Here is a 72,089-nt window from a genome sequence, read left to right on the forward strand (position 1 = left end):
AGAGCGCAAAAGAGAGGGGGGAGAGAGAGAGAGCGCAAAAGAGAGGGGGGAGAGAGAGAGCTCAAAAGAGAGAGGGAGAGAGAGAGCAGAAGAGGGGGGAGAGAGAGCAGAAGAGGGGGGATAAAGAGTGGGAGAGAGACAGCAAAAGAGAGGAGGGAGAGTGCACAAAAGAGAGGGGGGAGAGAGAGCACAAAAGAGAGGGGAGAGAGAGTGCCAAAGAGAGGGGAGATAGAGAGGGGGAGAGTGCGTAAAATAGAGGGGGAGAGCGCAAAAGAGAGGGGGGAGAGAGAGCGAAAAAGAGAGGGGGAGAGAGAGAGTGCAAAAGAGAGGGGGGAGAGAGAACGCAAAAAAAGGGGGAGAGAAAGAGAGCGCAAAAGAGAGGGGGAGAGCGCAAAAGAGGGGGGAGAGAAAGAGAGCGCAAAAGAGAGGGGGAGAGCGCAAAAGAGAGGGGGGAGAGAGCGCAAAAGAGAGGGGGGGGAGAGCGCAAAAGAGAGGGGGGGAGAGCGCAAAAGAGAGGAGAGAGAGCACAAAAGAGAGGGGGAGAGAGAGAGAGCGCAAAAGAGAGGGGGAGAGAGAGCGCAAAAGAGAGGGGAGAGAGAGGGGGGAGAGAGCGTAAAATAGAGTGGGAGAGAGAACGCAAAAGAGAGGGGGAGAGAGAGTGCAAAAGAGAGGGGGGAGAGAGAGCAGAAAAGAAAGGGGGAGAGAGAGAGCGCAAACAAGAGGGAGAGAGAGAGCAAAAGAGAGGGGGAGGGAGAGAGCGCAAGGGGTAGGACCGCTGTACTGCAAAAAATGGCCCGTGTGAACTGGCTTTAGGACTAGTATTATATTGTGATTTATTTCATAACATTACTATTGCCTAAACAGGTGGTTTTGTATAAGTAAAGCCCAGTTTGGTTACATTTGGATCTCCCTACAGACACACAATGACAAATTCACAATAGACCCCTTTCACTAAATGTTTTGGGCATTCCTTTAGTATAGCATAGGCTGCTTCACTAATGTAACTTACCTTCTTTAGGCAGAGGATTTGTCAAGTTGTGTAGTTTGTATTTGCATGCTATTTAATATACTTTTGAAGTAAAATTGTGATTCAATTTATTTTTGATATCAAAACTTTTAAAGCGTCAAGCCAATCCTAAATTTATACTGCAAATATACCAAAGGGGTTAAAGTGCAGCCTATGCTATTTCTTAAGATATATACCTGAATATTTGAAATTATATGTGCTGAGCATAATTGTATGCTACAATTGACAAGTTTTAACATATATTTGTATATTTAAAAGTAATTCAGTCTAATGCATTTCCGCGTTTAAATTTCAAGTTACTCTTTTCTGAAATTTGAAAAAAATATTATTCTCAAAGTATACTACTGATAATTCAAATGTATCATGCAATTCTTAGTCTGATTATTTCTAGTGATTTATTCATAATGGAATCAGTACATGCATATTAAACCTTAATATTTTAGCTTGTCAATAGGTGGCAGTAAAGAAACACAAAAAGAGAATTAAATACCAGTGAACATTCTTGCTTCAAAAGAGTACCCAATCAAAAAATTCTCTAATTGACAGCATGATTGCTTCAAATTCTATTTTATATTATGGGAACATTGCTAAACATTAAAATGATTATGATTTGCCTGATTTTAGAGCAGTGATTTTTAGCACAGTTTTAAGACCTAAGTGATGAATTAAGATTTTATTTCCTGTTAAAAAGATAACCACATGATAACTACACTTTCATTATGTCTTTTTTTTTCAGATTGTGTTGAATCAGTTACAAAGGTGGATTATGAAGTTACCACACTGAAGAGCATGTAATATGAAAGTATTAGAAATACTCACTAAACATACAGCAGTCCTGGAATCTATTTATAGTAGTGAGCATTTAATTGATGGACAGTTTGATATATATCACAGTATAGATTATCTGTGACAGCTCATTAAGTGTCATAATTATGTATTAAAAAGGAAACATTTTCTATTACAGAGATTCATAAAAAATGAAAACATAATTGAACAAAAATTATAACTCCTCATATTTCAATTTCTCAAACATTAATCAACATGATACTGGACATTCCGACACCTGAATAACATAATTTTTTCCCAGTAACTTCAAAGCCAATAAACGTTTCTGTACACATTTGACAGTAGACATTTGATAAATATTAAAAATGATTTGAAGATGTTTTAGTGTTCTTCATTTAAGAGTTCTGCCTATTTTCACCAGGGGATGCTAATAAGTGACATGCGTGTAATTAACCTGTTAAGTTCTAAAAACATAGAAATATGTATTTATGTCTCTTTAATTAAGTGGGTAGTATTTGGTGACTTTCTTCCTAATGTTATCCAATATTGTGGCGGTAACATCAGTGTGTTTTACAATTGCACAAAACCAATGGGCTCTAGTACAATCCTTTAGAAAAAATATATCTAAGGATTTTAAACAAACAAACAAAAAAAATAAAAAAATACTATTACAGTCTTGGAGGATTTTTGTTTATAAATGATTTTATTTGACTCAAAAGATATTTCAAAAAACTTTTTGGGGACCATGTAATAAGTCAAAGTGCTATCTAGAGGTTTATAAAGTCCTTTTAGCTGTGATAAACAAAATATTACCCTGAAAATATGTACATAACCATAGAGAATTTATATTGTGATCAGAACAAACAGGACTGGCACATGTTAAGCACTGGGCTCCTTACACTCTTTGCCACTTGCTTCTTACACTCTTTGCCACCTCTGAGGGGGCAGAGAAAAATCAACTCAAGCTTGCTCGCTTGGGGTGATTGACAGGTCCTTTCTCTCATGCGATTGGTTGCACTAGAAAAGGGGCGGCCTTTACACTCTAACTTAAGCATGTAATGATACATATTTGCAGAGGAAAAATTGGAATCTGCTTCTCATATGCCACGACGGTGAGCGGGCAACTTCTTACTTTGAGAAGCTTATTCACTTGCCTTTTAGTACATGTGGGTCATTGTATACAAAACCTGTAATATAGAAAATGCTGCCAATAAATAATGAAAATATCTGATTGTAATTGTGTGAACATTAAAAAATAATTCTTCTGCAGCCGTTAACATGATGATCATGAAGGATTGTTGTCTATCCTTTAGGTAGCAAGAGGAGCATTCTAGGCATAGAGACATATGAATTACTGACATATTTGAATATTATTTGTTTCAAAGCAAAATTCATTATTTTCATCTATAATAAAACACGAATGGTTATATTGAAAATGGAAACATTTCTGGTAAAGGAAATATTAATAAAGTTATGTTCATGTGAGAGTTTAAGCAGTCACTAGCAGAAATGTATACAAAAACAATGGGGCTCTACTATATCTAAGTAGTGTGTCCAGAAATAAGGTGCGCCTAATTTATGCTATTTCAAAAAAGTGATAATATGGATAGATCCTAAGTTTTATATCTTACAAAAAATAAACAATATGAACTGTATAATTATAAATACAAATACATAACAATAGTCACCACAGTCATATGGTTAGGAAATATACATCCATAGATGCAAGTGAAAGTCCCAATATAGAGTGATGTCCAATCTGGAAATGATGTCCCAAACGATAGCTGCTCTCTCCAAAGATGTTGAAAAAGAGATGACTGCGTTCTGTATAGAAACAAAAAAAGAAGAGGCGCTCTGGTGCAGATGATCCTTGGCTACAAATGATTCTAAACTAACAGTTCAGAGTAATACTCACAAAGATGTTTGCACATGCAGTGCAATAACAGGTGAGCCGAAGCTTCAGAGCCGCTCGGCTGACTCGCTAGAGGGTGAAATCAGCTGTTCACTGGGTAATCACTTCACCAACGATGTGGGGAAAAAAGATACCTATGACATAAAATATAGATACCGCCCTTGGTGCAGATTATCCCAGGCACAGAATGCACATACAACAGATGTCGAGAAGTTATACTCACAAACGGAGTTGCACAAGCAGTGCAATATCAGGCGTGCCGAATCTTAAAGAGCCGTTCGGCTGACTCCCTGAGGCCTGTACAGCTGCTCCTGGATCGTTGGAGGAGTGGTGGAAAATAAAGGTGGATATGCCGATAGAGGTTGATCCAAGCAAGGGATCAATAAGGCAAATAGAACAATTCACCAGCAAGGTAGACAAAATAAAAGTATTTATTAAAAATATAAAAATTACTTAGCAACGCGTTTCTCGGCTAACATGCCGTTTCATCAGGCTACATAATTCTAAGAGCTACCTTGCTGACTTAAAAGGACTGACAGGACCAATCAAAACCCTGAAAATTCACACACCTCCCTTGCTCAGGTGTACTATCTGATTACAGGGTGTCGCCCTGAGATACATAGCACTTTTGTTAAAAATGAATACAATTTATACAAACTTCAAAAAAATCTTTCTATATATACAAGGGCAATTTAACATGAATCGATAGCAAGTTTTAATCTCAATAATTGTAACAATAATATTTAGATATTTCAGTCTTACAAACAATATAACAATATAAAAGAAATATGATATAATAATCAGATATTTATAAATATAATAGATGAATTCTCAGTAATAAATTTATAATAAACATATAAATCATATAATAACAAATTATAAATAAATACAAGAATAAATACTAAAAAAATATATAATTACTAAAAATATATATAAAGCCATATAATCAATCATATTACTACATCTAATGGTCGGATTAGAACTCACGACCTAGTGGCTGGGAAACCATCAACCCAGCCACTAGGCTATAAGCGGGCTTCTGATGCAAGTGTTCATAGTGTACTGAATGTATCTTGACAATGCTGTGACTGGTGCAAGTGGTGCATTATACAAAATAAACGTGTGTGTGAAAAAAGGTGTATAAATGTGATGTACTTGTGCCTAACAGATAGTGGTATTTACCTTTATAGTGATGTACATATAAGGAAAGCAATGATGTACCATTATGTGATGGATTGCTATGTGTGGCCATAGCAGATATGTGTGACATGTTGGTTAACATACTAGTGTGATGGCTAAAAATAAAATAAGAATTGACTAAAAGCCAATATTGGAAGGGGATACTAGTAATTATTATAGTGCTAATATGTTAATAATTTGCTAAAAAGATATTATGAATGATTATTAAGAATACTTGATGTATTCATATGACATATTTACTATGTTAATGTAACAGTATTAAGCCACTATATATAATGTGATATATATTAGTATTAAACATTGACTAGATTGGATCTCCCGACCTCATAGTATAAATATCTAACAAGCTAACCGCTAGGCCATGACTGCCTGTGTGCAAAGAGTGGTCAAATAGTTAAAATACTAATGTGGTGCCTAAATATAAATATTGACTGATAGCCAATATCAAAGTGCTAATGTATTAAAAGATTTTTAACTAAAAAGATATTGTGGGTGAATATTAAGAATGCTCCGTTTACTCGTGTGACATGTTTGATATGCTAAATATATTCCTGATATAGCAAAATTGTGCATCTATATTGTTAATTTAAAAGATAAAAAATTAAAAAAAAAAAAAATATATAAATAAAATTTAGTATAAATTAATACTAATAAACAATAATGGCCAGATTTGAACTCCTGACCTAATAATATAAAGACTATCAACCTAACCACTAGGCCACAACTGCATGTGTACCAAGATTGGTCGAATTTTCTTATAATCAGCTGTATATGGTCTATTAAGATTATTCATATGCTAATTCAATACTATATTATTACATAAGATAGGGGTAATTTTGATAGGCAGAGAGAGATTATATAACAGCTTTATACTTTTAGTTAATAAATATAATCTAGAGGGCTGCCAAATCTACATTAATCTAAAAGGCTGCCAGATCTACATTAAGGTTAAGTCCTAATGGGTGTAAAGTTTTTAGTTTATGAATCCAAAAAGTCTCTCTCTGCCTAAGCCTCAAAAATCTATTATATGTATGGGATGGTATAATTTCTTCTATGGGTATTATAGTGTAACAATTGGGGTTCCCTTTGTGATTTTTATGGCAGTGTTTAATAACACTGTGTGATTTCTTGTTTTTTAAAACACTACAATAATGCTCTGACCACCTATGGCTCAATCGTCTAATAGTTCGGCCGATATATTGAATCCCACAAACACAAGAGATAAGATAAACTACATATTTTGAAGCACAAGTCATTCTACTTTTGATCTTGTAAGTTTTTTTGTCTACAAAGGATTGAAACACATGAGTACCATGTCCTATGTGATCACACATTTTACATCTGGATGCTCTACATTTGTATATTCCTCTGCCCTTTATTTGGGAATTCAAATTTCTTCTATTCTTAGATTTATGATTTTCTTGTTTGGCCTTGTGTTTTACTACTTTACTAGGTGCCAAAATATTTTTAAGATTTGGGGCCTTTCTATACACAATGGAGGGAGTATCTCCAATTAGATCCTTTAAAATAGGGTCTCTTTTCAGGATTCTCCAATGTTTTTGGAAAATTTCACTTATATGTTTATAATTACAGTTATACTGTGTAATAAATCTTATTTCAATAGGTTTATCATCTCCCCGTTGGATATTATGGTTTTTGTTAAAGTATGTCTCTCTATTTTCATTTCTAGCTCTTTGATAACTAGAATTAATAAGGTCTGTTGGATAATGCTTTTCCATGAATCTCTCTTTGAGCGTCGTACTCTGCTTATCATAATCCGATATTAGGCTACAATTGCGCCTTATCCGTTTAAATTGTCCGTATGGGACATTCTTTTTCCAAGGATAGTGGTGATTACTTCTAAAATCTAGATAGCTGTTGCTATCAACAGTTTTGAAATGGGTTGAACTATCTATTCCACCCAAATTATTAAAACGCAGGGATAAATCTAAGAAAACCACACTCTCCTTATGTATACAACTAGTAAATTTCAATCCTCTGTTATTGAGGTTCAGGTGGTCTACAAATTCTAAAGCTCTATCTTGAGTGCCATTCCAAATGAAAATTAAATCGTCTATGAACCTACCATAGAACACCAGGTTCGCCCCAAATTCCGATTGGTAGATGTAACTATTTTCAAAGCTCCCCATATATAGATTAGCGAAACTCGGGGCGAACCTGGTGCCCATGGCGGTTCCTTTTATCTGCAAATAATATTCATCTAAAAATAAAAAATAATTGTGCTGTAAAACAAATAATATAAGTTGTAATATAAATTGTTTTTGTAATGGGGGGATATATTGGTCTTCTTCTAAATAAGCTGATATAGCGTTCACACCCAAATCATGAGGAATATTGGAGTATAAAGCCTCCACGTCACAAGTAATCCATATATAGTCATTAGTGATCGGTATACATCTTAATTTATCCAATAGATCCATAGAATCTCTAATATATGATTCCAAGTTAATTACATACTTTTGAAGGAAGTAATCTATATAAGCTGATACATTCTCAGTGAGACTACCTATGCCCGCTATTATTGGTCTGCCCGGAGGGTTGACAGTATCCTTGTGGATTTTGGGCAGATGGTAATAGAAGGCACAACTAGGCTCACTGGGAATCAAAAATTCCTTTTCTCTCTTAGATACAATGCCTTCTTGATGGGCGAAATTAATTAGACCTGTCAAAGTTTTTAGGTATTTGGGGGTAGGATCTTCTTTAAGGGGAGAGTAATATGATTTGTCCATAAGAATTCTATTTGCTTCTTTAATATAATCCAAATAATTTTGAAGGACAATACCTCCCCCCTTGTCTGCTTGGCGGATTATCAGTTCAGCATTATTCCTTAGTGTTTCAAGGGCCTTAATCTCGTTGGGAAATAGATTATGTTTAGAAATATTTTTAGGGAGCTGTTCCAATTCCTCTAATACTAATTCTTTAAAAATTTCTACATATGTATTGTTTGAAACCTGTGGATTAAAGTTGGATTTAATCCTAAAATTTGTCTGGACATAACCCTCACTTAGTTGTGCCAATAGTGTATCTGGTTCATATATGGGAATGCCAGAAGATATTCTTGTTTCCATAGTATCTGTAAGGATAGGTAATGCATTAGATTCTTTGATTCTTTTCTCAGCGAAGTATTTCTGCATAGTGAGTTTCTGTGTGAATCTGTTCAAATCAACAAATAAATCAAATGTGTTGTGTGAATTTGAGGGACTGTAAGATAAACCTTTACCCAATACCCTAATTTCATCATCTGATAAATTATGTGATGATAAATTGTAAATACCCTTTTTTAATCTTTGTAATCTTGTTTTTTTGATGGTGGACCTACGCCCTCTGCACCCCCGTCTATGAATGGTCTTTTTCCTTTCTGGGGCTGGGTATGTGTGCTGATCGGTTCTAAGTAGCTGGCTATTTTTCGTTGAGACCATGTGTGTATTGGTCTTTGGCGCTGTTCTAAAAAAGCAGCATTATCCGTTGAATTGGAATGGCTATTATCGTGACAGATCTCATTATTCCCAGTAATTAATGGTTGTCTGGGGTTATTACCCCTTGAGGTGGTAGATTCATCCAAAATCTCGTATCTATTATAAGTGAGGATATCGGTAGAGACAGGATGGTCATAAGAGACTCTTCTGTTGGATTCATATCTATTATCAGTGTCATACTGAAGATGTGAGTCATTATGCCATACCGGTCTATTAGAATTATGGCTAGTTTTGGGGGGGTTAATGGGGTTAGCCATATGATGATTATATGTATCATAGCTTGTTTGAGGGGGGTGGGAGGGACTATTGTTCGTATTAGTGTTGTTGTATGTTCTATTTGATTGTGTTATATTATGGGGTCTATTATAGTGTGGGTTGTTGTGTCCACCATTCCTATAACCATTATGATATGGGGTGGTATTACTATCCTGCCTATAGCTGTTGTGATGAGAGTTGGTATTACTACTATTTGTGTGACTATTTCTTCTATCAACAACTGTCCATTCGGCATTTCTAAAGTTGTTATGACTGATATGATGCCTATTCATTTGTTGTGAGGGGGGCAAATTTGCTGGTGCAGTGGTGTCTTTAGTATTCCCTTGTTGGAGATTATTATGTGAGTTGAAGTTTTGTTTATTATTGAATCTATTTCTATTTCTGGATCTCCCATGGTTATAAGTATGTATTTCTCCTCTATTATAATCCCCCTCATCACGTAATAGTTTCTTATTTTTATTTTCTATGAGTTCTCTTTGATAGTTATCGATTTTCTGTAATGTTAATTTATTTAGTTCTTCATATTCTGTAGAAGTTTTAAATTGTTCTAAATGTATTTGTAATTTTTCAATCTCAATCGTAACTTTTGCTACTAATGCTTCCCTATGGGATATTAAGATTTTCATCAAACGAATTGAGCAATCTCCTAGAGCTTCCTCCCATTTGGAGGACAGTTCGGCATCATCCTTGAATGAGCAGTTTTTAAAAATTCTTAATCCTCTAGGGATTTGTTTTCTCTCTATGTATTTACGTAACATTTCAGCATCCCACCAATGCCTGCATTCTATGTTAATAAGTTCCTCCAATCTGGAGAAGGAAGAGTGTATTGATAAACTATCTATATTGATATTTTCACAGAGTGCAGGGTTGGTGGGAGAAACAGTTGCGACTAATGTTAATCTCTTATTGACTCGTTCATTAACAGATAGCATAATGGCAGCTATAACCTCTAGATAAATAGATGTATACAAAAACAATGGGGCTCTACTATATCTAAGTAGTGTGTCCAGAAATAAGGTGCGCCTAATTTATGCTATTTCAAAAAAGTGATAATATGGATAGATCCTAAGTTTTATATCTTACAAAAAATAAACAATATGAACTGTATAATTATAAATACAAATACATAACAATAGTCACCACAGTCATATGGTTAGGAAATATACATCCATAGATGCAAGTGAAAGTCCCAATATAGAGTGATGTCCAATCTGGAAATGATGTCCCAAACGATAGCTGCTCTCTCCAAAGATGTTGAAAAAGAGATGACTGCGTTCTGTATAGAAACAAAAAAAGAAGAGGCGCTCTGGTGCAGATGATCCTTGGCTACAAATGATTCTAAACTAACAGTTCAGAGTAATACTCACAAAGATGTTTGCACATGCAGTGCAATAACAGGTGAGCCGAAGCTTCAGAGCCGCTCGGCTGACTCGCTAGAGGGTGAAATCAGCTGTTCACTGGGTAATCACTTCACCAACGATGTTGATCCAGGAGCAGCTGTACAGGCCTCAGGGAGTCAGCCGAACGGCTCTTTAAGATTCGGCACGCCTGATATTGCACTGCTTGTGCAACTCCGTTTGTGAGTATAACTTCTCGACATCTGTTGTATGTGCATTCTGTGCCTGGGATAATCTGCACCAAGGGCGGTATCTATATTTTATGTCATAGGTATCTTTTTTCCCCACATCGTTGGTGAAGTGATTACCCAGTGAACAGCTGATTTCACCCTCTAGCGAGTCAGCCGAGCGGCTCTGAAGCTTCGGCTCACCTGTTATTGCACTGCATGTGCAAACATCTTTGTGAGTATTACTCTGAACTGTTAGTTTAGAATCATTTGTAGCTAAGGATCATCTGCACCAGAGCGCCTCTTCTTTTTTTGTTTCTATACAGAACGCAGTCATCTCTTTTTCAACATCTTTGGAGAGAGCAGCTATCGTTTGGGACATCATTTCCAGATTGGACATCACTCTATATTTTTTTTTTTTGTTTCTATACAGAACGCAGTCATCACTAGCAGAAATGTATTGACACAACTGATTTAATGCTATTAATGGAAATTAGTGGAAGAAAACAAGAAAAAAACCTAAACTTTGTAACTCCCAAAAACTGCATGCAAGTACAGAAAAAAATGTCACCAAGTTACCAATTAAGTCACAGGTTAAATGTGTTTATCAGCAAATGGTTTCCTCTGCACATTTGAGCAAACTGAGCTATGAGTCTCTTTGAAGATATGTACATATGAGCTTTGATGTATAACTATGAAAATAAAATATAACTAAATAATTGCTCTAACTTAAGTAGGACATGAAGTTGTGTTAAAGAACAATATGTTCTACTTTGCGCTGTTTGAACTCTTCAACATTTATATTTCTCAGAAAAGTCAAACCTTGGCCTATTATAATTGCAGAAAACATCTGTTACAAATGAGCTTTCTATTCAATGTACACTACATGGCCAAAATGATGTGGTCACCTCTACTAATTATTCATTCATGTGTTTCAACCACCCATTGAAAGCAAATGCCCAAAATCCAGCTCATAACCATGAAATCTCAATAGACAAACATTTGCAGTACTATGAGCCGTACTGAAGAGTTCAGTGACTTTGAACGTGGCACTTTTATAGGATGTCACCTTTGCCAGAGGCCAGAGACCAGCAACAATGTGGTACACCATGCAAACTCACAGAGCGGGGCTGCTGAATGCTGAAACATGTAAAGTGCACAAATTGCCTATCATCTGTTGCAGCATTCACTACAGAGTTCCAAACTGCCTTTAAAAGCAACATCAGCACAAAAACTGTGCATTGGGAGCTTCATGAAATGGGTTTCCGTGGATGAGTATCTGTACACAAACCTCACATTGAGCTGGAATGGTGTGAAGCTCTCTGCTACTGGACTCTGGAGCATTGGAAACATGTTATCTTGAGTGATGAATCATGCTTCTCTATAAAGCAGTGTGATGAAAGAATATGGGTGTGGTGTATTCCAGAAGAATGTCACCTACCAGAATGCATAGTGCCTTCTGTAAAAATTGATGGAAGGGGGATGATGATCTGGGAATGTTTTTCAGGGTTGGGGATAGGTCCCTTAAGTCCAGAGAAGACTCATTTTAAAGTTACAAGATACAAAGAGATTTGGGATAATTTGATGCTTCCAACTTTGTGGCAACAGCATAGGGAACACCTTTTTCTGTTTCAGGATGACTGTGAACTGTGTCTATATGCAAAAAGTAAGGTCTATAAAGTTGTGGCTTCATGAGTTTGGTGTGGAGGAACTCAAGTGTCCTGCATAGAGCCCTTACTTCAAGCACATTCAATACCTTAGGGATGAACTGGAAAGCAGATTGTGAACCAGACCTTCTCGTCCAACATTGGTGTCTGACCTCTCAAATGCTCTTTTGGCTGAACAGGCACATATACCCACAGACACACTCCAATCTTGTGTAAAGCCTTCCTAGAACAGTTGTGGGGGTATATTAATACCAATGGTTTTGAAATGTGCTGTCCAACAATCTCACATAGGTGTGATGGTCAGGTGTGTACATACTTTTGGCCATATAGTGTATTTATAAAAGAGGTTTTACTAACAAGAAAAAATACCCTACCTACTCTTTAGTGCAAAGAAATCTATTTTTAGTGGCCATCTATGTCAATTAGGTTGGCACACTGAGCAAGGAGTCCACATCTGGTTGCCCCTATTTCTCTTAGGGAGATATAATACAAACAGAGAGAAGGGCACTCACAGCAACAAACAACCAACTCAATAATGTGTTAGCTTATCATATGGCAATTTACCACCTAGAGTAGAAATTCCCTGTAGTACATCAGTCTTATCCAGCCTATTAAGGTCAGTCCAGTGCCGATCTACCAGGCAAGGCAACTCCAGATGATCATTTTAGCCTTCATTGGGCTTCTTCAACGAGGTTCAGCTATATTCCTCTAAACACACTGAGAAACGAGTCCACGCCTGGCCCCTTTTTCCTTTAGGGAGACATACTACACAAGAGAGAAGCAAACTCTCAGGAAAAAGTAAGCCAGGAAAGAAGATGAGGCCCCCTGCAGTAAATCCCTAAAACTTTAATAGGGATATATATACACACTTTGTATTGGCATAGCTTTCCCATTTATAGCTGTCTGCATCAGGAGCTTCTATTGTTTACTGATCCAAATAAAACACACTGTCACTAAATATTACCAGTGTGAGTTTGATAAGGTTGCTAAAATGGAGCCACTATAAAAATCTGCTGTCACTAGATTTTTTTAATAGCAGCACCATTATGGCAGGTTGCATAGGATCAAGGCCAAGGCATGTGCAGTTTGATGCACTGAATTGATAAAAAATATTGTCAAACTATACGTTGTATGAAACCAATGTGAGTGTCACTCAAAAGAAATGTAAAACTGCAGTTCTTGACTAGTTTACAAAGATAAGATTGTAAAAAAAAATAATGTGCCAGATTGTAGCAGACATAGCAGAGTTAAGAAAGAGCTTTTCTACATTAATCACTTCATAACTCAATGAATGCCATGCACAGATCAAATCTATTTTATCACAATGCAACTTTTTTCTCAATAAATTTGCTCATTCAAAATAATATGTTTCTTTGGTGATTTAGGGCTAGATTACGAGTGGAGCTCTAACAGTTACATGATAGCGATAAAGGGTTTATCATAGGTATTTGCGTGCATTGGGTTTTTCACTCATATTTACAAGTTGAAAGTAAACGTGATCACTTGAGTGCAATTTATGTTAATGCACGTCCAGTTAGTGAGACTTAAAGGGACACTGAACCCAAATTTGTTCTTTCATGGTTCAGATAGAGCATGCAATTTTAAACAACTTTCTAATTTACTCCTATTATCAATTTTTCTTCATTCTCTTGCTATCTTTATTTGAAAAAGAACACATCTAAGCTATTTTTTTGCTTTAGAACTATGGACAGCATTTGTTTATTGGTGGGTAAATTTATCCACTAATCAGCAAAAACAACCCAGGTTGTTCACCAAAAATGGGCCGGCATCTAAACTTACATTCTTGCATTTCAAATAAAGATTCCAAGAGAATGAAGAAAATTTGATAATAGGAGTAAATTAGAAAGTTGCTTAAAATTGCATGCTCTATCTGAATCATGAAAGAAAACAATTTGGGTTCAGTGTCCCTTTAAGAGCTTTAGTTAACTGTTTCATGAAACAAAAAAGTGTCATAAAACACATAAAAAATACATTTCAAAGTACAGTTGCAATCATGCAAGTGCATTGGAGCCCCTTGCAGTTAAGTAGATGAAAACATATTTATGCAATATTCATATTTAATTGTTTAACTGTGTATGTATTGTAAATATTTCACATTCCAATGTTCTGCCCATAGCATAATATGTTCTATGTATTTCTAAATAGATAATCCAATATATATCTGATTATACCTATATATATATATATATATATGTGTGTGTGTGTGTGTGCGTGTATAGAAATATTGTACCACAATACCATCAGATATATGAAGAAAAATGTATTTATGAATAAATAGAACATTTTCTGCTATGTGAAGAACATTCAAATGTGAAATATTTAATATTTTCATATCAGATTAGAGCACTTCAGAATATGCGATCAGGTTTTCGTGCAGGTTTTGTTCCATTGACTTCTATGGGGGCATTGGTTAGCACATGCAATATTGTAAGTTTGAGTTTTTACGCTTGTCGGGTTAGCGAGTGAACGAAAAACAGTTTAGTTTAATTTTTTAATACAAGCACAACCTGACCCACTTCTAGTAAAGTTAACACTCGAATGGGAGCGTTAAATAAGGCTCCACTTGTAATCTGGCTCTAAATTTTATAAAATAAGTATATTCCCCAATCACTTTCAGCGCTCTCACTGTGTATCACAGGGAAGTCCAACTGTTTAACATGGGTAACATTGAAATTTTCACTTGTATTTCACTTGTATTGTGAATTTTGCAAATACTACTAAATTAAAAAACAAATCCAGAGATAAATATAATATTACATATAAACAACCATAAAACAAACAGTGAATTATCTAGACATGTGATTGTTTTTGTTTGCAAGAGTGCCACCATCTGTCTGGCAACAAGAAAAAATGCATTGTGCCCTCTGGCCTCTGGTTTGTATCCAACACACTCCTGAGGATATGTTTATTTTTCAAATGCATGCGCAGAGCTTGACAATGAACTTTTACTGCACATCTCTAGACTGAAAGTGCATTTTTAGAGATGCTGCAATAAAGTCATTACAAGTGCACAACATAGATGCAAGGATTTTTGTTTCTGTAGAAAATGATGTATTTTGTTGCGTCTGTGACAAACTAAACACCTCATGCTATTTTTTTTAAATTAAAAAAATAAATTAGATGTGTCTAATATATATATATATATATATATATATATATATATATATATATATATATATATATATATATATATATATATATATATATATATATATATATATATATATATATATATACATATATATTGGAAGTGGAGGGCCCTCTAGTGGGTCTGTAGCAAAATTAAGGGATAGCTGACTTGAAGTCTGGAGGTTTCTAGAGTGTGTGTATGCTACAATGTTGCAAGTGGGTGGGCGGGTGTACCTCTTGCCTTTATAGGGTCCTGCTCCAGTGGATCCGGCCTCTTCCTGCCTCCAGACTTCAACGAGAATTTTCTGCAGAGCTGGTCTTCTTCCACTTAGGCCTCAGCTGTCATGAAGCGTGCTAGGCGAACTTCTTTGCCTCCCAGGAGATACAGGGATGCTGTGGTGGAGCCTTCAAGGAGGAAGAGACCTGGAGGAGAAAAAGGAACATCAGATCCTGAAAATGTGGTACCCCCAACCCACCAGACTAGGGCGTCCAATAGGCCCACTATTGCTGCTAGGCAGGCTGCGAGAAGGGAGTTGAGTTTTCCCCCTAAGAGCAGGTGTGGGGCTAGGGCTGGCACTAGGGCCGGGGGGAGTGAGCCTAGGGCTGCGCAGGGAGGGGTTGACACTGAATTAGCCCAGGCCTCTGCTAGGGCTCTGACAGGCGAGAGGACCGTGACTAACCAGGAGAGTGAGGTGGCAGCATGGCTGCAGCAGGTTCCGGCGCTCCCGCCGGGTGCTCTGGCCGCCGTTCTGTCCCTTGCGCAATCCCTGGCTTCAATCATGGGGCCGGGCGGTGCGCTGCAGGGGCGGGATGGGGCTGGGGGGTCCGGTGGTAGCTGTGGCTTGCCAGGCCAAGCGAGCGTTGGGCCTTCTACGTCGGCGGGGCGTGGCGACTCCTCCCCTTCTGATGGATCTTCTGTGGGTGAGGAGCGCGGTCAGACGCCGCCCTGCTTCAAGACCGGGGAAGCCGACCGGAGTTGCTCCAAGTAAGTTGGGGAGACTCCGGGTGGCGACGACGGTCGCAGGGGGCAGGGGTGCGGGTGAGGGTCCGGCAGTTCAGCGCGAAGTGTGCATGAGGCGGGAGCAAGCAGACCAGAGAGGTGCTATGGGCGGAGGTGCAGATGACGTCACCGCAGGGGTCAATACAGTAGTGGTCAATCGGGCCCAGGGCAGCAATCGATCTCCAGCAATCAAGTGGGGGCCACTCAGGCAGGGGTTACTTTAGCTCAGGCTGGGACAGCAGAGGTATCTAGATTGAGGGGTATAGGCGCACATGACGCCGACATTATTGTGGCTAGGGAGGCAGTAAGGCCAGGGCCTAGTCAGGGCATGAACTGGAACAGAGTGCAGAATGTGTGCGCAAATGACGCCAGTTCCTCTCAGGACATGGGCCTCCTGGGCACTAGGCAGCAAGCAGAAGACAGGCTAGGTGCTGGCAGGGGTCAGAATTTGGCAACAAGGCCGGAGACTAATATGAATGGCCAGGGATCAAGTGGGTCCAGTGACTCAGCGAATTTGCAGCATAGCCAAGCGAGGGGTGTGATTGTGAGCATGGATGGCGCCCAAATTGCTGCGACTGTGCAGCGGGAAGTGAGAGAGTGTGTGAGTCAGGCGCTGGGGGCTCAGGAGGACCTGATTAGGAGAGCTGTGGCATCTGCATTGGGGGTGCATGAGAGAGCAAGGGTTGGCGAAGGGGAGGGCTGTTCCCCATCTGGGGCCCTCATTGCCGCTCAGAGTACTCCCCAGTCTGCTTTTTCTTCACAGGTCTCTACGGTTGAAGAACGCAGGATGCAGGCTGGTACAAGCAGTCAGATTGCAGCTTCTGGAGCCGTTGGGGGGTCTTCAACATCCGGAGCAGTTGCAGGTCCTTCAACACCTTCTACTACAGTGCAGCTTCCATCATCGGAGGGCGCATCGCTGACGCTACCACAGTCCGGTGAGTGCACCATCACTGACATCACACACACGAACATGGGTTCTTCCTCTAGTGACTCAGGCTCTGATAGTGAGGCAGGGCTGGGTTTAGTGGGTAAGGGACAGCAACAGATGTTTAGGATGATAAAGAAGTTGGTGGCAGCTCAGGTTCAGGCAAAAGCAGGCACGCAGGGCGTAGTTGAGGGCGATTCTGCAACCCAGGTTTCAGAGGTGGCGGTAGTAGCCGCAGGCCAGGTAGCTCCTCGGAAACTGGCGGTGCACGGGGACTCGTACCCGTGTCTTGTCCACTCACTATACGGGCACCTGAAAGCGAAAGTTATCAAAAAGATACAGGAAGGTAGATATGTGAATATCTATGAGCTCTCTCCAGAAGCTTGCAGGGCCAAGGAGAGGGTGGCCGATGGCTCTGGCCCCAAAAAGGTGCGGCGTCAGGAGACGTACGAGGAGTGGCAAGCAGGTTATAGGGTATTGACGTCTTGCTACGTGGATAGGTGGCCGACTCAGGGGCATAACCTCTTTAAATATCAAGACACTATTGGCGATATTTACAAGAGATTTAAAGAAGGCGCATGGCGGGATTACGATGTAGCATTCCGCAAGAAAATGGTCGGCAATCCTATATTGCACTTTGGGACGCAGGATATGCACCTGTGGTCCAAATTGGGGCGCGAGAGGTCCACCTCGCCACCGGCGGTGGCTAGGCCTGGAGCCCAGCGGTCCTTACCCCGCCAGAAGAGACGCGGGAGGGAGTGCTGGAAATTCCAGGACAAACAGTGTGACAGGGGAGCGAATTGCTCCTTTCGTCACATCTGCAAATTTTGCAGCGGACCACACCCAGGGTCAGAGTGTGCGAAAAGGAGGGACTCTAGTGCACCCTCCCAGAATAGTAGAGGGGGGGCTGGGGTCAAGGGCCCCAACTCCACTTAGAATTGAGAGGATGGCGCCTTGGTTGGTGCTATACCCTGACGGGGAGGCGGCGGTGATCCTGTCGTCAGGGCTAAGGGAGGGTTTCAGGATTCCAGTTACTACCCCGGTAACCGGGTCATCCGTGCACCGCAATTTGAAGTCGGCTTCTGAATTCCCCCATGTGGTGAGGGAAAAGCTGGCGAAGGAGTTGAGACTTGGGAGGGTAGTGGGTGGTTTCTCCCTTGGAAGTAGTGCCCAAGAGAGAGTAGGGTAAGTTCAGGCTTATCCATCACCTTTCGTTTCCCAAAGGGGCGTCAGTGAACGACGCAATAGACCCAGACCTCAGCTCGGTGCACTACCAGTCTTTCGATGATGCACTGGAGGTGGTTCGGTCACGGGGACGGGGGGCGCTAATGGCTAAGCTGGACATTGAGTCGGCTTTCCGCTTGCTCCCGCTTTATCCTTCTTCCTTCAGGTTGATGGGAATAAAGTTCGAAGGCGAATTCTTCATTGACAGGTGCCTACCCATGGGCTGCTCATTGTCGTGCGCCCTGTTTGAGTGCTTCAGCTCCTTCTTACACTGGGTGGTACAGGAGGCATCTGGGGGTGGGGCGGTGGCCCACTATCTAGACGATTTCTTGCTGGTAGGGGGGCCGGTAGCGACGAGTGCGCCAGGTTGATGAGGGTAATGCAGGATGTTACGGCCGATTTTGGGGTCCCTCTTGCGGGAGAGAAAACCCAAGGCCCATGCACTTGCCTGACATTCCTGGGCATAGAGATCGATACCGTAGAATCCCTATGCAGGCTCCCGAAGGATAAGGTCGACCGCCTCCTGGAGGCGGTTCAATCGGCGGGCCGCGCGGAGTACATCTCCATCAAGGAGCTACAATCACTATTGGGCCTCCTTAACTTCGCAGGCAGGGCCATTCCCATGGGGAGGGTCTTCAATCACAGGCTGGAGGCCCAATTGAAAGGGCCTCAGGGGTTCAGTCATAGGCGCCGGGTGACAGACCAGATGAGGGACGACCTAAGAGTTTGGGAGAAGTTCCTGGTTCATTTTAACGGGGTCTGCCTTTGGAGGGCTGGGCCCATCTCTAACCAATCCCTGCACCTGTTTATGGATGCAGCTGGGGGGTTTGGCTATGGGGCCTATCTGGACGGGGATTGGAGCGCGGAAGCATGGCCAGAGAATTGGTTTGTCTCAGGTCTCACGCGTAATCTAGCACTGCTGGAACTTTTCCCCATAGTCGTTGCAGTCGAGCTGTGGGGGGAGAGACTGGCCAATCGGTCGGTAATATTCTGGTCAGACAACATGAGCGTGGTGTACGCCATAAACAGGTTGTCTGCAGCTTCGCCGGTGGTGGTAACCTACCTACGACACCTGGTCTTGCGGTGCTTGCAGCTTAATGTTCGCTTCACAGCTCGGCACGTGCCAGGGGTTAGCAATGTTATAGCTGATACACTATCTAGATTTCAATGGGATCAGTTCAGGAGGGTGGCCCCGAGGGCAGCGGCGGAGGGTCTAACATGCCCTCCTTTTCTTTGGCAGCTGGCGGAGGTTGGGAGACCGTTCTCCCCCTAATCAGGGCGTCACTCGCTCCTAAGACGTGGGCGACGTACATGTCGCACTGGAAGGCGTGGGAGCACTTCAGTGAACAGAAGGGTTTCTCAGTCCATCAGGCGTCTCAGGTACACGTTTTAGAATGGTTGGCGTGTCTGAAGCTAGAGGGTGTGTCTAGGTTGTCAACTCTCAGCAGGTTAGCGGTGTTGTTGTCATTTTTCAACAAAGCCTTGGGCTTGGCAGATTACACTAATGCTTTCTTAGTAAGGCAGATCTTGAAGGGGTGGGGTCGGCTGGCCCCACCTCTCAAGGATCAGAGGGAACCAATCACATCTGATAGGTTGCGGTTGATGGTAGGCAAGCTGGGGGCCGTATGCCGCTCTGCTTACGAGGCGTGTTTGTTTCAGGCGGCTTTCGCGCTGGCGTTTGCAGGGGCACTCAGAATAGGGGAGGTCGTTTCCACTTCTACAAAGGCAGAGGGGGGCGGTATTAAAATAGAGCATGTGAGGGCCTCTGAAGAGGCTGTCCTTCTGCTCATTCCACGATCCAAGACGGATCAAGAGGGAAAGGGGGCTTGGTTACCTTTAGCCAGGCACAAATTCCGGGACTGCTGTCCGGTTCGGAGCGTGGCGGAGTATTGCCGCATTCGCCCGGAGGGAGCGCATCAGTTTCTCATTCACGAGGACGGTAGCTCACTTTCGGCATTCCAGTTCCGCAGAGTGCTAGCCAAGGTGGCAGCGGCAGCGGGATTGGATCCTTCTAAGATTGCCCCGCATTCGTTTCGGATCGGGCGGCCACTAGCGCAGCGGCTAGTGGGTCATCTAAGGCGGTCATTAAGAAACTGGGGCGGTGGAAGTCAGAGCGCTATAGGGGCTACATCCGCCCTCTGAAAGACTAGTGGTTGGGGGCGGGGTTGGTTGGTCCTCCCTGTCACCTCCCCGGCCAGGAGGGGGGGGAGGCGGGGGAGGCCTACTGTAGTCATATGGCAGCATTTCATTGTCCCCATCCATGTTGTTTTAGGTAAAGTAAGGACCCCAGTGCGCGTGTGGATTATTGTTCATTCCTTTATCCACTGGGCGGCTATCAGGGCACATCAATCCCCGGGCGGGCAGCAGCTAGGAGTGGCGACTTCCAGGGCTAACATCCGCTGGCTCGGCCGCAGGGGTTTAAATTGGAGCGAGCTTCCCTCATTGTTACAGGATGCGCATAGGAGGTGGGGAAAGCCTCAAGTGATTGTTGTGCATTTGGGGGGGAACGACCTGGGATCCATCCCAGTGCTGGATTTGATACGGATTATGATTGTGGACATAAAATGGGTGTGTACGTGGCTCCAGGACGTGCGGATTGGATGGTCAAACGTGGTTGCACGGCTGCGGTGGCGTCACATCGTCACGCAGAGGGCAGCGTATAACGTCCGCAAGAAAGTGAACAGGGAAGTGGGAAGAGCGGTCACGGCCGTAGGAGGTTTTGTCATCAGACATGACACTATCATGGACGACAAAAAGGCCCTTTACCGACCGGATGGGGTTCACCTGGCGGACGCTGGGTTGGACATTTTTCTGGCTGACCTTAGGAAAGCCATCTCATTGGTTGTTTAAATTGAAAGCTGTCAATTTCAATAGTTAACTTAGTTGAAGTTCAGGCTATGGTTGGTAGCTGACCGTGGTTATATGTATAAAAAAAAAAAAAAAAAAAAAATATTTTGTTGTATAATTGTTCTGAGTTATATATGGTTAATGTTGGTTAAGGGTGGCAGCGAGAGTTAATGTTCTCTCGTGGCGGTCGGTCAAGGCCCTGGGAGCGGGTACAGAGAGAGCAGAGTGACGGCCCGAACACAGGGGGAGGTGTCGCCCACTAAGTGTCGGCTTAGGGGTTCCTCTCCCTTTAAAGAGCTGCAGGCTGAAGAGCTCTTTGTAACGAATCTCTCTCGCTGTACCAATGAGCGTGCGCAACCCCGTGCCACGCTGCAGACATCGGAGGGGCCTTGACCGGCAATCAGTAGGGGTTAGTTAGTTAGAAGAAGATGCCGCCACCAACTGGAATGAACTTGTTACAAGTTCATTGAGAAGTTGAAATTTGCTGCCTAAGTATTGGCTAAGTTAAGCAGAATTAAATTTGGTTTATTTAATAAACGCGACCGTGACCGGTCTTTTCCCCAAGCAGTTGTGTTGTGTTTTATTTTATTATTAGAACGTAGGACGTAATAGGAGGTTTATCTGTTAATATATATATATATATATATATATATATATAATTATCATTCACAGTTTATAGCAGATAAAATATTATTATTAATTTATTTCTACACTTGTTTCATCTATATAACTATTTTCCCAGACTGAAAAATCACTAATACCTAAGCACTGGGGAAAACACTGTACAGTTGAATGGTGAAAAGTACCAGCATATTGAAAATAAACCCAATGCACTTTCAGAGGTAGAGTAACTAGTACAATATTACTTCATGGACTAAGGGCTTGCTAACAGTTGGGAGCCCAGTTGTCATCACGGATAAAAATATGGTCAGTCATGTTATGATTTGGTTTCTTAACATATATACAATCTTAAAAAAATATTAGTGGTGATTTGATTTTGATGCCTTATTTACAATATGAAGAAAGTATACAACACACATGCACCCATATAAAAGAGGGCATTAACCATTTTCAAATGAGTGGCTTCATTTATTTTTTAGGTAGCAGGTGATTGCCATATAAAGTGCCATCACTTGTCTACTAGGAGACATGTCCAATGCTTTAGGCTTTAAAAGGGACCCTTGAACCCCAAATTAAATGGACACAAAACAAGTACCTTAAAAAGTAATATGCATTACCTTAAATACTTACCTATAATTTCCTGCAAGTAAAACAAGCTGTGTTAATGCAATTTAAAATAAAATCAACTATCCTTTATCCTTACTTTATGACTAGTCCACCCTCATCAGCAGAGTTAGTTTTTTTACTCTTCAAAAAGCAGAGCTGTTTAGCCAAGTCAAAGCTGTAACACTTCTGTTGAGAATGAAAGCTCATGCGTATTCTACCTTTATTTATCTACTTGCACCTCATGCAAGATCCTTCATCCTTTTATAAATGTAGTGTGACATTATAGCTTCTGGTTGTAGCACTCTGCTTCCAGATGAACTTTGGTATGCAACAGGAACAGTGATGTAAAAACTACCAGTATATATAACTACCAGAACTGCTGCAATGTGGGGGCAATAACATTTTTAGCAACTGGATTTTAGCAACTACTGTCACATGCCTGGATCTAGCAACTGCTGGGGGTTGCAGGATTGTCTTTTGAATGCTATGCACATTTGGGGATTTCTGTTTACATATACCTAACCTTCATATATAATTATTAACTGTGACCTTTCCCTGCATGTAGAACAATGGGATACCAATTACATGTGTGCTATCTGTGATTACTGGCTATTTTATTGTCTGTAGCTAGCAGAATTACTGGTCGTTTCTGCTCTCTGTATTTGGACTTTATATTTTAAATCTGTGTACAGTTACCAATAATCGGCTAGACTTCAAGTGGCGCACTAGCATTAGCACATGAGCTAACTTTTGCATATTACAAGTTGAAAGTAAACACACACATCAGGTTAGTGCAACTAAAGTACTTGAGTAAAGGGTTAGGGATTATTAAAAAGCTGCACCAAAACAGCATAAATACATTAAAATAAATAGTTACACTCATATTTACACTATCTAATAAAACTATTCATATTAATAAAAAATAATTATAAAGGTTAAAAGGTATATGAAAAGTTATTTAAATGAAAAGGGCTATAATGGATATATACACACACACTGTATGTATATATATATATATATATATATATATATATATATATATATATATATATATATATATATATATATATATATATATATATATATATATAGATATATATATAGATATATATATAGATATATATATATATCTATATATACACACACACACATATCTAAATATGTGTATATGTGTAAACATGTGTATTTATGTTTATTTGTGTATATATGTATCTACATACATCTGTACACATAGAAACACATATTTGCACATGTATGCACATATTTAGAGTACATATGTGTGGAGCCCTTTGCACTCGAATACCTAAAAACATCATTTCTATTTAATCATTTTTATTTAATTGTAATATTTAATAATGTGATTTAATGTGAAAGTTCCCATGTCCTTCAAATAGGGGAAAATGTTCTATGCATTTTTAAATAGATATTCCTATATAAGTATATCTTTATATACCTATATATATATATATATATATTATTTACATGAAAACTTCTATGTGAAGAACATTGGAATGTAAAATATTCATTACCACCTTTGGATTAGTGCTGTAGGTCTAATGCAGTGTTGCAGGATAGCATGCAATCGATGGGGTTAGGTTTATACCCACTTTATGCACTCTATTAAAGTCTTTGAGGAAAAGTTGCTATATTGATATCCAAAGTCCTCAAATTAGCGTGCGTCAGCTTTTGCTTAAGCTCAAACATTTTACTTTCAACTTGCAATATGCGCGCTAAATAGGGTGTCACTTCTAATCTGGCCCTAAGTGTATGACTTGTTTCTTAGCTAGCTTTATTTTTCAGTTGTCAATATGTGGGATAACAGGCCATATGTTATAATGAAAATATTTTTATGAGCTATGTTCATTCTATGGCCTCTATTTACCAAAGTCTGGTGGACCTGATCTGACAGTGCGGATCAGGTCCGCCAGACCTCGCTGAATACGGAGAGCAATACACTCTCCGTATTCAGCATTGCACCAGAAGCTCACAAGAGCTGCTGGTGCAACGCCGCCCCCCTGCAGACTCGCGGCCAATTGGCCGCCAGCAGGGAGGTGTCAATCAACCCGATCATACTCGATCGGGTTGAATTCTGGCTCGCCAGAAACACAGGGCATCAAGCTCCATTCGGAGCTTGATAGATAGGCCCCTATGTATATTAGTTAATTTTTAAAATACCCCTCCCAAATGTATTTGTGAATACATGTTAAATAGATTTGTCTGTTCGTTGGTTTTGCCTTTTAGCTGCCTTGTAAATGTAGGCATTACTGACTATATAAACCTACTATACACTATATATACCCAATTACTGGCTATATAATAATGGCTATTTTACTACTTTTATAATTACTGGTTATATATCTGCTTTCAGAATTTGGGTGCATTTGGTTAAATAACATGTTAAAAGGTAAAATCAAGAAATGAGTTAACATGTGTGTATCTATCCATGTATATGTATGTCTATCCCTGTGTGTGTGTGTGTGTGTGTCTATCTCTGCGTGTGTTTGTGTCTAGCACTGCATTTGTGTGCATGTATGTGTGTAGCCCTGCATGGGAGTGTCTAGCCCTGCAGAGATGTTTAAGTGTGTGTACATTGATACCTTATTGTGCATGTGTCTTTACCTGTGTATATCTAAACCATGTGTTCGGCCTCTCCCTGCAGCAATTTTACTGTATGTCAAGCCTTTGCCTGCTGTCATATTAACTGTCTATCCAGCCTTCTCATGGTTATAACTTAAGGCGAAGCTATGGACTGTGTGTCCAGCCTTCTCATGTTTATATAAGACCTCAGCTTACTGCCATCCATAAAATAAACTTATTTTAAGTAAGAGAATAAGTTTTAATTGTTTTATAACCGTATAAGTATATACAAATAGTATATAATAGAAGCATATAATTAGGGTGACCATATTCCACTTTAAAAAGGGGCACATATGAAAAATACATATGTCAGGGCTATGTTTTCTGGGCTGTTTAAAGAAATGTTTTGTATAAGAACCCTGACATATGTATATTTCAGATGTGTCCCTTTTTAAACCGCCAATATGGTCACCCTACATATGATGGCAAAATGCAATTCAGCTTATACATCAGAAAACATTGGGGTTAATAAAGTGGGCAAGTAAGAATTTTTAATGGACTAGTAGTACTAGTAGGAACTCTATATTAAGGGTAGATAGTTGTCATCTTCCATCCCTGATAAGAGGAATCTCGAAATTCCAATTTCTAAAAACTATTAGGAAAAACTTTGAGGACAAACCAAGGAACCAACAACTTGTTTAGATGAAAGAGAAATTTATTCACAGTGGATACAAGAACAAAATTTTAGATAAACAAATTCAAGAACTAAAAAGATACCTCTCCAGATTGGCCCCTATCTTGTGGAACTATCTGCCTCGCTCCACAAGACTCTCAACTACTTTTGAAAGTTTCAAGTGCTCCCTAAACTCTACTATTCAGGAATGCATGCAGTCTACACTAAACTTTCCTAACCCCAGTTCCTCTCCTGCTATGTTATCTCCTTGAACCACCTTAGCATGTAAGCCTACCAGCTCAGCTGTTTGTAGATCACACTTAGAGCTGGCTACAACACAGCAGCTCTCGGCAGGGCCTTCTACCCACTTGATCCCTATAAATGTTACCTTGCATACCATGCCTTTGTTTATAGTGCTGCAGAATTTGTTGAAGCTCTACAAATAAATAATAATAACAACAACAACAACAACACTATTTAACATGAAATACAACACATATAGGATATGTAATCATTTGTCAAAGAGAAAAACATTATATAGGAAAAATGACAGGTAGTCCATGTGACAGAATGGCACACCACATAAGTAATATGAGACAAGCTATATCCAAAGGACAGTCAAATTTTCCAGTTGCAAAACATTTTTTTTTCCAAGAAAAACATACAGTAGTATCCCTAAACACCATCATAATTGATGATGCACAAAAACTAAGCAGGGGAGGTGATAGAAACAAAATCCTACTTCAAAAAGATGCTCAATGGCTATTCAGAATGGATACTCTTCCACCTAGAGGACTCAACTCAATGCAGAATCTTAAATTCTTTTGGATCTTGAGAGACCAACATATTTACTGGCATGTACCCTATACATTGTCCAGAATCACTAATGTCAAACAAATCCCATTACCTCAACTTAACACACCTAAGTTGTCTATTTTGGGAGTTACAAGTGATCCCACAAAATTTTCTAAGCTCTTTAAGAAATAACTGAAATGTGGGGAGGCAATGCACAAAATAATAAACAAAAAACACTAACAAAGTATATACATATAACATAACATTGACACACAAATCTACCAATCCTTACTTTAAAAAAACATGTGTGTGATCATTAAACACTCATTTGTAATTGGGTCCACACAATAAATACACTGAAATAATAACAGTATGTTAATTTAGTGGATTCATTAGTAATAAGATGTTTACATCATAATGTTACTGAAGAGGTAGTATGCATAGATAGTAACATTACAAACTCAAGATGGTGACACAACAGGAGCCGATCAATACTGAATAAAGCAACATATGCGTAACATAAAATACTTAAGAATTTACAAGTATACAAGTACATGTATACAATTTTGTTTATTTTTCCAACACAATTTTTCTTTTAACACATTCATATTTAACAACATTATTATCACTTAAATGATGGCACTGAATAGCCATGATCTAAACACATTGACATTTAACAAAACATAACCCTGGTTACCATAGCAACTAACAACAAATAGATGCATAGCTAATAATAGTAACTGGCACAAAACCGGATGGATCTGCCCACAATGGTGACCACCAGGGTGCATGCTCACTGAGGGGAAGAGGAGTAAGCTAAAAGGGTATTTAAGCATGGTTTGCACAACCCATGTAATGTCACAAATGAACACGTTATTTTCAAAATACCAGAAAGTGCTTGGATTCTTATGATTGCACACATTGCTTAGCATATATACATACATACATACACACACAAACAAACACACACAAACAAACACACATACATGCATATAGTATATACATTTTTAAGAGTAGTGATGAAATAAATATCTTCCCTACTCCTGGTGCCCAGTGAATACCAATACATATACAAACTTGAGACCCATGATTGAAAGCTGCAAATATATATGTATATGCTTTGGCAAAAATATTCAACCCCTCTCTTCTGGATGCTTAAAAAAATCTCAGCTTAAAAAATGCCCTAATGGCAATACAATTACAACTGGCCTCTACCTCTGACATATTAAATTAACTATCATTTTCATCTAAACATAAGTCCCACTCTGGATAAAGATCTTTGGTCAGGCTGCAGATCTGATTGAAAGTTGTGACAATGAAGATGTAAGAACATTCTACTGCAGTAAGAGTATTTGGACTGCATCAGTTAGGTAAAGGGTATTAAGTAAAATGTTTGGGCATCCAAGTGAGCATTATTTGATACATTTTCTGGAAGTGGAGGCTACATCTCATAACCCAGGCACTGCAGAGAAAAGGTTGTCTTCAAAAACTCAGTGACCAAGCAAGGAGCAATTGTGAGAGAAACCAAGAACAAGCCATTAGTCACTTTAAAGGAGCTATGGAGGTCAGAGGCTAAGACTGGAGTGAATTGGTATCAGTCCGTAATTTCAAGAGCTCTGCATCAAATAAGCCTGTATGGGAGGGTAGCAAGAAAAAATGAATTACTCAAAACCAGCCATATGAATGCACATCTGGAGTTTGCTGAAATGCATGAGACTAATTTAGCTAAGATTGACACAAATAAAAATACTATGCGCAATGCAACGAAAACACTACCCACATATCATCACACAATTCCTACAGTAAAGTGTGGTGGTGGCAGCATCATGCTTTTCATCAGCAGGGTATGGAAAAGTTAAATGAACAAAATACAGGGTAATACTTCAGGAGAAAAGGGATCCCAAGAACGAGAAAAGAGAAACATTGTAATGGCTCAAGAACAGAACCATGAATATCCTATAGAGACCTAGTAAGTCCTGATCTCAATCCTATTGAGAATCAGTGGTACATTTGAAAATCACAGTCTCCAAATGCACCTAGCCAACCTAAACCCTCTAGAGCAAATTTTCTAAGAAGAGTGGGCAAAAAATAGTTCAAGCCAGTATGCAAAGCTGTTAGAGACTAACCACCAAAGACTAAAGCTGCAGTCTTGGGGCGAGATTACATATTTGGCGATGGCCTCAAAACTCAACGTTGCCGATTTTTAGTCGAATTGAGCGATCACATATACTGCGCAGCATACAAGTTACGTGCATACATTTTACCGGTCTCCAGCAGTTTTTACTCCCATAAACTAACATAGAACCCAAATAAAAAAAAAAACTAAAATTACACAAAAAAACCTAACATTACATTAAAAGAAATACAGTACAAAAAAAAAGCCAAGATTAAAAAAATCTTTAAAAAATAACATTACAGAAAATAACAAACAAAATTATCCAAAATAAAAAAGTTATTCCTAATCTAATACCCCATAACCCCTTAAAAAAGCACCCCAAAATAAAAAAACCCCCTGATCTATAAATAAATTACCAATAGTCCTTAAAAGGGCCTTTTGTAGGGCATTGCCCTAAGTTTAACAGCTCTTTTGGCAAAACAAAAATACAAAGTTTACAAAGTACATTTACAACCCCCCATTCACCCAGCCCCCCCAAAATAAAGAAAAACCTAACAAAAATAAACTAATCTACCCATTGCCCCTAAAAGGGAATTTGTATGGGCATTGCCCTTAAAAGGACAATCAGCTCTTTTTCAGCCCATAAAAATGGCCTAATCTAAAAAAAAACCCCACCCCCCAAAAAAACCAAAAACCTAACACTAATCCCAAACTAGGTACTCACCATTGATAATTTAATTATGTAGTTTGCGTTGTGGGGGTTGGTGGTTTAGGTGTTAATAGGTTAATAAGTTAGTTTGCTTTGTTGGGGGATGGCGATTTCGAGGATTTGAACATGTCGGTTTAATTTTTTTTTAGCTCAAGTAGATTTTTACGTGTCATTTCAACTCTTTTTTGTTTTCAACTTACTCTCCGCAAGGTGATATACTGGTGTAACTCACTGGCGACGCCAGAAATGTGTAGTTGCCCACATTTCTGAACCTTGCCAGTTTATCTGACTTGCGGCAGTATAGCATCTGCCAGTGCGGTTTATGTGATTCACCCGATGTGCACTGAAACTTACGCCGCATATGTAATATAATGTTATAAATGGTGCCTTATTAAAAAAAACAAAAACATTTTACTGGGAGTTTAAAAATCCACTATTGTAACCAGGAAAGCCACATATTTTTTATATGCAAGATATTAATGTCCAATAATTCTTCTAGATCAAAACCTTTATTGTAAACAAAAACATGTTTTTTCTTTTATTTGTAAACATAAGGGATTAAATGCCATATACTCCTCTGTGGGAAACTTAAATAATACTTTACTTTTTATATAATAACGTTTAATGTAAACTTTAACCTTATTTCAAACGTAGAAATAATGACACAATATATTCTTGGTTATAAAACCCGCAAGTGATGTTTATTGTAGCAACACAATTAACCAACGAACAGTACCAATAACATGGACCAGGGGGGTGGCAATCAGGTACCAGCTAATGCGTAGTAACCCATGATAACAAGATGGGCAGTACCAGAGATGCAGGAAAGTAAGCAGAGCATAGCTCAATGCAAGAAAGGCTTAGGTAGTTCTCTACTTCGAATTGCACACACAGGAGACCCCCCAGACGCGTGTCTGAGGACTTCACCCCTGTCCGGAAGAAGCCATAATCTCTACCTCGATCACATCCTGTCCCCTGTCAAACCACCACAAGATCACCCACATATCCAGGGCAACTCTTGCCGCCAACCACAACTCACAGAAATAGGGACAGTCTCAAGTCTTCAATAAACAGGTACATGCCATGGTCAGACAAATGCACACTGTCACCTCGGTAGAGGCTCCGATCAGCTGCTGTAATGTTCCGGTGCTCCACAACAAAACCTCTAGGCTCGAACATCAACTTTCTAACATAACTGTTCAGCTTTTTTTAGACCTGGAAAGCAGCCCTGTGGTTGGCCATATGCGCCACATCAATCTGGGGATAATGTTAGACCACCCCATTATCACACCAGGCATCCAAGCTTTGAACATGCACAGGTCAGACTGGATCACTGCACTCAAATCCCGTCCGGGAATTGAGCCAATGTTGTTTCCCCCCAAGTGGAGGATCAAGACGTGGGGTTTCTCCCAACGCCTCATGGCATCCTGCAATAATCCAGGCAAACATGCACATCAAAGGCCTCTCCTCCTTAACCATCTAAGCACCACTTTAGAAGAAGAAAAGCCCAGCTGCTGTCCTCCAGGTCGGGTTAACACTAGAATGACTGCCCAGTGCATGAACGAGTGCCCTACTATCCAGACACGAAGCGGACCTCTGCTAGGCCCAGCAAAATAAAAAAAATGTTAAATTCACACCTAGACAGGGAATCATCACAACATAAATGCACCATACTAACTTAACAGTGGGATAAAAGGGGTCTCACATATAGCTGAAACCTTTTTGATTTCCACCTCCCCAGTGCCTTTATACGGTCAGCCGACCAGCCTAAAGCAGCCGCTGTTGTAGCAGCCCCAACTCTAAATGAATGAGGGGCTATTGTATTAGGATTCAACCCTGCCTCTTCAGCAGCCCATCCTAGAACCCTACAGAATTAAAATCTCGTTAGAGTGGTACTGTCTTGGTCTTCTGGATTCATTGTGGTCAAAGTTCAAGCATACTGACTCTGTGAACGATCACTGTGTATATAGACATTGGCAAAATATATGCACTAAACAAACAAAATTGGCCAAGACCCAATATTTCTATGAAAATCTGAACAATAACATATCTAACCCTAGAAAGTTTTGAAAACTCATAAATAACTTACAAAATCCACCAATCCACTCCCAACCCTCCACTGTCAATGTGTATAACCAAACCCTGCAACTCCCCTTAGAAGTAGCAAATGCCTTTAACAATTATTTTGTCGGATGCTCCACCACCCTGATTGACAAACTAATAAACGGCACACATCCTGAAACTACAACAGCAAAGACCCAATATAGAGAAGTTCAATTTTAGACCTGTTCCCATCAATGTCATTAAGAAACACCTTAATAATCTAAAAATGAAAAACCAGTCTGAACCTGATCAAATCCCAGCAATGCTGTTGAAGCTCAGTGCGCCGGCAATTGCTAAGCCTGTCACAACCCTAATTAACAAATCCTTGATGTCTGGATGCATACCCAAACTCTGGAAAACTGCAGGAGTAGTGCCTATTCATAAAAGTGGGGAGTTAACCTTGGTTTCTAACTATCGCCCTATATCATTGCTCCCAGTATTGTAAAAAATCTTTGAAAAATGCCTCCATACGCAATTATGCGAGTATTACCAACTTTCTAACTATCTGACCCCTGATCAATCAGGTTTTCGCCCAAATCACTCCACTACAACTGCCCTCCTAAAAGTTTGCAACGAGATCCAAACTGGCATGGAACAAGGAGATCTAACTGGAGCTATTTTCCTTGATTTTGCAAAGGCCTTTGACACAGTAGACCACGACATACTACTGCTCAAACTAAAAAACTCTGGTATTGCTGATCGTCCGATCATATGTATCGGATCGATCACAATATGTCTCCATTTCTGACAGTGATTCCCTCCCTCTCCCAGTCACGTGTGGTGTTCCCCAAGGTTCCATTCTCGGCCCCCTACTATTCAGATTATTTATAAATGATCTGCCTAATGTCTGCAAATCCTCAACTGTACACATGTATGCAGATGACACAGTAATCTATGCAAACAATTCAGATCGGCCGCAGCTTGAAGCAGTGCTCCAAGACCAGTTCACAGAGGTAGAAAAGTGGATCTCAAAAAACAAACTCTCCCTAAACACTGACAAAACTGTCACAATGATCTTTGGAATGGGACCTAAATTACAAAAATTACAAAATTCCCATCTACACATCAAAACAAAATCCAATTGCACACTGACCGCAGTCCACTCTTTCAAATACTTAGGTATGTTGTTAGACCCTAATCTATCTTTTGGCCTCCACATAGAAAAACTTGCATCTAAACTGTATCCAAAACTAGGTACCCTGTACAGAAACAAATCTTGCCTCAGCCCAAAAGTAAAGTAAAGATTGTACAGCAAATGCTGATGCCTTTCATGGATTACGGGGACGTAGTATACGCACCTGCACCGCAAACTCACCTTAATAATCTTAATACATAGTACAACTTGTTCTGCCGCTTTGTGCTACAATGTAACTACAGGATCCACCATTGTGACATGCTAAAAGAACTAAACTGGCTGAAGCTGGAATCCAGACGCACCCTCCATCTTTCCTGCCTTGTGTTTAAGAGTCTTTCTGGGAAGCTCCCACCCTACCTGAGCAAAATGCTCTCCCCGGCTATTCCCACCTCCTATAACCTCCGATCCAGTACCAGCACATTATTTCGCTTGCCTCAATACAAAAAGAAAGCAGTTTGATCCTCCTTTTCCTACAGAGCACCAGAGTTATGGAATGACCTCCCACACACTTTCAAACCTTCCCCAAGCCTAATATCCTTTAAGAGATCCCTCTTATCTATATATCTCAAAACAGAAGGCACCTGTTATAGTTGATTATATATAGGGATCACTGTAGTAGAATTCGTTGAAAAAACAACCTAAGTAAAAAGAAGTTGAGTGAATTGGCAATTATTGGAAAGCTGACTCCACATCTAACTTTGCTAGCAGGGCACCTCGTCCTGTCTTCTGCACTACCATTAGTGTGCTGTCGAAGAACTGATAGTGCACCGTGCTCAGCTTAGCCGAGATCATCATTCACCAACTTAGCCTTGGGGTAGGAAAGGTGTTGAATCATACTAAATTTCCCTGGATCCTTCTTTGGCACCACTCCTAATGGGGAAATAACTAACCCCGGTATTGGCTTTTTCCTCAAGGGGCCTACCATGCGACCCATAGAAACCTCCTTACTCAACTTCTGGTATGCAGATTTCAAATTCCTGTGCGTTGTGGAGCCTGTAACCTTACCCTGAACAGGAATGATGAAGCCTTTCTGGAGGCCATCCCTCAGTAAGGCCGCCATACCCTTATCAGGGTACAAAGCAAGCCACGGTCTAATTGCGACCACCTTCAGCGGGGTGACCAGGCTTACTAGCAGCAGCGCATCTTGGTCCTGTCCTCCCGTTTCTCCAATTTTTTAATGCAATCTGCGGCTGGGTGAGGCCCCATGCAGTTGAGGCATGTGTGCTGAAAGGAACACGAAGATCCCAGCGTGCAATGCTTGTCCTGGAATTTCCAACAGACCCCAATGGGGCGCCTGTGGTGTACCAGCTGGAGGAACGGAAGTCACAGGGATCTTTTCTGGACCTAGTAGGGGCCCAGAGATGCATCTCCACACATCCAAAGTCCAGGAGAGGGTTACCTACAATTTTCCTGCGAAAGGCCTCATCATAATTGCACCAGGCTCCTTCGCGATAGTTCTCCTCAATAATCTCCATGTTTTCCATGTATTTTAATATGGCCAAACACTGATCGGGTCTCTTCTTTAAATAGCAAGAAGAGTAGACCCTGAAACATCTACTCCACTCCCGGAACATATCTGGGTGCTGGAATTTTTTCGGCCCAATCCCATCTTCGGGTCTCTCTTTTTGCTTTAAGGCTTCCACAGAGAGTTTGAAGATGTTAACATACTTCCCTGAATGCGCTTGACCATGCGAGGACCAGGAGTGCGTATCCCAGTGGAGTGCCACCTTGTGGTTGGAAGGCCCACGTATATCAGTTAGTCTAGTTCAGGGTTGGGATGCCCTAGCTGACATATCAGAGGTAACAGGTTATGAAGACCATTGTAATCCCTTTCCTAGCAGCCTCTTTATCCTCTGTCAACCACCTAAGCATTCTGTACATACGTTTATGCCCTTTGTCATCTAAACCCAAAGCCTTATCATTCACAGAACCAAAGTCATCCGAAGCATTAAGTAATGGTGTATGACCCACCGCATCTGGCGAAGGTGCTTCACTTTCCTCCATGACTTCTCTTTCTGCAGATTCCTCCGGGGCCTCCATGAATCGTTTTGGAGGTACTTTTACTCTCTTTGAACGCTACATGTAAAAACGTCAAAGAAACCAGCAGAAAGAGGATTTCGACTTCCTGTACAGGTCTTAAAAAGGTAAGCCAACCCCTCCTCTCCAACTGCAACATTTGTTTCATACACTCAAGAACACCCCCACTCCTCCGTCCTAGCCTTAACCCTTATGTGCATTCCAGGCAATTTGCCTTACATTTCCTAACTTAAAATATATATATATATAAATATAATTAACAATTTTACAGCATAATGCATATAAATTACACATCATACACACATTTAGGGCAGGATTAAAAGTGGGCACGCTGATGATAGTGTGGGACACAATACACAATATCTCTGGACCACACTAACATTAGTGCGTGACTAGATATTACAAGTATATGGTAAAACTGAATTACCAAAGAATGGTTAGCTCAACCGACATCACTCTAGCGCAACCTATACTTCAATGGAGATCGTAACGACGCTAAATAGCGCTCATAGTTGAAAACTGTAGGATGTGCTCGAGCAAAAGCTGATAGTGCGCTAGAATATTTAGCTTGACTTGAACTGAAGAGATATAGTATATGGCAAATTGACAGTAAAGAGCTCCAATGTGTTTGCATATGTAGAAAAGATTGTAGTGTGAATCTCATACTAACACAAGAGTGTACATAAATAGTACTCAACAACTCACAAACATCAATCATAGGTAAACATCAAATATGTGATATGTATGTGTGTGACAAGAAGGTGGTATAAAATATCACTTTTATTAAAGAAATATTAAAAACATTTTACCCAATAAAAACACAAGGCAAACATATGCAGCTGGTCGTGAATGTGTGATCACCTGCAAATATCATATAGTAAGTGAGTCCAGTGTTCAGACTAGTCACCAAGTTATACTCTTGACTCAAGAGGATGCTTCAGGACCCAAAAAAGGGGTAGGGTGATGGTCAGATATCTAAATAGTAAGCCCAATGGAATAGAGGGCTGCAAATAAAAAATGGTTGCCCATTCCTCTGTGAATGTTATAGGGCCAACCATGCTGGTGGATCGGTATCAACAATCAAAATTAGCAGTGAGAGGTTAGGACTGGCAAATGGGGTATACTAGATATGGAGTGGTTTCGCAAGTGTCACTGTGACACTGCCGAAATATAAGCTAAACAATATACCAGGTTGGAGAAAATGGGATTTCCAGTCATATATCTATGAAACAAGTAAAATCACTCAAATGATCCACACAAAGACCTATGCCTAAATTTACTGCCACTGAGATAGACTAGGAAATATGAGGTAGTATACTATTTGTTAAATGTGAACACCTAGTATGTCATGTGCAGTAACACATGGGATATTGGTGTATGGTCAAAATGATGTGGATAGAGTATGCAATCGTTCACTCAAATGATATTCTTGGCGACTTCAACATCCCTCTTGACAATCCCACTGCCTCATCTTCAAAACAACTTCTGCAGCTCACTTTCTCTTTTGGTTTGTCACAATGGACTGATTCTCCTACTCAAACAAACAGTCACTCCCTTGACCTGATCTTTAGCTATCGATGCACTCTCTAAAACTTCACAAACTCCCCATTTCCTCTTTCTGACCAACTTCTCCTTACTTGAAACATATCATCCCTCCCTACAACTCTCCCACCTTCTACTCCTCACACCAAACTTCACAGTTGCATTATGTCATTAGATCAGCAACAGCTTGCTAATTCCCTCAAACCTCTCCTCTCATCCTTCTCCTACTTTTCCTGCCCTGACCAATCTATCTTCCACTATAATTCCACCCTTACATCCGTCCTTGACAATCTGGCCCCTCTTACCATAGCTCAGAAATCACACACTCATCCTCAGCCCTGGCATACTCCTCTGACACGGTACCTACGCAGATGTTCCTGTATTGCTGAGCGGCACTAGGGAAAGTCTCGGAGTTCATCTGATTTTCTTTATTACAAATACATCTTGAACTACTACTATTCTGCCCTTAATCTCTATAAGCAACACTACTTCTCTATTCTTTTCTCTAATCTTTCTTCAAACCCAAAACGTCTGTTTTCCACTTTCAATACTCTTCTCCGCCCTCCCCCACCTCCTAATACAACTTCTCTGTCAGCTCAAGACTTTGCCAGCCACTTCATTAACAAATCGACTCCATCAGAAATGAAATAAGCTGTCAACATAATTCCATTCTCTCAACCCCTCAAATGCTCTCTATCAGCCACAACCCACATAACCTTAAACTTAGCTCATTCTCCCCTGTTACTGAGGAAGAAGTTTCAACACTTATACTGTGCTCTCACCTCACTACCTGTCCCCTTGACCCTATCCCCTCACAGCTACTCCCCTCCCTCTCTGCTACCCTTACTCCTATACACACATTTTCAGCCTCTCCCTCAGCACCAGTATATTTTCCTCATCTCTGAAACATGCACTGGTCACACCTATCCTCAAAAAACCTTGCCTTGATCCTACCTCCCCAACCAACTACCACCCTATTTCCCTCCTCCCTCTTGCCTCAAAGCTTCTCGAAAAACTAGTATATGCACGCCTATCCCACTTCCTTACATTAAACTCCCTCCTTGACCCACTGCAATCTGGATTTTGTCCACATCACTCCACAGAGACAGCAATTGTTAAGGTTATCAACGACCTACTTACAGCAAAATCAGAAGGCCACTTCTCTCTGCTTATCCTTCTTGATCTGTCCGCAGCTTTTGACACTGTTGACCACACTCTTTTGTTCCAAACCCTCCAATCCTTCGGCATCTATGACACAGCCCTCTCATGGCTCTCTTCCTACCTGTCAAACTGTACCTTTAGTGTAGCCTTCTCTGGGGCCTCCTCTGCCCCGTCACCACTTTCTGTTGGAGTACCGCAAGGTTCTATCCTCGGTCCTCTTCTCTTCCCAATCGACACGTCATCACTAGGTTCCCTAATAAAGTCCCACAGTTTCCAATATTCTCTGCACCAGACCTATCTCCTTCCTTACTAACCCGTGTCACTAACTGTCTCTCTCACATCTCTTCCTGGATGTCACCACCTCAAGCTAAATCTCTCCAAAACTGAGCTCCTTATTTTCGCCCCCTTCTTCCAAAATCTCCACCCCCAATCTCTCTATAACTGTCGACAACTCCATCATTACCCCTACCGCGCATGCCCAATGTCTCGGGGTCACATTTGACTCAGATCTTTCTTTCATTCCTCCCATTTAGTCCTTGGCTAAAGCCTGCTGCTTCCACCACAAAAACATCTCTAAAATTAGACACTTCCTAACATTCCTTAATCCACTCTCTCATCCTTTCCCGCCTTGATTACTGCAACTCTGTCCTCTCTGGTCTCCCCATCTGCCATCTAGCTCCTTTACAATCCATAATGAATGCCTCTGCCAGGCTCATTTTCCTTACACATCGCTCTTCATCTGCTGCACCTCTCTGACAATCCCTTCACTGGCTTCCTCTTGCCTCTAGAATCAAACACAAAATTCTCACTCTGACATACAAAGCCCTCAACTGCACTGCTCCCCCCTATATCTCAGACCTTGTCTCCAGATACTCTCCCTCCCATCCCCTTCACTCTGCTCATGACCTCCTACTCTTCTCCTCTCTTGTTACCTCATCACACTCCCGTTTAGCGGACTTCTCCAGACTGGCTCCCATCTTGTGGAACTCTCTGCCTTGCTCCACAAGACTCTCCCCTAGTTTTGAAAGCTTCAAGCATGCCCTAAAGACTCTACTGTTCAGGAATGCATACAACCTATGTTAACCTTTCTTTATACCAGTTCCTCTCCTCCATTGCTATCCCCTAAACCCCCTTAGCATGTAAGCCTATGAGTCCAGATGTTTGTAGATCACCTTCTTAAGAGCTGACTACAACAGTGCAACTCTTGGCAGGGCCCTCTACCCACTTGATCCCTATAATTGTTTTGTTGTACTCCGCATTTGTTTATAGTGCTGCAGAATCTGTTGGCGCTCTACAAATAACCAATAATAATACTCAAATTGTGGCGAGTATGCTAAGTAAGATATGTCAGATTTTGGATTAGTGTATCAAAATTAAAGTGACAATATGCATCACTGTACATTCATAACTAAACACATAGGCATCACTGATATTTAATGCCTGATGGCAGTAAAAATATTCAAGTGCCTATTGATACGCACGGCACCTGTTAGGTACACAAGTGCCCTCTACTATTGAGTGAAGATGTAACATTGGTCTGCGTTAATAGTTGTACGAGTGTCGATGAGTAAATTATTCAAGCATATTGCGTTTTACACTAGCGTCACTCAAACACTGTCCGCATTAAGTAATGTAATGTTAGTGAACCCTCTTGTCGTGAATATAAACTGCAGAGTACTTGCTACATAGTTTCAATGTGATTAATTATTGACTGAATCTGATAACGTAAATCTTGAGATGGTAAGAGTATTATATTGCTTGTAATAATGAGAATATAAGTAGCTGTGAATCAGCCTAACAGTCACTTGGTTTATTCAGAGTCATAAATGTATATAGTACAGTGATACTTTGATAACCACTAGTAGAGACAATCCTAAAAGTAACTACAAGAGAGTCAAAATTAATGGCAGTTTCGGCTAGCGTCTCTAAGAGACTGCCCGCATTACAGATGTTTAGTACAGTGATACCTTGATAACCACTAGTAGTGGCGATACTAAAAGTAACTATAAGAGAGTCAAAATTAATGTCGGTTTCTGATAGCATCTCTAAGACACTGGCCACATTACAAATGATTGGAGAGCAAAACAAGGTGACTTTTATTGAATATCGGAACACTGCATATGGTTGGGTTGCTGACTAAAACAGGAATCCCCCGATTCCCTCTCCCCTGACATGTTTTGCTTCTACAGCTTTTTCAAAGGCGGAGACGCCACCTTTTTGTTCACTATTTACAGGTTGATGGGAGGCAGACATCACACTGTACTGGAATTATGACTTGTGGAAAAGGAGGTGTGTGAAAGTGCTGGGATCTCATTAGTGAAGACATGGAGATAGGCACATTCCACTAATACAAGAAGGCTAATAATATTATTATGGGGTTATTAAATACTAAAAATAAATGAAAAAACCTTTCTGAGTGAATTAGATTTAATAATGTGAAAATACCCGTAGCAGTGGACCTCTCCCAAGTTACGGTAAAATATCCATTATTTGTGTTAGAGTGAAAGTTATGAAAATACAACTGAATTAATAGAAATTAAATTATAAAATTTTTGCTAGTATGAAGCGAAATCAGTGACTACCTCAGTATATGAGGAACAATCCTTAGTTTGTAGAGAATTAATAATGGTGCTCATGATAAAGGCTGTGTAGATAAGAGGTGAACAATAGTAAGAACGCATCCTATATATGTGTATCGTAATTAATAATTTAAGTGTCAGTGCAAGGTTATGTAAAAAAGGATAACATTAACAAAATGGTGATGCGTGGCAAATTTGGTGAAAAGAAACAAAAAATTGAATTAAAAGATGAATTTATTTTAACCCCCATGATCTATGCATTTACTAAATAGCCTTATGTAGAATTTGTTAAATGATGATTCATTTATAAAATTATAAGAAACAGAAATAATTATTTTGTCCAGTAAGTCCTCTGGTGTATACAGAATAAAGAAGATAAATCCACTTGCATTCTGCTTGTAGGAAGGCCTTTTCCAAATTGACTCCCCTGATGCCCAGACTGATTTTCTCTAAGTCCCTTACCAACGTACAAGGCCGCCCAATAGTTAGCGGTATTGATTCTATTTTTGAAAGATTGTCCCAGTGGTTGGATGCCATCTTGCAGCCATTGGTTAACCAATTACCTTCATACACGAGAGATTCAAAACATATACTAAATCTCCTAACCAATACAAAATGGCAAACCAACTACCATTGGGTTTCGGTTGATGTGGTCTCACTAAATTCTAGGATCCCACACAACAAGGGTATTGAAGCTGTAAGATATTATTTGACAACACACACAGAATATACATCAGATTTCCAAAACTACATTTTAAGAATTCTCGAGTTTCTATTGACTCACAATTTCTTTACTTTTGAAGGCAAATACTATGTGCAAAGATGTGGTACTGCCATGGGGGCGAAATATGCCCCCTCATATGCAAATTTATTTCTTGGCAAATGGGAGCTAGAAAACATCTTTGACCATAGCAACCCATTTAGATCTCATATTTGTTTCTTTAAACGTTATATTGACGACCTCCTTCTCTTCTGGTCAGGTCCTCCTGCAGACATTAAGAATTTCATTGACATGATCAACAACAATAATTTGAACTTGAGTTTCACATACACCACTGACAGAAACTCCATTAATTACCTAGACTTATGCCTTACAGGAGAGAGAAGGGGAAACATTGTATCAAAAGTGTACCGAAAACCTATCTCGGGCAACACCCTCCTGCACGCCTCCAGCTGCCACTCAAAAAATACATCATATGCTGTTGCAAAAGGCCAGTTCACTAGGCTTAAAAGGAATTGTAGCAACATGGAGGATTACGTGCAGGAGGCAGGTTGTCTTGAGAAGAGACTAAAAGAGAAGAAATACACACGTGGACATATTAGACAGGCTAGATTAGCTGTTGACCAACTGGACAGGGACCAACTTTTGGTGGATAAACCTAGAAACACACACAGAGATTTCCTAGGTATACATTTTGTGACAACCTTCAGCACACAATACCCCCAAATCTGTGACATAGTCAGGAAACATTTCCCGTTACTGGCAGCCGACGAGAAGTTGGTTGAAACTGTAAAACAAGGCGTTAGGTGTTCCTACAAGAAAAGCCCCACATTGGCTTCTATTCTGTCTCCCACAGAATTAAAACAGACCCCTTGTTACACTAGCTCATGGTTACAACATCTGGGCATGTTTAAATGTGGCCATAAGAAATGTAAACCCTGCGATTTTGCATGGGTTACTAAAGAATTCACCTCAGCAATAACGGGACAGACATATCCAATCAAAACCTGTTTAAACTGCCAAAGTACGAATGTCATATATATCATTACATGTACCTTATGTAATATTCAATACATAGGGTTAACCTCAAGGGATATAAATTCCCGCATTAGAGAACATTTCTCGACTATTACAAAAGGTACATCTAGCACACCACTTGTTCAACATTTTTCCACAAAACATCACAGTAGTCTGAACTCATTTAAATGGGCGGCAATAGAACAAGCCAAAGTGCCCAAGAGAGGTGGTAATCTTGAAAACATACTTGCCAAACGGGAAGTGTATTGGATATACACCCTCAAAACCAGACTACCATTGGGTTTAAACTCAAGATATGATTTTATCAATTTCTGGGAATGATCTGAGAGTACAAATACTTATCATTCAAACATCTCTATAAATCAAACTCTTATGTGGGTATTGTCCACTTTGCTATACCCCCCCTCTCTGACATTATAACACATATACCGTACTTTTTACTTACACTTTAATACGCATTGATGGTTGGTTACCCACTAGACTGCCCTGTAATATGTGTGTATATATATACATATATATATACATGCATACATCAGTATGTGTATGCTTGTGTATATGTGTATGTGCTTACTTTTTCTAAGTGGTATACACCTTTGAGACATTACCGTGTAATGGGAATATATTCCAGCTAACCAGCATAATTAATATTTCTTTTAAACTCATGCCACTTTCGAATTACTTAGTCTACATACATCTTGCTTTAGTGCTTGCTAATTATAGAACTCATTATTATGGAGGATCCTTACCTACAAGCACCTCCCTCATGTGATTCTCATCATATTATATTTTATTTTTCTCCGATCTGTGGACCTATACATCTAGGTCTGGATGTTGGTCACATGCGCAAAGAGTTGTTTATATTTATATTGCATCTGCAATTTTATATATATCATTACAGGTAATAATTTACCCCTTCATAACTATTATGCGCATGTTGGCTAAACACCCTTGATAATTTAACACATCAAGTGTATATTGCAACATTTTCTCTCGTACACATATGGTACATGGTTCACATATCCAGTTATACTGCAAAGATTTATCGCAGATAGAACCATGGTGATTATAGTAAAATATTTAACATCCAGTTTTAGTACAGTTTACCTCTGGGCTTTCTTTCTCTATTATTACCGCATTATTTATATGTGTTTTCTATTCTAGAAATATAATGTTTATATTTATAAGGATATATCTCCATATATATGCATAGATTGCCTGTATACAAACCATAATGTGTGTACTCCTGCTGTAGCGTGTCTAGGGTATTAAGGGTTAAAATTACTCATTACCTGGTGTGTGGGCGTGTTCTGTATTCATTGTTCTTATCCAATCACAACTGTAACACAGACTTTTAAAACTTGCATTCACCTGCATGACACCTATGGCAATGATTACGGCTGAGTGCCGAAACATGTAAGCCGTGGTGTCACGCTCACACACCTGTTTTGCTTGCTATCACTGTATGCTGTTCACTGAGCCAAATTTGGCGTTTTAACTTTGCCAATAAAGATGGATTTTATTTGCATAAAGCTGGATCCTACCTTTCTTCTTTGATGATTTTCTCTATACCCATACATTTGAGACTTGAAGGATTGGATTGGTGATGGATTAGGAAATGACACGCTACAGAAGTAATGTTTTTACCATCCTCTTTGTCCTTGGCTGCATTTTTTATATTTCTGATATGCTCTTGTAATCTTGTTCATAGTTTCCTACTTGTCATACCTATGTAGGTTTTAGGGCATTTACAGGTTAACATATATATTACCCCTTCCGTGGAGCAACTCATATAGCTTTGAAGTTTATGATGTTGTTTGAATCAATAGTGTTAGACTTTCTAATATGATGACACACTGAACAGGTTCCACATGGGAAAGATCCAGGATTATAGGCAGTTAGGGTTTTTGAAGGTAGAAGTGACTGCTGGATACTTTAACTTTGATGTTTCTAGATTCAACGATAACCAATCTCTACTTTAGTACCTACAGTAGATTTGAGACTAGGATCCATTTGGAAAATATTCCAATGTTTATTCAGAATTTGAATTATCTGATGTATGTGTGGGTTGTGTATGAACATTACCTTGTTTGAGTGTTAGTTTCTTTCTTCTCCTTTTTTCTGAGCAGTTGTTGTCTCTCTGTATTTAAAACACAAAATTAATCAGCCTGGTACTGACGATAATGTACACTTGTGTAGCACTCACATACCTTAAAAGCCTATTGGGCAGATTAGTGGAAAAGTAGAGGGGGAGGAGGAGGAGTTTTGGGATTAAAAATAAAATATTTTATTGGATTAATTAAACACAACAGTTTATTCAACATCAGTGGAAATTATGTATAATAAGCCTGGCCTAGGATGTCGATATTAATCCATAGTCAGGACATATATATATGTCATTCTATTATGAAGAGTAAAAGCAAGAATGTTTCAGCCCTCTGTGGCAAAAGGACTGTAGTGTAGGACCAGCCGAATTGGGGCACCTTGTAAGTGGTGACTGGCTAAGCAAAATATGGCCATATTGTGTGACTAAGTTTCCAATATTATTTAAAAAAGATTAGTTGTCTCTTGATGTATTTGCAGGCAATTTTTTGCAGCAGTTCAAAAAATATGTTGTGCTTTGGAAAATGGATGTGCGCTGATACCTCTTTGTTTGTGTAATTACTGGGTCATATTGGCAGCACTCCCAGATATGGATTTAAACTTTTTGTAAGGTGTGCTAAAAAAACAAATTTTGTATTTGTATTTAAAATTACCAGGGAGACTGACCATCTCCCATTGGTTTAAGCACCCCATCCAAGTTCAGGTGTGCTCATAACAGTGTAATAGAGTTGTGAATAAAAAGCCAGGGAGTCTCATTCTATTATGAAGAGTAAAAGCAGGAATGTTTCAGCCCTCTGTGTCAAAACGACTGTAGTGTAGGACCAGTCGAATTGGGGCACCTTGTAAGTGGTGACTGGCTAAGCAAAATATGGCCATATTGTGTGACTACGTTCCCAATATTATTTAAAAAAGAATAGTTGTCTCTTGATGTATTTGCAGGCAATTTTTTGCAGCAGTTCAAAAAATATGTTGTGCTTTGGAAAATGGATGTGTGCTGATACCTCTTTGTTTGTGTAATTACTAGGTCATATTGGCAGCACTCCCAGATGTGGATTTAAACTTTTTGTAAGGTGTGCTAAAAAAACAAATTTTGTATTTGTATTTAAAATTACCAGGGAGACTGACCATCTCCCATTGGTTTAAGCACCCCACCCAAGTTCAGGTGTGCTCATAACAGTGTAATAGAGTTGTGAATAAAAAGCCAGGGAATCTCATTCTATTATGAAGAGTAAAAGCAGGAATGTTTCAGCCCTCTGTGGCAAAAGGACTGTAGTGTAGGACCAGTCGAATTGGGGCACCTTGTAAGTGGTGACTGGCTAAGCAAAATATGGCCATATTGTGTGACAAAGTTCCCAATATTATTTAAAAAAGAATAGTTGTCTCTTGATGTATTTGCAGGCAATTTTTTGCAGCAGTTCAAAAAATATGTTGTGCTTTGGAAAATGGATGTGCGCTGATACCTCTTTGTTTGTGTATATATATATATATATATATATCATGAACACTGATGAAATAGCCCTAAGGGGCTCTAAGGGAGGGTGGCTCTGATCTCAGCATAGAATGTTGTCAGAGAAATGGTTAAGTATAGTACAGTTGGCCCTCGTTTTACAACGGTTCAATTTACACCGTTTCAGAATAACAACCTTTTTTCCCAGTCATGTGACTGCTATTGAAAAGCATTGAGAAGCAGTGCATTTATTAGAATAGCCAGTAGGAGCTGTCCGCTTGTGTTGCAGCAAAGCCAAGCAAGCTGAAATTAATCAGTTTAATCAGACCTGAGCTATCGAGCAGATTTCAAAGGAACAAGATCTTCCTGTCTATAAATCAGTCCAGATTGGAATGCATAGAAAGAACTGTTTGCAGAAAAATTAAAGTGAAGTCTGTGTTGTGTGATTATTTTATTAGGTTTATAATGCTGTTACGCATTTAAAGTCTTCATTTCAAAGCTTTAAAAATAATGTATTAGATGTTACTTATGACAATTTTGAGAGGGGCCTGGAACCTAACTCCCTCACTTCCTATTAACTTACATTATAAACTGGATTTCAGTTTACAATGGTTTCGAATTACAACCATTAATTCTGGAACCTAACCCCGGCGTAAACTGAGGTCTACCTGTATATATCTTATAATAGTAACAGAATATAGAGTAGCTGTATCTCTATCCTCTACAATTTAACGAGCTGCAGTTAGACTTATTGCTATTTATAGATAGTTATTTGTATGACTCCTATTATTATTATTATTAGTATGCTTAATAGTTAAATTTGTGTGTAAATACACTTTAAGAATATTTGGAGCATACTTCTTATCTGTGTAGGAGATGCTATTGCTGATCTTTATAAAGAGATTTATGCAGCGTTCAAATAGTTACAAAATATACCATATATCGCGTGACTAATATCACTAATAATACAGAATGTTGGATATCATAGATTTATACACTGTTTAACAGATCAAGTAGCTAGAAAATTTCAAAGGTCTGAAACATATTACATATCTTATTATTAATTGCCTTTAAGTAGCCGCTTGTGTAATAGATTACTAAAATAAGGTTTCAATATATGCTCATATTTACATGCGCTCACATCCGCAACATGTTTCAGAGGGTACACTATTTTTGGATATTCATTTAGATTACTATAATTTAAATTAGTGGCGTGGTACAGACTCAGGGTAATATTTGGAACAATAGAGTAATTGCTGCAGTCAGCTGTCCTCAGTAAGTGCACCGAGACCTTATCAAAAAGTATAGGCTACAGAGGAAAACTATATACTAAGATATCAGTAATGAAATTACACAGTTACAGGCTTGTTCTCCTGATATACACCTTTGAAACTGCTAATGATCAGTTTAAAAATGTGGTCATATTATTTAGATAGTGTGGCTCTGTCTTGTAAGTCACAGTGCAACTCAGGTTAAGACACAGTTATATCTGTTACTATAAGTATATTACGGTTGCTGACATACACCCACTACATTGATACCATATATATGTAATATATATGTAATAAACCTCCCAGTATGAGCTTGAAACAACTGTTGATTAGCTCAAATAAAGTAAACAGCGGTTACTGATGCAAGTTAAATACTTTTAGCATTAAGATAAGTTATAAATGATCAAACATGCGCAAACATAAAGCCAAATGTGGAGAAACATGTCAGGAACTAGCTAATTTCTATGCTATAAGCATTTTTTAAACTTGCAGGGATAATGTGGTGGCTATTATTATTAGCGGTTTCTGGTATAATTCCAATGACTACACGCTGCGGATGTTTGCACGTGTTTGATCATGCTCGTTGTTGTCACCTATCTGGTACCCGTGGTGTTGTACGTGGCTGGGGGGAAGAAGATACCTTCAGTGAGATCAGTGAGGACGAGGAACGGGACATGAGTAGCTCGGCATCCAACCTTGTGCAAATGGGGTCTTTCATGCTGTCGTGTCTGTTGAGGGACACTCATATAAAAAAGCTGAAGGAGAACGAACTGTAGTTAGGCATGTGGAGCACTACACGACAGAAAATAGTGCTGTCATCTAGTATTCTTGTAAATGGATACCATTCTTGTAAAGCTACTACCATATACTCCAGAAATGGGCCGGCTCCTAATCATATGTCCCTGATTTTCAACAAAAGTTACCAAGAGAACAAAGAAAAATCGATACTAAAAGTAAATTAGAAAGTTGTTTAAAATAATTTCTATTTAAAACTAAATAGTTACCTATAAAATAAACCCTAAGCTAGCTACAATATAACTAATAATTACATTGTAGCTAGCTTAGGGTTTATTTTTATTTTACAGGCAAGTTTGTATTTTTTTTAACTAGGTAGAATAGTTACTAAATAATTATTAACTATTTACTAACTACCTAGCTAAAATAAATACAAATTTACCTTTAAAATAAAACCTAACCTGAGTTACACTAACACCTAACCTTACACAACAATTAAATAAATTACCTAAATTAAATACAATTATCTAAAATAAAAAAAACACACTAAATTACACAAAATAAAAAATAAATGATCAGATATTTAAACTAATTACACCTAATCATCTAATAGCCCTATCAAAATAAAAAAAGCCCCTCCAAAATAAAAAAAAAACCCTAGCCTAAACTAAACTACCATTAAGCCCTTAAAAGGGCCTTTTGCGGGGCATTGCCCTGAAGAAATCAGCTCTTTTAACTGTAAAAAAAATACAAACAACCCCCCCAACAGTAAAACCCACCACCCACACAACCAGCCCCCCCAAATAAAATCCTTACTAAAAAAACCTAAGCTCCCCATTGCCCTGAAAAGGGCATTTGGATGGGCATTGCCCTTAAAAGGGCATTTAACTCTTTTTCTGCCAAAACCCTAACCTAAAAATAAAACCCACCCAATAAACCTTTAAAAAAAACTAACACTATCCCCCGAAGATCCACTTACAGTTTTGAAGACCGGACATCCATCCTCAATGAAGCCGGGAGAAGTCTTCATCCAAGCGGCAAGAAATCCTCAACTAAGCCAGGAGAAGTCTTCATCCAAGCCGGCAGAAGTGGTCCTCCAGACGGGCAGAAGTCTTCATCCAGACAGCATCTTCTATCTTCATCTATCCGCAGCGGAGCGGGTCCTTCTTCAAGACATCCGGCGCGGAGCATCCTCTTCAATCAAAGTCTTCCCGAATGAAGGTTCCTTTAAATTACGTCATCCAAGGTTCCTTTAAATTAAGTCATCCAAGAATTCTATCAGCCAATCGGAATTAAAGGTGAAAAAATCCTATTGGCTGATGCAGAAAAAGAGTTAGGGTGTTAGGTGTAAACATAAATTTAGTTTCCCCATAGACTTTAATGGGGCTGGGTTACGGAGCTTTACGCTGCTTTATTGCAGGTGTTAGGCTTTTTTTCAGCCGGCTCTCCCCATTGATGTCTACGGGGAAATCGTGCACGAGCATGTAAAATCAGCTTACCCTAGCTTTCAGCAGCGCTGGTATTGGAGTGCGGTATGGAGCACAATTTTGCTCTACGCTCACTTCTTGCCTAATAACCCCGGGTTTAAGAAAACCTGCAATACCAGTGCTGTAGGAAAGTGAGCAGTGACAATAATGTGCAAGTTAGCACCGCACCCCTCTTACTGCAAAACTCGTAATCTAGCCATATATTTGCTGATATTTGTCAAATTAGTTTACAGCACCAGTCAAACATCAAAGGCTATTATAATTGCAAAGCAACATTTCTTTATGTGGACAAGTTGTATTTATATGACTCTTTACAATCCTTTAAAAAAATACTAAAAATAGATTTAATAAAATACTAAAATATATTGAGCTCATCATATTTTTCTCATTTCACAAAACAAACCCCAAATGGATAGTAACACAAAAATGACAAAAATCTTCTACCTATGAAACAATTATAATAAAGAAATGATTTAAATGTCTCCAGTAAAATCTGTAAGTCACATCCTTATTTACACCCTTGATTAACCAGAGCAGTTGTCAAGGGAACACCTAGCCAGCTGTCAAGAAATACAGGAGAGCAGTGATTTTACTTTTGACTGCACACATTCAATTGAATACCTATATGATATTTTAAAGATTGAGCTATCTCTTGATATTTCAAATGAAAACCCACACATCCATTATTCATAAAGCATTAACTCTCCAAGCAAAAAAATACCCACTTTTGGCTTCTTCAAGCTAATTACAAGGTATTTATTTTGTCAGTGTTGCTTTTGCAAATGCTGCTTCTCTTAACTTCAAATTAAGCTTCAACTTTTTCTTATACAATTGGGAATGTTTTAGTTCTTCATGGCAGGTTTGAAGTGGTAAATTAAGACAGGAGTATAAAAGGCAAATGGAATGATTCATTTTGCAGCTAGTATTTTATTATAGCTTCAGTGGCAAACTCAATTCACCTGTAATCATTTCATCAAAAATCAAGAAAAAGCACACCTTAACTTGCAAGATTATGAGAGAAAAAGTGATTGTTTCTGAGTACATGGTGTGAAGCAGTACAAGCCAGAAAGTTTATACCTCAATGCACTATTCAACAAAACCCAGAAGCATATTATGTGGTAGAAAATAGACATGAAACATTTATAATGATAGAATTTCTCCTTCAATAGTAATACAAATTAAAGACCTTATATTTCTGGGTCAATACACTTTTGCACATTTTTTTCTATTTAGAGACACATAACATACAAATCAGCTGAACATATTTACATTCATATTGTAATGAGGAATCACATAGCATTACAAATGCCATAAGCCTAGATCCTATGCAAGTTGTTAAAATGGAGTCTCTGCACTAAAAAATAGTGCTTTCACTTTTTGAGTGGTAGCTCAATTTTGATAACAGGAGTGATAGTTCTCTGTCTGTGAATCAACAAAATGTAGCAACAGCTTCCAGGTACACAAAGACAGTAGCCACTTGAAGTTTTTACAAGTTTTTTTCACTCTATCAGAATATGTTGCCAAGCAACTCTGACTCAGTCATTACAAAAAAGTGGATTTTATTTCATTTCTCCTCCTATGTCAGTGACTTCTAGAGATTATTGGTATTTTTTTTTTTGGGGTTGGAGATTTATATATATATAATCCTGATGCAAAAAAAAAGGCACTCACTGGTCTTAAATATCTAAAACCTAGATGATCAATTTTGTAACTACATTTGGTCCAGCTCACAAAAGATTGGCACTGTGCAGGAACTGGGGATTTATTAAGTCTGGCAGAATGCTGCCATTTCAACAGATGAGGTCACCAAGGATGGTATACCATTGAGCTAATAACTTGAGGGACATCCTGGTTAAAACCGATGCAATCAACCAAGAAAGGATGCTTCACGTGTGGTAGCTGTGTGACTTGCAATAGCATGTTGAGGGGTGCTTCCTTTCAACATCCACACAAAAATAAAAGGTTCATAATTCACAGGCTGATGTGCACCAGTGATCATGTCATTTATATTCTCATGTGCCCTTGTTCCCTAGTCTATGTTGGGAAGACGGTCACCTCCTTCAGGAACAGAATGGCCAACCATCGTTGCTATCAGGGAAGCTCTTAAGAAAGGTGACTCTGATCAACCAGTTGCAAGACACTTTGTGCAACGTAAACACAATGTATTCAGCCTGCACACTATAGTAATTGACCATGTAACACCTCTACCTAGGGGAGGGGACAGAGCTAACAAGCTCCTTTGCCTTAAGACAAGATGGATCTATATGTTGGATACCCTGATACCCAGAGGATTGAATACCTTCATGAATTTCTGTCCATTTTCTGTACACACATTACATTATATACAGAAAATACATGCATGCATGAACAGAGAAAAATTAAAACTTGGTGTAATATATAGTAACATACAGTGTATTATATTTATATTATGTTATATATACTGTAAATATATAAGGTCACAGTTGCAGCCTTAGAGAAGAGAGATGCCCTGAGATAGGTTCATTTCCAATAATTAATCAGATCGTACTCTGAATTCAGGCCTGTGGGGACCCTAGTCTTAAGCTTGAAAATCCAGAACATCTCTCTTTTCCCAAGGATCTTGTCTCTATTTCCTCCTCTGGGGGGATGTCTGATCTGCTCGATCACTTGCCGTCTAAATGTATCATTTCTTTTGTGGTGCATGTGAGTGAAATGTTTAACCAAAGGTGTACTTGCTTCACCTATTTTAATGGTTGAGAGGTGATTTCTTATGCGGGTGTTAGCATCATTAGTTGTTAACCCTACATATTGAAGGTGACATTCAATGCAGGTTATCAGATAAATGATGTAGGAAGCTGTGCAGTTGAGTGTCAATGTGAAATTCTAGATTTTCCACATCTAAACATTGCTTTATGTGATAACCAAGAACCACTGTTTTGAGGAATAGAGGCAATTCTGAGGGAGAGAGAAAATTCCCCAAGGTTTTGCATCTCCTATATGAGCAGCGTAAGCTGTCACTGACACAGTTCTCCAGCTTGTTGTCTGCTGCTAATAGGTTGAAATGTTTTTTAACAATCTTGCAGATGTCATAGTAGTTATCACTAAAATCTGTTACAAAGGTTACTTTGTAACAGTCTGTGGTGTCTCTATCTGTGAGGGATTTTGAAAGGAGAGCCCTCCTATCTATACTGTCCACTTGTTTTGGGGCCCTGTCTATTACCTGTTTAGGGTACCCCTGCTGTTCTAAATAAGATCTCATGGCCCTACTTTGTGACCTGTACGTAGAGTCTATTGTACAGTTTTTCTTGACCCTTACCAGTTGCCCTTTAGCCGCCGCAAAAGGTACATGTTTGGGATGGCAGCTTCTGGCGTGTAAAAGGGTATTTTTGGTAATTGGTTTCCTGTAAATATCACAAAAAATATGTTCCTTTTTACCTTCCCGAAAGAGTAAGGTCCAAGTAATTAAAGCAGTCTTTGTGACTTTCAGAGGTAAATCTGATCCCAACATCGTTTTCGTTAAGACAATTTATTAATGCATGTAGTTGTGTATTCGACCCCCACCAAACAAAAAGCAGGTCATCTATGTAGCACTTAAAAAACGCTATATGTTCCCTGTACAGGTTCCTATCTCCATAGATGTGGGACAGCTCCCACCAACCCTTAAACAGGTTGGCGTATGATGGGGCAAATTTTTCCCCCATAGCTGTTCAGCATCTCTGGATATAGAACCTGCCCTCAAACCTGAAGTAGTTGTGGGTGAGCATGAACCTTGTGGTTCTCAGGACAAAGTCCCTATATTCTTTACTGAAATTTGAGAAGGTAGTGAGAAAAAAACTCTACAGCCTTAAGGCCCTCATTGTGAGGAATTGACCAATATAGAGCCAACACGTCCACCGTCAGCCAAATATAGTTGTCCTTCTCCCATTAAGCTGATCACATGTTTGGTATCTTTAAGGTAGCTATGCAAGGAAATCACAAAGGGATGTAAAATGGCATCCAGCCATTGGGAGAGGTGTTCAGATAAAGAGCCGATGCCACTGACTATCGGTTGTCCCTGTACATTAGAAAGTGTTTTGTGTACTTTAGGGAAGTGGTGGAATATGGGGACTGCTGGATGTTCTGTGTACAGATATTCATAGGTGGCTTGATCAAAAAATATTTTTTCCAAACCGTCATGAAGGAGAGATTTCATATCCTTCTGGTATATTCTGGTGGGATCAGTGGGCAAACAGTGATAGTTGTTTACATCCTGGAGTTGCATAAGTGCCTCTCCCACATATACATGTCTGTCTAAGACTACCACTGAACCCCCTTGTCAGCTAAGCATATGACTACATTCTTGTTGGCCTTAAGTTCTTGTAGTGCCTGTCGCTCTTTCACAGATTATTTCTAGGGTGGTGGGTTTGAGTCTGGGTTTTAGGATCTTCTCTAGAGGCCAACAGTGTGAGGTCATTTTCTACTCTCTTGTAAAAAGTCTCAAGGATAGGTCCTCTACTCAGTATAAGGTAGAATTCAGAGCTATTTTTGAAGCTGTTAAACAATTAATGCTGGTTTGAGTAGACCCCTGTGTGTTAGGGGAAGTTAGAGAGGCTAGAGTGTTAATGTCATATACTTCTTTGAAAGCAAGTAATTTTATATGAATTCAAGACGGAACAAAACTAGATAGATTGATAACATTATTTTAATTAGTTACTGGTATTTGGAGGATGTTTTTTATCCCCTCAATTGGTATCTGTCTTGTTTCTCTGTGCCTATCCTGGTTTTCTCCGGGGGTTTGTAAAAAAAACCTGCTCCAAAACTCTTTTGTCTTCTGATGTATTCACGGTAGTAACTTGTGAAGGGATTGTACTGCTACTAATATATTTAGAGCCTTGTGTGTGTTACTTTTTGTTGTTGTTTATTTGTCTCTTTAGGCCTAACTACCTGATTGCTAGAACCTTCATTAATTGTTACATGCAATTTCCCAGTGTTTTTGAGGATGCCTGTCTCAGTCATGGGTATGTTTGCCCCCCCCCCCCCCCCCAGAGACACCTGTCTCCTCTTCAGATTCTATCTTGCTGTCTAAGACCCCTTTTTGTCCTAGGTTACTGCTCTGAGCAAAATGGTTGCCGCCTCTTCTCCTGTATCTACTCTGTGATCTGCCCCTAAAATTGGGGGTTCATCTATTTGTGTTCCTCTGTGTGTGACTCCAAATGTATACAGTTTTGTTGTAATAGAAATTTTGGTCTCTTAGGTATTTGGTGTGTTTTGTATTCAGTATAGCATTTTTGGATTCAATAAGGGAATATTTGAGCATATCATCAAATCTCTGGTAATCAATTTCTTTCTGTCTGTTATTCATTTTGGACTGGATAACCTTAATATCATCTCTAACTTTGTTTATCAACCCGGTTTTGTAGACAATAAGTAAATGCATAAGCCTAAGAGAGCATTCAGTCAATACCGATTTCCAGGAGTTCACAAATTCTGGATCTGTCACCTCAAAGGTGGGGAATTTATTCACCCTCAGTGCTCCAGGAATTATTTTTAACTTAATATATTTCTCGAATGTCCAGATATCAAATTTTAGTTTGTGCTCCTTGATAAGGAGTCTCTCTATATCGTCATACAGTCCTCCCAATGTATAAGTGGAAATGTTAGTTGAGAAGATTTTATCTATTTCTGTATCCCTATTCCCTCTCTCTGTTACAAAAAAGAGAAAATAGTAATAGGTACTGTAAAACTCCATGGTATAGAGCTCAAAGTATGCAGGTGTAGAAGTGCTGCCAGGAAGCACAAATTAAATAGGAGTCAAGTGGTGTGAGTATGCACCTGTGTCCTCAACTAGAAAGCGTGTCACTATTTACCAGGTGAACAATGTCCAATAAGATGGTAATTAAGTGTAGTCATCAGTTTCTGGAATAGTGAGCGACAAATTAACCCCCCCCCCCCCCCCGGTGTAGATATATATACAGAGTGTGTCTGTGTCAGGAAACCTCTTGACTCTGTGAGTCGTGTATATATATGCTCTCACACACACACACTCTAGCGGGAGATACTCAGAGCAGCCTGTGCTCAACAGCTAGTAGCTGTATCGACTCACCGCTGCAAGGTGTATCAAGCCGAAATACAGGCTAGGAGGTTTCCACTTCTGTTAGTACCAGGCCGTCAGCATCCACAGCGGCATCCACCGGCATAGAAAACAGCATAGGGAGGTATGTCCGATCACGTGAGACTACCTGCCAATCAGGATCCTCGACTCCCGGAGCTAACAGCGCTCCATAAGGGACAAACAAGAGATCCCCAAGCCTTACGGTTCCTGGTTGTAGAAGTATAGGCAAAAGGAAAATTTACTGTAGGCAAAGTAATAGATAAAAGATAATTTATTCGATTTCGAAATGGAATAAAAAGACCTTAGGAGGTCCGTAGCAGAGCAACACACTGCAAAGAGTATTAGTGTGCTGACATGTTTCGCCCATTGGTCGTAATCTTAGCTACCTAATACACCTGCACCTAATAATTTAAAAGCAGAACTGGAAGCTCAATGGTAAATAATTATCCAATCTGATAAAGGATAATATGGGTGTGTTGCTTCATGGGAAACATATATTACATAGAAAATTCTCACTTCACCTCAACCACAAAATATAACAAACAAAATATATATGGAATAAAGAACGAAGTATAAATGTGCATACAGAAATATGGATATACGTATATACATGCAAATAATTAGACAAAATAAAACCTGTGTTCCTTATATATAAAATTATTTACTATAGCTGACACATAGCTCATACGGTCATATCAAAAGAGTGCACACATATACTGTATATATAAGAGGGAGCGGGGTACAGAATTAAGAGGGAACATGGAGAAATGTTAAATCAATTACATATATATATATATATATATATATATATATATATATATATATATATATATATATATATATATATATATATATATATCAGCAAATAACCCCAATAAGAGATCCTTAAATGCAAAAACTTTAAAGTACAGTATATATATAGCTACCATTAGCATACATAATGTACTGAGAACTGTGTATTGTATCGAATTGAGATAGGTTCAGTAAATATATGTATGGACTTGAGTAAAGCATGCAAAATACCGAAACATCAAAAGAATGACATGGTAAAAGATTATAATACATAGGGATACACAGATAACTGTCAAACTAAACTGCAAATATATATATATATATATATATATATATATATATATATATATATATATATATATATATATATATATATATATATATATATATATATATATATATATATATATATATATATATATATATATATATATATACCAAATTGGCCAATGGACTAGATTATGACCTATATGCATAAATCTCTTGAGTACATCTCTCTAGTACATTGTGTTTGTGGACTCTTGGAACTCAGTATTGACTGAATGCTCTCTTAGGCTTATGCATTTACTTATTGTCTATAAAACCGGGTTGTTAAACAAAGTTAGAGATGATATTAAAGGGACAGTCTATTCAAAATTAAACTTTCATGATTAAAATAGGGCATGACATTTTAAACAACTTTACAATTGACTTTTATCATTAAATTTGCTCTGCTACCTTGGTGGTATTTTTGAAAAGCTAAGCCTAGCTAGGCTCAAACTGATTTCTAAACCGTTGAAAACCGCCTCTTAGCTCAGAGCATTTTGAAAGTTTTTCACAGTTAGACAGTACTAGTTCATGTGTGCCATATAGATAACATTGTGCTCACTCTCGTGGAGTTTTTTAGGAGTCTGCACTGATTGCATAAACTGCATGTCTGTCAAAAGCACTGAGATAAGGGGGCAGTCTGTAGCGGCTTAGGGACAAGGTAATCACAGAGGTAAAAAGTATATTAATATAACTGTGTTGGTTATGCAAAATTGCGGAATGGGTAACAAAAGGATTATCTATTTTTTTAACAATAAAAATTCTGGTGTAGACTGTCCCTTTAAGGTTATCTAGTTAGAAATTGATTACCCGAGATTTGATGATATGCTCAAAAAAAAGAATCCAAATATGCTATACTGAATACAAAACACACCAAATACATGAGACCAAACTGACTATGTAATAAAACTGTATAGCTCTGGAGTCACACACAGAGGAACACCAATAGATGGACCCCCAATTTTAGGGGCAGATCACTGAGTAGAAACAGGAGAAAAGGTGGCAACCATATATTTCAGAGCAGTAACCTAGGACAAAAAGGGGTCTCAGACAGTGAGATAGAATCGGGAGAGGAGACAGGTGCCTCTGGGGGGGAGACATACCCAAGACTTAGACAAGCATCCTCAAAAACACTGAGAAACTGCATGTAACAATTAATGAAGGTTTTAGCAATCAGGTAGTTAGGCCTAAAGAGACAAATAAACAACAGCAAAAAGTAACACACAGCTCTCTCGTGGTTCTCTTCCTATCTATCTAACCATACCTTTAGTGTAGCCTTCTCCGAAGCATACTCTGCCCCGTTACCACTTTCTGTTGGGGTACCTAAAGGCTCTGTCCTCTGTCCTCTTCTCTTTTCAATCTATACGTCATCATTAGGTTCCTTAATAAAGTCCCACAGGTTTCAATATCATTTGTATGCCAATGACACCCAAATCTACCTCTCTGCACCAGACCTACCTCCTTCCTTACTAACCTGTGACACTAACTGTTTTTCTCATATCTCATCTTGGATGTCCTATCACTACCTTAAGCTAAATCTCTCCAAAACTGAACTCCTTGTTTTCCCCCCTTCTTCCAAAATCTCCACCCCCCAATTTTCTATAACTGTTGATAATTCCATCATTACCCCTACCCCACATGCCCAAAGTTTTGGGGTCACACTTGACTCAGATCTATCCTTCACTCCTCACATTCAGTCCTTGGCTAAAGCCTGCCACTTCCACCTTAAAAACATCTTTAAAATTTTTTATTTACTTACACAAGACACAACTAAGATTTTAATCCACTCTCTCCTCCTTTCCCGGCTTGACTACTTCAACTCCATCCTCTCTGGTCTACCTAGCTGCCGCCTAGCTCCTTTACAATCCATAATGAATGCCTCTGCCAGGCTCATCTTCCTTACACGTCGCTCCTCATCTGCTGCACCTCTCTGCCAATCCCTTCATTAGCTTCCTCTTGCCTCCAGGATAAAACACAAAATCCTTACTCTGACATACAAAGCCCTCAACTGCACTGCTCTCTCCTACATTTCAGACCTTGTCTCCAGATACTCTCCCTCCCGTCCCCTTTGCTCTGCTCACAATCTCCTCCTCTCTTGTTACTTACTCACATTCCTGTTTACAGGACTTCTCCAGACTGGCCCCCATCTCGTGGAACTCCCTGCCTCGCTCCACAAGAGTTTTAATAGTTTAAAGCACTCCCTAAAGACTCTACTATTCAGGGATGCATACAACCAACACTAACCTTTCCTAACTCCATTGCTTTCCCCTTGAACCCCTTAGAATGTAAGCCTATGAGCAAAGCTGTTTGCAGATCACCTTCATAAGAGCCAACTGCAACAGTGCAACTCTTGGCAGGGCCCTCTACCCATTTGATATCTAAAAATCTTATACTAAAAGAGTTTTTGAGCAGTTTTTTTACAAGCCCCCAGAGAAAACCGGGATAGGCGAAGAGAAACAAGACAGATACCAGTTGAGGGGACAAAAATCCTCCAAATACCAGTAACTAATTAAAATAATGTTATCAATCTATCTAGTTTTGTTCTGTCTGAGACTCATATAAAATTACTTAGCCTTGGTATAAATTTTGCCCCCACATGCAGATTTAACTTGATTAAAACTGTACTAGATATTAATAAATTAATTAGAAACATTACACTACAAAAAAAATGTTCAGAATAGAAAGCCAACATTTGACACAACATAGCTCAGTTGAGGGCCATGGGACACCACATAATGTACAGACAGAACTAGATTTCAAAGAAGCATGTGACATTAACACTCTAGACTCGCTAACCTCACCCAACACACAGGGGTCTACTCAAACCAGCATTAATTGTTTTAGCAGATAAAAAAATAGCTCTGATTTCTACCCTATACAGAGTAGAGGACCTATCCTTGAGACTTTTTACAAGAGAGTAGAAAATTACCTCACACGGTTGACCTCTAGACCCAGACTCAAACCCACCACCCTAGAAATAATCTATCTGTGAAAGTGCGACAGGCTCTACAAGAACTTAAGGCCAACAAGAATGTAGGCATACGCTCAGCTGACAAGTAGGACTCAGTGGTAGTCTTAGACAGACATGAATATGTGGGAGAGTCACTTAAGTAACTCCAGGATGTAAACAACTATCACTGTTTGCCCACTGATCCCACCAGAATATACCAGAAGGAGATGAAATCTCTCCTTGATGATGGTTGGAAGAGTTTTTTTTTATTAAGCCACCTATGAATATCTGTACACGGAGCATCCAGTGGTCCCCATATTCCACCACTTCCCTTAAGTACACAAAACACTTTCTAATGTACAGGGACGCCCGATAGTCAGCGGCACTGGCTCCTTAACTGCACACCTCTCCCAATGGCTGGATGCCATTTTACATCCCTTTGTGATTTCCTTGCATAGCTACCTTAACCCCTTAGTGACCGAGGACGTGCAGGGTACGTCTGAAAAAAAAAGGCAGTTAACGCCTGAGGACGTACCCTGCACGTCCTCGGTGTGGAAAGCAGCTGGAAGCGATCCTGCTCGCTTCCAGCTGCTTTCCGGTTATTGCAGTGATGCCTCGATATCGAGGCATCCTGCAATAACCATTTTTAGCCATCCGGTGCAGAGAGAGCCACTCTGTGGCCCTCTCTGCACCGGACATTAACGGCTATGTTCGTTGGTGGGTGGGAGCCGGTGTGGGAGGTGGGTGGCGGCCATCGATGGCCTTTGTGATGCGGAGGGGGGCGGGATCGGGGGCGGGGGCGACCGGGGGGCGCGCACGGACGCGCGCACGTGCACGGGGAGGCCGGGCGGGCGCGTGCACGGGGAGGGAGCGGGTGGGAACCACTACGCTACAGAAAGTTTTTTCTTATAAGTGGGGATCAAAGGGGTTTATGTATTTATTTGTTGATCGGTTTGGCTGGGGGGATATTGGACTGTGGGGGGGAAGCTACACTACAGAAACAAATAAAAAAAAAAAATAAAAAAAACATTTTTATTTGCAAACTGGGTACTGGCAGACAGCTGCCAGTACCCAAGATGGCCCCAATAAGGCAGAGGGGGGGGGGGTTAGGGAGCTATTTTGGGGGGATCAGGGAGGTTGGGGGCTAAGGGGGGACCCTACATAGCAGCATATGTAAATATGCTAAAAAAAAAATATATATATTTTTTTTAATACCTTTTATTTTAGTACTGGCAGACTTTCTGCCAGTACTTAAGATGGCGGGGACAATTGTGGGGTGGGGGAGGGAAGAGAGCTGTTTGGGAGGGATCAGGGGGTGGGATGTGTCAGGTGGGAGTCTGATCTCTACACTAAAGCTAAAATTAACCCTGCAAGCTCCCTACAAACTACCTAATTAACCCCTTCACTGCTGGCCATAATACACATGTGATGCGCAGCAACATTTAGCGGCCTTATAATTACCAAAAAGCAACGCCAAAGCCACATATGTCTGCTATTTCTGAACAAAGGGGATCCCAGAGAAGCATTTAAAACCATTTGTGCCATAATTGCACAAGCTGTTTGTAAATAATTTTAGTGAGAAACCTAAAGTTTGAAAAAGTGAACAATTTTTTTTTATTTGATTGCTTTTGGCGGTGAAATGGTGGCATGAAATATACCAAAATGGGCCTAGATCAATACTTGGGGTTGTCTACTACACTACACTAGAGCTAAAATTAACCCTAGAAGCTCCCTACATGCTCCCTAATTAACCCATTCACTGCTGGGCATAATACACGTGTGGTGCGCAGTGGCATTTAGCAGCCTTCTAATTACCAAAAAGCAAAGCCAAAGCCATATATGTCTGCTATTTATGAACAAAGGGGATCCCAGAGAAGCATTTACAACCATTTATTCCATAATTTCATGAGTTGTTTGTAAATAATTTCAGTGAGAAACCTAAAGTTTGTGAAAAAATTTGTGAAAAAGTAAAAAAAATTTTTTATTTGATCGCATTCGGCGGTGAAATGGTGGCATGAAATATACCAAAATGGGCCTAGATCAATACTTTGGAATGTCTTCTAAAAAAAAATATATACATGTCAATGGATATTCAGGTATTCCTGAAAGATATTAGTGTCCCAATGTAACTAGCGCTAATTTTGAAAAAAAGTGGTTTGGAAATGGCAAAGTGCTACTTGTATTTATGGCCCTATAACTTGCAAAAAAAGCAAAGAACATGTAAACATTGGGTATTTCTAAACTCAGGACAAAATTTAGAAACTATTTAGCATGGGTGTTTTTTGGTGGTTGTAGATGTGTAACAGATTTTGGGGGTCAAAGTTAGAAAAAGTGTGTTTTTTTTCCATTTTTTCCTCATATTTTATAATATTTTTTATAGTAAATTATAAGATATGATGAAAATAATGGTATATTTTGAAAGTCCATTTAATGGCGAGAAAAACGGTATATAATATGTGTGGGTACAGTAAATGAGTAAGAGGAAAATTACAGCTAAACACAAACACCGCAAAAATGTAAAAATAGCCTTGGTCCCAAACGGACAGAAAATGGAAAAGTGCTGTGGTCATTAAGGGGTTAAAGATACCAAATAAGTGATCAGCTTAATTAAAACTTTTATTTGGGAGAAGGACAACTATGTTTGGCTGATGGTGGATGTTTTGGCTCTATATTGGTCAATTCCTCACTATGAGGGCCTGAAGGCTGTAGGGTTTTTTCTCACTACCTTCTTAAATTTCACTAACAACTACTTCAGGTTTGAGGGCAGGTTCTATCTCCAGAGATGTGGGACAGCTATGGGGGCAAAATTTGCCCCATCATACGCCCTTTGCCCCATGGGTTGGTGGAAGCTGTCCTTCATCAATGGAGATAGGAAGCTGTACAGGGAACATATAGCGTTTTTTAAGATAGATGACCTGCTGTTCGTTTGGAGGGGGTCGGATACACAACTACATGCATTCATAAATTGTCTTAACGAAAGACAGATTCTTTGTGATATTTACAGGAAACCAATTACAAAAAAATACCCTTTTACACGCCAGAAGCTGCCATCCCAAACATGTACCTTTTGCGGTGCCTAAAGGGCAACTGGTACAGGTCAATAGAAACTGTACAATAGACTCTACGTGCAGGGCACAAAGTAGGGCCATGAGATCTCGTTTACAACAGCGGGGGTATCCTAAACAGGTAATAGACAGGGCCCCAAAACAAGTGGACAGCATAGATAGGAGGACTTTCCTTTCAAAGTACCCAAAAGATAGAGACACCACAGACTGTTACAAAGTAACCTTTGTAACAGATTTTAGTGATAACTACTATGACATCTGCAAGATTGTTAAAAAAATATTTCAACCTATTAGCAGCAAACGACAAGCTGGAGAACTGTGTCAGTGACGGCTTACGCTGCTCATATAGGAGGTGCAAAACCTTGGGAAATTTTCTTTCTACCTCAGAATTACCTTCATCTACTCCTCAAAACAGTGGTTCTTGGTTATCACATAAAGGAATGTTCAGATGCGGAAAATCTAGATGCAGACCCTGTGAATTTGGTATTTTCTATGAGAATTTTTTCTTAGAAGTCACGGGCGAGACATTAACATTGACACTTGTCTCAACTGCACCGCATCCTATGTCATTTATCTGATAACCTGCATCGAGTGTCACCTTCAATATGTAGGGTTAACGAATAATGATGCTAACACCCGTATAAGAAATCACCTCTCAACCATTAAAATAAGTAAAGCAAGTACACCTTTGGTTAAACATTTCACTCGCATGCACTACAAAAGAAATGATACATTTAGATGGCAAGTGATCAAGCAGATCAGACATCCCCCCAGAGGAGGAAATAAAGACAAGATCCTTGGGAAAAGAGAGATGTTCTGGATTTTCAAGTTTAAGACTAGGGTCCCCACAGGCCTGAATTCAGAGAACAATCTGATTAATTATTGGAAATGAACCTATCTCAGGGCATCTCTCTTTTCTCTAAGGCTGCAACTGTGACCTTATATATTTATATATATATAACATAATATAAATATAATACACTGTATTTTACTATATATTACACCAAGCTTTATTTTTTCTCTGTTCATGCATGCATGTATTTTCTGTATATAATGTAATGTGTGTACACATATTGTGGACATTTACTGGGTTCTTTTTGTAACCTTATCTCTCCTAGGGTTTTTAAATATTAAAAATTTTATAGTCTGGATATACATCTTCATAACCCTATATACACATATTCATATATACCAGGTTGACAGTACACCTCTCTTCATGTTTGGTCTTTTTGACAGGCCAGTATCAGGCCTTCTATACTACATAGGGTACTAGAAATGTTTATTTGGCCTATAGTCGCACACAATTTACTAGAGAGATGTATTTGAGAGATTTATGCATATAGGTCATAATCTAGTCCATTGGCCAATTTGGTCTATATATATATATATATATATATATATATATATATATATATATATATATATATATATATGTTTGCAGTTTAGTTTAACAGTTATCTGTGTATCCCTATGTATTATAATCTTTTACCATATCACTGATGTTTCAGTATTTTGCATGCCTTACTCAAGTCCTTACATATATTTACCGAACCTATCTCTATATTTAAACTATTTCAATTCAATACAATACATAGTTCCCATTACATTATGTATGCTAATGGTCGCTACATATACATATACTCTTATTAGGGTTATTTGCTGCTATATATATGTATTTAATTGAGGCTAAATTTCTCCATATTCCCTCTTCTTTCTGTACCCCGCTCCCACTATATTTATATGTGCACTCTTTTGATATGACCAAATGAGCTATGTCTCAGCTATAGTACATCATTTTATATATAATGTACACAGGTTTTATTTTGTTTAATTATTTGACTGTATATACGTATCCATATTTCTGTATGCACATGTATACTTCGTTCTTTATTCCATATATATTTTGTTTTTTATATTTTGTGGTTGAGGCAAAGTCAGAATTCTCTATGTAATATATGTTTCACATGAAGCAACACACCCATATTATCCTTTATCAGATTGGATAATTATTTACCAATGAGCTTCCAGTACTGCTTTTAAATTATCAGATGCAGGTGTATTAAGTAGTACGACCAACGTCCAAAACATGTCAGCATACTAATACTCTTTGCAGTGTGTTGCTCTGCTACGGACCCCCTGAGGTTTTTTTATTCCCAGGAACCGTAAGGCTTGGGGAGCTCCTGTTTGTCCATTACAGAGTGCTGTTAGCACCGAGATAAGAGGATCCAGATTGGCAGGTAGTCTCACGTGATCGGACACACCTCCCTATGCTGTTTTCTATGCCGGTGGATGCCGCTGCAGACGGGCTGGGACTTACAGAAGTGGAAACCTCCGATTCTGGATTTTGGCTTGATACACCCTGCAGTCGTAAGTGGATACTAGCTGTTGAGCACAGGCTCCTCCGAGTATCTCCTGCTAGCGTGTGTGTGTGTATGAGCATTTATAAGTTTCCCTGACACAGACACACTCTGTATATTTTTCTACATCAGGGGGGGAGGGGGTTGATTTGTTGCTCACTATTACCGAGACTGATGACTACACTTAATTACCTTCTTATGGGATATTGTTCACTTGATTAATAGTGACACACTTTCTGGTTGAGGACACAGGTGCATACTGCTATCACTTGACTCCTATATAAATAAATATATATATATATATATATATATATATATATATATATATATATATATATATATATATTTATATTAAGATATATATATATATATATATATATATATATATATATATATATATATATATATACACACACACTAACCGGCCACTTTATTAGGTACACCTTGCTAGTACTGGGTTGGACCCCCTTTTGCCATCAGAACTGCCTTAATTCTTCATGGCTTAGATTCAGCAAGGTGTTAGAACATTCCTCAGAGATTTTGGTCCATATTGACATGATAGCATCACGCATTTGCTGCAGATTTTTCAGCTGCACTTCCATGATGTGAAGCTCCAGTTCCACCAAATCCCAAAGTTGCTCTCTTGTATTGAGATCTGGTGACTGTGTAGGCCATTGGAGTACAGTGAACTCACTTTCATGTTCAAAAAAACTGTTTGAGATGATTTGAGCTTTGTGACATGGTGCATTATCCTGCTGGAAGTAGCCATCAGAAGATGGGTTCACTGTAGTCATAAATGGATGGACATGGTCAGCAACAATACTGGGCATTTAAATGATGCTCAATTGGTACTAAGGGCCCAAAGTGTGCCAAGAATATATCCCTCACACCATTACACCACCACCACCCTGAATCGTTGTTTACAAGACAGGATGGATCCATGCTTTCATGTTGTTTACACCAAATTCTGACCCTACCATCTAAATATTGAAGCTGAAATAGAGACTGATCAGACCAGACAACATTTTTCCAATCTTCTATTGTCCAAGTTTGGTGAGCCTGTGCGAATTGTAGCCCCAGTATCCTGTTGTTAGCTGATAGGAGTGGCACTCAGTGAGGTCTTCTGCTGCTGTAGTCCATCTGCTTCAAGGTTCGTTGTGTTGTGCATTCAGATATGGTATTCTGTATACCTAGGTTCTAGGTTGTAATGAGTGGTTATTTGAGTTATTGTTGCCTTTCTATCATCTCGAACCAGTCTGCCCATTCTCCTCTGACATTAATAAGGCATTGCCGTTCACACAACTGCCGCTCACTGGATATTTTTTCTTTTTCTGACCTGTGTTAAACTCCAGCTACCCCAGCTGGGTAGCTCTGCAGTAGGGTCCTACCTAAACCTGGAACATGACGCTATTTAGCGGAGAAAAGTGATTACAGCAGAGCCCTTCCAAATACCAGACAAAATCAGTAATCAGGTGGATCAAGAACAACTTTATTGTGAAAACACACTTTTTTTGATACCCACAATCATCTATCTAAGGAGTCTTATCAGACCTCCAGATCTCCCGCCATTTCCTCTCCTCCAGACAGGCTGGTGCCCCCCCCCATAGTGTCCATAGTCTTATAGAGTCCTAGGGATATAGAGGTGGTGGTTTCAGGGTGATCCCAGGAAGCCGCGGCACTCCCAGGGTGTCGTTGGAAAGACCTCGGCTGGGGGCCGGAGTGGCAGTTGATCAAGCACACACCTGGTAGGCCAAGGGGAGTAGGGTTGTAGAGGGGGGTCCAAAACCCCAAGTTCCCAAAGGGAGCTCCCTTCTGGTAAACACCCCACCTCTGTCACTCCCTAGAGGGTATTAATCCCCAAAAGAGTGGAGCTCTGGTGCAAAGGGCCACTGGAGTGACCTGGGTTAAGGGTCAGCGGGTATTCAGGCCAGCCGGTAGTTCCAGGAGCCCGGTATCAGGATACGGTGCAATATGATAAGTACCTATAGTGTACCTTAGCTCCACTCAGTCTCACACCACACCTTGAGAGTTAATATCATATAACTCTCTAGTTATGCTCATAGAACTGAGGGTGACCGTGTTAGGGTCAAGATGTTAATAAATAAGTGTCAGTAGATGTTAAGAGAATCTATGTGTGGGAGCATAAGGCCCATATTTATCAAGCTCCGTACGGAGCTTGAAGGGCCATGTTTCTGGCGAGTCTTCAGACTCGCCAGAAACACAAGTTATGAAGCAGCGGTCTAAAGACCGCTGCTTCATAACCCTGTCCGCCTGCTCTGAGCAGGCGGACAGGAATCGCCGGAAATCAACCCGATCGAATACGATCGGGTTGATTGACACCCCCTGCTGGTGGCCGATTGGCCGCGAGTCAGCAGGGGGCGGCGTTGCACCAGCAGCTCTTGTGAGCTGCTGGTGCAATGTTAAATGCGGAGAGCGTATTGCTCTCCACATTTAGCGAGGTCTTGCGGACCTGATCCGCACTGTCGGATCAGGTCCACAAGACCATTGATAAATAGGGGCCGAAGAATGTAAGGTGACATATGTCATGTGAAGAATATTCATAAATTACCTACTATGAGCTCATAGATTTAACGCAGGTTTACCATATAATTACAGTGCATACAGCTGGGTATTATTGCTATGATCATAGATGTTTAGATTAGTTATCATCAGGAAACATAGTAAGCCATGTTCCATGTATCTGTAGAAACTGATATACTTTTGCACATTAAGAAAGTCAGGGGCCCTTTAAGAGTGTTTGTATCGGTAGCAACTGTGAACAGACTTGCAGAGCACAATAAGAATGTCAGGGGCCCTTTAAGAGCATTTGTATCAGTAACAATTGTGAACAGACTTGCAAAGCACAATAAGAAAGTCAGGGGCCCTTTAAGAGCGTTTGTATCAGTAACAACTGTGAACAGACTTGTAAAGCACATGAGGCAGACAGATGGAATGAAACTGGGAAGCCGTGGAACACTGCCTAGTGCATAGGAATAAAGAGGTAGTTGCAGGAACTACTTTACCTTTAGCTGACGGTCCCGGTAGTGAAATCCAGACCTCTAGTCCACAAGTCCGGATCTTAAGTGCTGATGATGTTACACGCTTCAGCGTGTTCACAGATGAGCAATAGAAGAACGGAACTATTGGAATATTGCCAGGCTTGATAGTTCTTAAGGCACAACAAAGAGGGTTGCTGGTTGAGGGCTGCAGTGAGTAAACTGCCTGTGGAAACAAGATTAAGTTAGAGTCAATTAGGCAGCAAACAGTAACAGGCTGAGTAGCTGGGAATCCTGGGAAATCCAAATTACCTAGCAGTAAAGGAAAGCATTGTTATGCCTTAAATTGGAATGCCTAAACACCTGTGAGGAGGTCTTAAAGGGAAAGTAGCAACAAGAGTAATCTATGCTTACATGTTCCTGACAATACACCCCCTCCAAGGAGCCACCCAAAGATCAAGGCTGAGGACGGTCCGGATGATGGCGGTGGAACAAAGAGACAAGCCTTGGAGCTGTCAAGTTTGAAAACAGTTCCCAAGAATCTTTTTCTGGGCCATAACCCTTTCTTCGAACCAGATATTGCAAGCAACGGCGATGATACCTGGAGTCCAAGATGTCAGCAACTTCATATACCGTATCATCCTGTAATGGTACTGGGTCGGAATCCTCTTTTGAGGATGTTCGGACAGGTCCATATGGTTTGAGGAGGGAAACGTAGAAAGTCGGATGTATACGGAATGAAGATGGTAACTCTAAGGTAACTGCATTTGCATTTACGACTCTAATGATTTTGAAAGGATCTATATATAATTTCCCAAGCTTTTTACTCTGTATTTGGAGGCGGAGATGTTTAGAGGATAGTCAAACCATATCTCCTGAGTTATATTCTGGTGGCTTAGAACGTCTCAAATCATAGTAGTGTTTCTGTTTGGTTTGTGCAGCTCTAAGGGTCTCTTGGAGTTGAGTGAAGGATTGAGACAAGGTGTTCACGGTTTCATTTACTAAAGGTGATATGGTCTCATCTCTGTGGAATAGATGATAGGTAGGATGGTAGCCGTAGTTAATGTAGAAAGGAGTTAGTTTGGTTGAGGTGCTTACCATGTTATTGTAGGAGAACTCGGCAGTGGATAGGAGCGAGGACCAATTATCCTTTTGGAACATGCAATAGCAGCGCAGGTACTGTTCGAGAGTTTGGTTTGTCCTCTCTGTTTGCCCATTTGTCTGTGGGTGATATGCGGAGCTCAACCGCCTTTCGATGTGCAGGGATTTGCAAAGTTGTGACCAAAACCTAGAAATGAACTGTGAACCCCTATCAGTTGTAATGGAGTCAGGGAGTCCATGTAGGTGAACTATATGTTTAAAAAAAATCAGCTGTTTCAGAAGCAGTAGGCAGACCGTGAAGAGGCACGAAATGTGCCATTTTTGAGAATTGGTCAACAACAACACAGATCGTGTTGTAGTTTGAAGAAGGAGGGAGTTCCACTATGAAGTCCATCGCAATGTGTTGCCATGGCCTATCTGCCACAGGGAGTGACAAAAGATAACCATATGGAGGAGTATGTGATGCTTTACATTTGGATCATACGGCACAGGTTTTCACATATTCCTTGACACTGAGTACCAAATTAGGTCACCAGAAATCTCTTTTGTATGAGATGTAAAGTTTTACGGTATCCTGGATGGCCAGACAATGGAGTATCATGTGCTTTATGGAGTATCTCATCTCTTAAGGTGAGAGGGACATATAATTGTCGTCCATGGTACAACAACCCATTGGGGTGTTTCTTCAATGTGGGACTGTTGATCATTAGATCAGTGGAGAGGTGAAATTTAAACAGATCTGTCTTACCTAGTGTGAGACCGATGATCCTATCAGAGGGTATCACTGTGTCAGGGGGCCTTGTTTGCTCTGGTATAGAACCGTATCTGGAAAGGGCGTCAGCCTTGGCATTCTTGAAGGCAGGGGGATATGTGATGATGAAGTCGAATCTTGTGAAGAACAAACTCCAACGTACCTGGTGTGCATAAAGAGATTTATTAGTCCTTAGGTATTGTAAGTTCCTATGATCGGTGTATACTATAATAGGGTACTTAGCTTCTTCTAGGAGGTGTCTCCAGAACTCGAGTGCTGCTTTAATTGCTAATAGCTCCTTCTCACCTATCGCATAGTTTAATTCAGCTGTATTCATGGTTCTGGAGAAATAGGCAACCGCATGCATAGGTTCTTTAGGTGAAGATTGCTGCGATAACACTGCTCCGATAGCATAGCTGGAAGCATCCACTTCCAAGAAATACTGTTTGGTTGGGTCTGGGAACTGTAAGATAGGAGCAGAAACAAATTTAGCCTTGAGTAATTCAAAGGAACGGTTTGCTTCTTGGATGCTTTCTTAGTTAGAGAGGTGAAATGTTTTACTACCCCAGAGAAGTCTTGTATAAATTTCCTATAAAAGTTTGTGAAGCCAAGAAATCTTTGCACCTCCTTCTTTGAGGTAGGGATAGGCCAGTTTATAACTGCATCCACCTTATTATTCTCCATACGTATCCCAAAGGGGGAGATGTGGTACCCAAGGAAAGTGATTGATTCAGAGTGGAAGATACATTTTTCTGCCTTAGCATATAAGTGGTTTTGTCTAAGCATAAGGAGGACTTTTTTAACCCTTTAAGGACACAGCTTTCAGTTTGCTCAATTGTTTTATGACGGAAAAATTCCGTCATATGTCCTTAAGAGGTTAACATGTTTAATGTGGTCTTCTAAGGAATCTGAGTATATTAAGATGTCATCAAGGTAAATTACAATATAAGTGTCAAGGAGGTCCCTGAATAAATGATTAATGAAATACTGGAAAGTGGCTGGGGTGTTACATAAGCCGAATGGCATTACAGTGTATTCGTATAACCCATAGCGGGTACGAAATGCTGTCAACCATTCATCGCCTTCTTTTATGCAAATCAAGTTGTAAGCGCCTCTCAAATCCAATTTGGTATACAACTTTGCCCCCTGAAGGCGTTCTATCAATTCCGGTATCAACGGGAGGGGATATCTATTTTTGTTGGTGCATTTGTTTAGCTCCCTATAGTCAATAATAGGTCTTAAACTCTTATCTTTGTTCCTCACAAAGAAGATACCTGCACCAGCTGGTGAAGTTGATGGGCAGATAAACCCTTTTTTTAAGGTTTTCGTCCAGGTACTCTTTGAGGTGAATAAGCTCAGGTTGGGACAAGGGGTAAATATGACCATAAGGAATTTTAGATCCAGGAATGAGGTCAATAGGACAATCAAAACTTCTGTGAGGAGGTAGGGTTTGTGCTTGTTTCTTATCAAAAACATCACTGAATTCGGAGTACACCTGAGGTAACTGTTGTATGTCTACATGTAATATGACCTGAAGCTGTAAACAGTGTGTGGAGCAATAGTATGAATCAAAAGAAACAGAAACTTTATTCCATAGTATAGTAGGTTGATGCTTTTTTAGCCAAGGTAGCCCCAATATAAGAGGGAATAACGGTGAACGAATGATCTCAAATGTGCAGGTCTCAGAATGACCTGATGGGAAACCTACTGAGATGGGTGCAGTATGATGCGTGATAGGTCCTGAGTTAATAAAAGAACCGTCAACAACACAGATAGCAAGTGAATTGTGTTTTTTAATTATGGGTATTTTATAAGTGTGAACAAAGTTGATATCAACAAAATTGCTAGTAGCTCCAGAGTCAATCACGACTTGAGTGGGGACTTGATGGTGTTGCCACTGCAGGGAAACAAAAACAATAAAGTGAGAGGAAGGCTGAACACTGTCATGAGAGTTGTAACAAGATTTGTTTATCTTACCCTTTTTTGACTTAAGCAAGAGGGGACATTCCTTCACCTCATGGTCCTTGGCTGCACAATATAGGCAGAGGTTGTTTAGCCTACGGCGTACCTTCTCCTCTGGTTTTAGGGGACCTCTTATAAAGGCGATATTCATGGGCTCATCCTGAGCTTTTGTAGGCAGAGATGGGGCCACGGCATAGGGTCTTTTAGATCCTTTCTCAAAGTTCCTCTCTCTGAGTCTGCGATCAATTGAGATACAAAGGCCTAGATTTAGAGTTCGGCGGTAGCCGTCAAAACCAGCGTTAGAGGCTCCTAACGCTGGTTTTGGCCGCCCGCTGGTATTTGGAGTCAGTGATTAAAGGGTCTAACGCTCACTTTACAGCCGCGACTTTTCCATACCGCAGATCCCCCTACGCCATTTGCGTAGCCTATCTTTTCAATGGGATCTTTCTAACGCTGGTATTTAGAGTCGTTTCTGCAGTGAGCGTTAGAGCTCTAACGACAAGATTCCAGCCGCCTGAAAAAAGCAGGAGTTAAGAGCTTTCTGGCTAACGCCGGTTTATAAAGCTCTTAACTACTGTACCCTAAAGTACACTAACACCCATAAACTACCTATGTACCCCTAAACTGAGGTCCCCCCACATCGCCGCCACTCGATTAAAATTTTTAACCCCTAATCTGCCGACCGCCACCTACGTTATACTTATGTACCCCTAATCTGCTGCCCCTAACCCCGCCGACCCCTATATTATATTTATTAACCCCTAACTTGCCCCCCACAACGTCGCCGCAAGCTACTTAAAATAATTAACCCCTAATCTTCCGACCGCAAATCGCCGCCACCTACGTTATCCCTATGTACCCCTAATCTGCTGCCCCTAACATCGCCGACCCCTATGTTATATTTATTAACCCCTAATCTGCCCCCCACAACGTCGCCTCCACCTGCCTACACTTATTAACCCCTAATCTGCCGAGCGGACCTGAGCGCTACTATAATAAAGTTATTAACCCCTAATCCGCCTCACTAACCCTATCATAAATAGTATTAACCCCTAATCTGCCCTCCCTAACATCGCCGACACCTACCTTCAATTATTAACCCCTAAACTTCCGATCGGAGCTCACCGCTATTCTAATAAATGGATTAACCCCTAAAGCTAAGTCTAACCCTAACACTAACACCCCCCTAAGTTAAATATAATTTTTATCTA

The sequence above is a fragment of the Bombina bombina genome, chromosome 4, assembly GCF_027579735.1.
Source record: "Bombina bombina isolate aBomBom1 chromosome 4, aBomBom1.pri, whole genome shotgun sequence".
In the NCBI taxonomy this organism is placed as follows: Eukaryota; Metazoa; Chordata; class Amphibia; order Anura; family Bombinatoridae; genus Bombina; species Bombina bombina.